At 32.0% G+C, this 72,089-nt stretch overlaps 3 protein-coding genes across 13 annotated transcripts; 1 reads left to right on the top strand and 2 right to left on the bottom strand.

Annotated features, from left to right (window-relative positions):
• Positions 1-20,305: 20,305 nt before the first annotated feature.
• Positions 20,306-23,922, bottom strand: LOC120088622 (cysteine-rich and transmembrane domain-containing protein WIH1-like). The gene is made up of 3 exons (XM_039046036.1): positions 23,635-23,922; positions 23,374-23,536; positions 20,306-20,558 (listed from the first exon to the last, which is right to left on the bottom strand). Exons 1-3 carry the CDS (start codon positions 23,684-23,686, stop codon positions 20,513-20,515), a joined length of 261 nt encoding a protein of 86 aa, XP_038901964.1. The 5' UTR covers positions 23,687-23,922; the 3' UTR covers positions 20,306-20,512.
• Positions 23,923-33,617: 9,695 nt separating this feature from the next.
• On the bottom strand, positions 33,618-37,475 carry LOC120089309 (peroxidase 51-like). The gene is made up of 4 exons (XM_039046744.1): positions 37,263-37,475; positions 36,381-36,581; positions 36,133-36,298; positions 33,618-34,027 (listed from the first exon to the last, which is right to left on the bottom strand). The coding sequence occupies exons 1-4, from the start codon at positions 37,473-37,475 to the stop codon at positions 33,618-33,620; spliced, it is 990 nt and encodes a 329-aa protein (XP_038902672.1).
• A 12,039-nt stretch (positions 37,476-49,514) lies between these two features.
• Positions 49,515-60,548, top strand: LOC120088404. 11 transcript variants are annotated; one of them, XM_039045678.1, is made up of 6 exons: positions 49,515-49,980; positions 50,080-50,171; positions 51,066-51,119; positions 52,815-52,943; positions 53,051-53,316; positions 60,092-60,533. In XM_039045678.1, the coding sequence occupies exons 3-6, from the start codon at positions 51,105-51,107 to the stop codon at positions 60,168-60,170; spliced, it is 489 nt and encodes a 162-aa protein (XP_038901606.1). In that variant the 5' UTR covers positions 49,515-49,980; positions 50,080-50,171; positions 51,066-51,104; the 3' UTR covers positions 60,171-60,533. The 11 variants fall into 11 exon arrangements, 9 of the variants coding, with proteins under 9 accessions (XP_038901606.1, XP_038901605.1, XP_038901600.1 ...); XM_039045677.1 differs by having other exon boundaries at positions 51,037-51,119; XM_039045672.1 differs by having other exon boundaries at positions 50,870-51,119.
• The last annotated feature ends 11,541 nt before the right edge of the window (positions 60,549-72,089 follow it).

The following is a 72,089-nucleotide window of genomic DNA, read 5'->3' as shown; positions in this document are numbered from 1 at the left end:
TAGATCTCACGATGTGAACTTTTAGGGAGAACATGGAAAGAAAATGACATATCATATATATCTTTTCCTCCCACTAAGTGTTTTAACAAAATTGAGGGTTCATTACTCAGGTATATTATGCTAAGAAATTTATCTAAGTCTTCTTAAATTTGCTCAATATAGCTCTTATATTGGATAGTTATATATGATTATCATTTATTAAACGCTTTAATAAATTCTAATAATCTATTGCATGCTTATAAAACATTTGACTAATTCACCTTCCAAGTCGGTTTTCAGGTAGGAGTGTTCTGTTTCTTTCAGCTTAAATACCCCATTCTTTAGACATAATGTTTCTAAATATAAATGTAATATTTTATTTTCTCATTTTAGTCCTATTAAAAGAAAAAAAATATTTTAAATATAATCGTATTAGAAATAAAATTTGAAGATCAATTAAAACAATTTTAAACCATTTAAAACAAATTAATTAACCTTATCCTAATTGCATTAAGCTAGCATGTAATCGAACAATATACATCTCACTGTATTATTAATTAAATATAACAACTATAAACTAATTAATAAAATCATATCTCATGCATATTACATTCATTAACATGCACGATATAACTCTTATATTGATGTTAATAAATTACTATATAGTTAACATTAATGCATCTTTTAAAGTCTATAACATGCATCTTTTTATTTTCATTAACTAACATAATACAACTATTATATAAGACTAATAAAAAATAAAACAATATAGTATGATTAAACTATGCAATATAAGAATTATATTATAACATGCATACTATTTAACATACATCGCATATATATATATATATATATATAATGCATGATCATGTCACTTCATCCAACAATTAACTCTTATATTATACCAATAAAATATTCAAACATGTTATCAATTATATAAAAATTATATACTAATATGATGCATGAACATGTTTAATCCTATGGTGGATTTTAAACTACATGACATACAATATGCAACATATAAATAATATAATAAAAAATTACATCTCATGCACATTGATAAACTATATTATCAAAGCAATAATAAACCGAGATTGATACTCTGAAAGAAAAAATTAAATTAATATAAGAAAATTATATTAATTTAATCATTTTTCAAAAAATAATAAATAAATAAATAAACTCCCACGAACATATGCATGAATACGCGCATGAACGAAAAAAATATTAAAGCGTTGCAACGCTGGTCTCCATCTGCCGTAGTGTAGCACTACACTTCACATAGCGTTGTAACGTTCTGGTTTAAGTGTCACAACGTTGTTGCTGAGCATTGCAATGTTGGGCCTTATGTGCCACAACATAAAGCAAGCATTGCAACGCTATGTCTTACGCTCTAGCACAAAGTGCAAGTTTCTGGTTCAACGTTATGCCTTACGTTATGCCTTACACCCTTTGTTAATTTTGTTCCAAATTCGATCTCTATCTTCAGCATCTCTTCCAAAATCATGACTCGGACTTACAGACTCGATTACAAAATATAAATGTCCAAAACACCGGACCGTACGCTACGTCGATCATAGCAATGAAATTATTTCTGAAACTAAGTGCTAATCTTACAAGCATCTATTATGCAAACCAATCTTGTACATCAAAATGCATAAAAAAAACCCACCATACCATTATGTAAAATACAAAACAACAAATTAAGGTAAAAATTGGGCTTTGATACAAATAGAAGGAATCAAATTCCTTGTGTGGAAGCGTGTGATCACTGTTTTGCTTTAATTATGTCGGGTGAATTTTAAACAGAATAATAAAATTGAAGAATTAAACAAGCTATTAAGAAATTTAAAGGCAAAAGATGTTATCTTTGAAGATTCGCTTTCAAAACTTTCGTCCTATAAGTGTTGGAATCTTACAGCATTGCACGAACTGATTCCATGAGGAGGACACTGCCAAGAGATCTTCTCTACTATCCTCTTTGGACAAGAAGGTTTGTAGGAACCATGTAGAGGAGAAGGAAAAGACAGAGAACTCCTTTCTCTAAGAGTATGTGAGATGGAGAGAATGTGAGATAATGAGTAAGAGTATAAAATTTCACGTGAATCTTATTCCAACAACCTTTTCAACTACAAATTTAACGACAGAGAGGGAGAAGGTTACTACCATTTCTCCACTATCCCACTCCCTGCAATGTAGGGAATTTAATTTAATTAAATAAAATTAATCGATTAATTTAAATATCCAATAGTTAATTTGATTAGTTTTAATCATATTCTAAATATGCAATTTTCACACAACTTATGGTTTTAATATGAATCTTATTCATATTAATTATAACCTATAGTTTCAATATAAATCCAATCTATATTAATTTAATATTTGAATCTTATTCAAATATTAATACTCTCATATTATATAGTTTAATTTTGAACCTAATTAAAAATTAACTTTATATTATAGTGTATATTAATTATATCACATGTAATTAACATTATATTATTTTTTTTGTATCATATACAATTAATTTCCTTTATAATAATTTGAACTCTTCAAATTCTTTCCACTTTAAAAACCTTATTTGTCTGTTTGTAGGCTAGCAGAGGGACCTAATGAACTTACAATTATAAGCTCCAACGATTCATGATTAATTAATTAAACTCTTTAATTAAGTTAATCATCATTCATTAACTATGGAGCACTCCACTAAAGACTCATAGTTGCACTCCTGTGAACTGCAATATATTTATGTATCCATTGAATTAATCATATTTTGTAAGTCAACCTTTCACAAATTGTTCGTAATTACAGCTGAGCCAATTACCGTTTTACTCCTATAGTTACCTTTTGTACCTTAAGTACCACTGATCCTCTAATGAACAATTTTGTTTATGGTTCAAATATAAACAAAGTCCCTCTTGGGCTAGTAAGAGGATGAAACCTCATTGTTCAAGTCCCAAAGTCAGCACTTAAGGGAACAATCTGTCTACTTGCCCTAAAGTCAAGAATGAGTGAATTTCATCTTGTGAAACTATGTTCCCAACTTCTCACACAGTATCATCCCCAAATGGTAGATATATTGAGTCTACAGCTAAGGTCACTCTCACTGATACAAATCAAAGAACGGTCCTTTTGAACAGGAGTTCATAACTCACTCAGGATTAAGATCGAGTTGCATAGTTATCGTTTAAAATATAAAACTTTTTGTTAATGGTGTTATAAGGAAAGATTATATTTCGTGGTCTAGTCTTACACAGACTCATTGCATAGCCTCCACTTGCATGTCATCGCAGGAGTTACATGGTTATCGTTTGAAATATAAAATTCTTTAATTAATGGTGTTATAAAGATAGATTAGATTTCGTGCTCCAGTCTTACACAGAGTCATTGTATAGGATACTTTCATTTGCATGTTATCGCAAGAACAATTTGGATCAAATAGTTTGTAACACATACAACTGTTGGAAAATTTACATAGTGAATCATATTCATAGCTTTACTAGGATTAGGCACCCAATCTTATCCATATACTACAGACCTTTCAGGTTATTTCTTGAATGTGATCTAGTTGTATGTCAACTACGTACTGTTCAAGCAACATTAAATAATCTCGGATCTTGGTTCATTGGATTTTGAATTATGCAAATGATGTAGAATATTTTATTTAACCGTCTCTTTATTTATTAATAATTTGTTTATAAAAACACAAACTACGAGATTTAGGACATAAAATCAAACACTATCATCGTCTGCTACTGTCCCATCGCCGACCAGTTGTAGGTATCTTTTCTTTTTAGTTGAAACTTATTTATTTGAGATTCATTTCTATATAAAACAATTGATATAATTTCTTTTTTGATTGTGGAATAATTTATTTAAGATCATAGTCAGATGTCTGAATCATATCTAACTAGATTGTTTAAGAATGTCACCATAACCAATAGCATATACATTTATTTCAACTATAAATGATCCATATGGATCGATAATGGATAAACATGGAAGACTTTTAAACCTTTGATGCCTTTTACGATAATGCATATATGCTCATGATTCCAAGGAGAATGAGAAAAAAAATAAGAACTTTAGGCCATGTTTACCCCAGTGAAAATGTAATAGATCAATAGTAATGTAAAAGGTGGACCCCATTTGATTACCTTTGGTCTTGTTTACTTGTGTTTTGTACTTGTACTAATATTCGAAACCCACTTTCAAATCTGTAATAAAAAAATGTAAACTAATTCAATCCAATTGCGACTAAAAATTATGTCATAACGTTATTGTTACGATCATCATTATTTTTGCTGTTCCAAAGAAAAAGTTATGAACTTTGACATCTTTACTATTGTTGTTACCATTACCATTACCATTTGACTGTTAGAGGTAAAGGTACCGGTACCGGTAATAGTAAATATGACAAAATTCAGTGATTAAAAACAATCCAATTACGTTTGTGATTTTAATCCATTATGATTGATCTATCAATAAAATTTCATTCAATTATACCAATTTTCATTACGAATTGATAAACATGATCTTTGTTGCATCCTAACTTGCACTTATATTTGCACATCCTATTTAATTAATCTTCTTTTTCTTATTATCTTTATTATTAAACTAAAAAGACAAAAAGAATATTAAAATACTACTTATTAGGCATATGCAAATCGCTTCCAAAATTAAACCTAAATTATTGATAGTAAATTACATATACGATCAAAACAACAGGACTAACGAGTCAATAAACCAGACCAATTTTAACTGAACACGTTTCAATAGATAAAAAAAGTAAGAAACAAAAACTTATGAATAAATTATGAAAGAAGAGAAATAAAATAAAATTCGAATAATTCAAATATATGCTAATATCTCTGAGCGAAGTTGGCCATGAGATAGTTACACATATGTTTAAAGAAAATTAACAATGCATGTTAAACTAAACTACCATTTGATTTGGTAAAGAAAAATACTTAATTAGTTACATCCTAAATTGTACTTATATTATATTTGCATATCCTATTTAATTAAGCTTCTTTTTCTTATTAAACTAAAAGGACAAAAAAGATTAAAAAATTACTAATTGGGCATATGGAAATAGCTTTCCAAATTAAACTTAAATTATTAATACTAATTTATTACATACAGGTCAAAACCACATGACCAACCCAACAAAACACTTATGAATAAATTATGAAAGAAGAGAAGTGAAATAAAGTTCCAATAATTCAAATATATGCTAATATCTCTCAGCGGACTGTCCCGAGTACCCATTGTAAGAAACAGAAGTCGGCGGCAGCGGCGGCGGATTGGAGAGATTGGGACGCGGAGGCGGCATGGCTTGAAGGCGGGGATCCTGAAACTCAGGAGCCGCAGTTAGCTTCTGAACAACATCCCGGAAACTGATCGGGTCCACCTTGTAAACCCGGGGCGGTGTCGGCCGGGGAGGCGCCACCGCCTTCTTGGGCACCTTGTGAGGCTGCTCCGGCTCGGAGTAGTGAAAAGAAAAGGAGTGAGGTTCCATGTGGATGAGAAGATCTAAGTTGTTTTTTCTTTACTTATGGGTTTAAATTTGAGAAGTGTGTATGTTTTGTATTTATATATATAGAGAGAGAGATTGAAGTAGAAGGTTCGTTTGGTGTTTTTTTTTTTTATGTTATAAAAATAGCCGTCGGCGGTGTGTTTGGATTTGTAGCACGAGTTTGACCAGCCATCTTTTATACTCCCAAAACAGAATTACACCATGCATCGCACGTGCTTATGTTGATGTTTGGTTTGACCGAAAGTCAAAACTCCAATTATAAATTGGTTCTCTATTTCTCTTCTCTTATCCATCCATCCATCCTCCATATGTGTGTGATTACGTATGCATGAGCACACCCAATTCCAATAATCCCACCAATCCCATTCACTTCCTACCAATCCTAACTTTCCACACTTCTTTCTTAGTGCTCCAATCAGGTCGTCATCTTTATGACGACTAGATTAATCTATAAAATATATTTTTCTTTTTGACTCTTTAGTTTTCTTTTACGATAATTAGGAGTAGGAGATTCGACGAGCTACAAAATTCGTCGTTTCTAATACACTCAAATGTCAATTAAACTATGCTTATTTTAGTTGTCTCTTTTGGTTGATAGTTTAAGATATATTAGGGACTTTACATAAAAGACTTTCATTATAGGCTCATATTACAACAATGTATTTTATTCTCTTTTTATTTTATAAATAGCCTGATGGGTTGATTATTTCCACAAATGTTAGGGTCCATCTACGATTATGGTCTCCTCCATATTTTTTTAAACAAAAAAGATAAAATAAGGAAAAAAATAGTTAATCTCCCACACACGTGCAAATAATTAGGGTTTTCATCCTTTCTCTTCAATTACTCCTCCATTTTCTTTTTCTCTTTCACTTTCCTAGACCTTCCGCCATATCCTTCAACCCCAAAGCCGCTCAAGGCAATTCTTGGAGGATTTCGTTTCTATGAGATTGGAAGAGATATAGATGATTAATGACACACCTAATAGATACGATTGTTGTTTAAAAATAGTTGAATATGTTTTTTATGATTATGTCAAATGTATATTTCAAATGTTCTCTAGTTATAATTCTATGATACTCGATTGTATATTTAAACAGTTTCGAGTACATAGTGCCTAATACATATATACCACTGTTTAAATATAGTTGAATATGCCCTAGTTGTGTTGATCCTATCAAATGTGTATATTCCAAATATTCTGAGGTACAATATTGATAAGTATAGTATCATGTATACATATTGAAATATTATTTCAAGTTATCTATTTTATTAGAAAGAAATATTTGATATACCCACGTTGATATTATATGTAACCGTGTTAAATGAATGACTGTTATCGGTTGGGTTATAAATATATACTCGTTAGTCTATGATATATCTGATTGTATATTCATACAATTTGGAGTCACAATGCTTAATACATATGTACTTAATACAATTTGGGTTATGTCGAATGTATATTTCAAATGATCTAAGGTATAATATAGAAAAGTGTTGTATCATGTATACATATTGTAATATCATTTAGAATTATCTATTTTATTAAAAAGAAATATTTGATATACTCACGTTGATGTTATATATAAACGTGTTAAATGATTGACTGTTATCAATTGGGTTCTGAATATATGTTAGTTAGTTTATGATATTTGTCTATATACTATATATTCATACAGTTTCCCTATAATATATATCAAGTATGCAATCGAATATTTATACATATATTCATACACTTTTCAGAGCACTAACTTAAAAATTTGAACTCTGAATTTGGTTTCTTTGTTTAAAAAATAATTTTTTTGATGTCATCAATTTTAGTTTATGGTCTAATTCGTAGCATATAATTTGGGATATATATTTTCCAAATAACTAAATATACATATGTATATATGATAAAATATTTGAAATATATAATTCAATAGAAACGAGACTAAAATTAAAATATGGAGTATATATTATATAACAACATTAAATCTCTATTATATATATTTGAAATAAGTCTGATTTGTAACCATGGTTCTACAATATTTTACAATAAATGGAGGCCAACCAATTTAATAAATGTCATAGTACGAATGAGATGAATCAAAAATAAATATTGTTATGGGTCTTCAGCCCACTTGTTGCACAAGAAATAATTTATTTTCGAAGAATTAGACTGTATGACAAATGTTAGAGTTTGGTTTTTGAAAAATGACAAAATCGGTAAATAAAAAGATTTATGACCACACATATGATATGCACATGGCCGCAAATTTTCAAATTCATGTTTTACCCTTATCTGGTTTGTAGCTTTTATTATTGATAAAACTACAAATACATGGCAAATGTAGAATTATAAACAATGATGGGTTCCGTATACAAGGTAATTGTTGACTCCTTAGTTCTCCACTATTCCTCTAATTGATTAAAAAAAATAAAAATAACTGCCTTCCCGAAAATAACCGCCCTTCTTGATTTTCCTCCGCTAGTTAACATTTCAATACAGATTTTATTATTAGTTTAGATTTTATTATTTAACCATACTTCGAATTAATCTCACTTGAATTAAATATCTAGATATTTCTAACAGATCTATATTTTAAATATCCATATATTATCAAATTTCATTTTATTAAATCATATTTTTTCAAACATTTGAATTGTTTTTCATTATTTTATATATATTCTTAATAAATTAATTGAATATTTTTCCATATTTTTTAAGGTTTAAATTGTCTTGTATATGTTATTAGATTCAACTTTACATATTTTATATTTAGTAACTATTTTTATCTCATTTTATAACATATTATATTATTATATTATCATTGTTTACGTTTTGAAATACATTTTTGGTTATTTTACATTTCATTATCTAAAAATCATGTATTTGTTATTGATGCATAAATAAGATTGAATTTACAATTTTTTTTTCATCTTAATTTCAATTCTTTTCATCTTCATCTTTTGATTTGACCAAATGTGATCCATCGATTTTTCAATTTTCCTCTTCATCTGTTCTTATAGGACGATTCAATATTTTTTTTTACATCATTATTATAATCAGTTTTCTTTGTTTTTCGGCAAAAGAAGATGAAATCTTATTCATCAGAGAGAATCAAAGTTAGACATTACAATAAATCGAAACTTTCGCAGCTGCATTGCATACTAGAAAATCAGAGTTATGATTTTTGTGTGGTGGTTGACTACTCTTTAATGTATCTATGAATCTTTCAAATATACTATATTTGGATATAATTCAGTAGAAACATATTCTTCTCTCCAACCTTGTGAGAAAGAACATTGTTATCATGTTTGGTTTATCTAACTCTTTTTAAATTGGCTTAACTTTTTATTACTAGATTTAGTTTATCTAAATCTTTTTTCATTTGTCTAAACATGTTATTACCAGACTCAAAATATAATATGAAGTTAAATGCATTTTGAAGGAACTCTTATCTAAAAGAACCCATGAGTGGAAACAAGATCTTTCCAAGCCCATTGTAAAAAAATTAAAGGCATTCACAGACATACAGAACAATTATGCATCTTAGAACAAATTACAACATGCTTTAGTAATAAAAAAACAAAAGGAACGAGAGACATACCTTTGAAGAACTCTTCTTCTGTGAATCTCTCGGTCTCGTGAAGAACTGAACGACAATCTCTCGTTCAGATCGCCCACCCAATCGTCTAATGATCACAGACAGTCTTCTCCTCGAACAAGTACCCTTTGACACCACCACTCAACAACCTTGGTATACTAGGAGTGAGAATCCAGGAGGTGTGGGCTCTGTTGTGAATTTGGTAGAGGGATGGAGGAAGGCAATGATCAAATATACAATCAAGTAAGTGGGAGAAGACACTGTCTATTGTATAGACTGTGATGCTTGATTGTTTAGTAAATCCCAGTTGGTACACAATCATTTATTAAAACACTCTTGATTGTTTACACAATTGTTTAGTAAATCTCGCTTAGCACACGATCGATTAGTAAATGACTTTACACGATCGTTTAGTAAAAGGCGGTTTACACGATCGTTTTTAGGCTCTCGCTTAGAAGACAATCATATAGTCTCTTGTCAGCTAAACGATTAGTAAAAAACTTAATGAAATGACCTCATTACAAAATGAAAACACTTTTCATTTTATCCTTCAGTTATTCAAAACTGAAAATAACCTCCCACTTTCACGGTTAATGGAGAAAACAACCAACCACAATGCAATCTGGCCACTCGCACCCATGCAAATCAAAGGATCACCCTCATAAGCAGGAATTCCCAACTCACTCAGGATTAAGGTCATGTTACTTATGGTCATCCTAGTGAAATGAAAGTCTTTGTCATAAACGACGTTATATAACGAGACTAAACACTTCGTGGTCTGGTCTTATACAAACTCCTTCATATAGGACACCTCCCCCTGTATATCTCCACATGAATGATTAAAATTAAACCATCTGTAGTACTTTAAAACACTTGTAACATCTACAAAGCGGACCGTATCCATGGTGTCACCAGGATAAGGTTTCCCTCATTTACTATATACTACAAATCATTTAGTTTATCACTTAAGGCATGATCCACTTATATGTCTCCATATACATGCTTAAGTCACAATGATAATCAGGGATCTTAGTTTATTGGTTTGTGGTAAATGCAACCAAAATATCTCATATTTTGTAGACAATAGTGAAGAAAATAGCGTTTGTTCATAGAGGTGTTTACAAACTATAGAACCCTATGTGATTTAGGGCATCAACCCCAACATATTCCTAATTTGTCTTCGATGGGCTCTTGTAATTAACTAATGTACATTTTCACATACATTATAATTGTAACATTAAGTTATGAGATTAACTAATCTACATCTACACATGCAGTATAATTGTAATATGAAGTTATGCGATTTTAATTATCATTTTTCGTGTTTCCTAATTTAATTTAGAGATTTTTCCTGATTTTTCTCCAACAATATCCATTTGAATCTATCTTTTGTTATCAGACTTTGTTTTATCTTATTCTTTTTTTATTTGTTTATACATTTTGTTAGCATATTCATTTTTTTGTTTATACTTTACTATTTATATAGTTTATACTTTTTAAAATATAATCTAGTGATATAACAATATATCATTGGTATATAAAACATATTTATATACCTATTTATTATTTTAATAAGATTTGTCTCCATTGTTTCATTAAAAAAAAAAAAAAAAAAACTTAACCCTCATTTCCAAGTTCCAATATATTTATACTTTTTTGTGGAAAATAAAAAAATCTAAGCACTCTCCTCTTTACATATTTTTAAAAAATACTAATTCTACTTTACCTCCCTCTCATCCCACCCTTTTCTTTCTCTCTTTCTTATTTCCCATTTTCAACAAGCCTATAGTGATAACATCTCCACAACATCTCTCTTAAAATTGATGCCAGTGTTGGATTTTATGTCCTAAAACTCGTAGTTTGTAAATTAATAAACATATTCTGTTTTGTTTTTTGATAAAGTTGTTATTGAAATTGTAATCTTGAATCCAATAAACTAAGGTCCTGAGGCTATTTAATGTAGCTTGAACTTTATGTAGTGACATAAATGTGGATCAAGTTCAAATATATAGCCAAAATGGTCTATAGTATATGAATAAGGTTGGGTGCCTTATTCTGGAGACACTATGGATGGGGCCCACTTTGTAGTTAGTACAAACGATGTGAACCTGAATCGTTCATATAGAAATATGTGAGTGGGGGCATCCTATGCAATAAGTTTGCATAAGACTGAACCATGACATAGTCACTTTTTACGTTCTAAATGCCGTTTTATGTATAAAACTGACTATTTCGTTAATTGATGACCTAGGTAACTTAATCTCAATCCTGAGCTAACTATGACTCCTATTCGCTCGGAATTATCCTTAGATCTGCATAGGTGAGGGCAACTCATTATCGCTGGCCCAATAAGCCTCCCATTTCAATGGTAAGGTCAGGTGGATAGCTGGGAACATAGGGCGCCAGACGGAATTCACACCTACCCATTATAGGGATAGTAGATAGGTCGTTCCCTTTAGTACTGAATCTAGTTCTTGAAAAAGGGGCCTCACCCTCTCTTTGACCCGAGAGGGGTTCGGTTTATAGGTTGGACCTTAAACCAATTGTTTCTTAGAGGATCAGTGGAACTTAAGGAACAAGATGTAGTCTTGGGAGTAAAACGATTTTTATGACCCAGCCGAGATTACAAACAACCTGTGAAGGATTAACTTACTGATTATGGTTATATCAGATGGACAGAAATATATCGACAGTGAGGGGAATGCAACTACGGGACTTTAGTGGAATGACCCGTTAGTTAACAAATGTTGATTAATTAAGTTAAAGAGTTTTACCGGTTAATCTCGAATTGTTGGAGCCCATGATCTGTAGGTCCATTAGGTTCCCCTACCATCTCATATGGAATAAACTTAGAACAGTATGATAGAATGATTCGAATTATTTGAATTAGGTGAAGAGAGAGAAATCGACAAGTATATGTGATATAATAGTCGGGTTTTTTAGTTTAGAGATACAGCTTTAATATTTAAATGTGATTTAAATATCAAGAATATGAATACGTTCGTATTCGGAAGCTTGAAAATAATAGAAATGGTCAAAGATGTAAAAAGTCAAAAAGTTGACTTTTGACTTTTGACTTTGAAAAGTCAAACTTTGACCGACCTTATATTCAAATTTGATTTGAATTTCGAGAAAATGAATGTGGATTCATGCTCGGGAGGTCAAAGTTAGTCAACACGAAAAAAAATCATAAAACGTCAAAATGTTGACTTTTTGGTCAAAGTTGGACTTTGACAAAATGACTATTTTGCCCTTTGACTAAAATTAGTGGGAAAATCCAAACTTTTGTTGGATAATTTCACTAACAAAATAGTGGGCTAGGTGTTGGCTTATAGTGGAGACATTAAGCCCACTTAGATAGTGGATTCTAGATATTGGGTTTTTATGGAGTTGTGCAATTTTGCATAGCCCTTTTCTATAAATTGGGCTTTCAATATGGATGAAAAGTTTTTGGCCATTTTTCCAAAATTGTTTTCAAAATTGGGCTGGAAAAATAAAAAAACCCAAACCTAAATTCATTCTTATTTTCCATCTCTTTCTCTCTCGGTTTTCTTCATCCATCGGGTTCCACAACCCGGTTCTGAGTCCAGAGAAAAGTAGGTCAACTCTAGTGGTGGTCCGGAAGAGTTCAGGTTGAGATGGGAGCTATAAATATTGTATTCCATCTATTTTATTTACTGTTTTTTCCTTCATTTTGCATGCTAATTTCCTTTTGATTAGAAGTAATTAGAGTGTAATTAGATCCTTATTCCACTGCATATGTCTCGTGTTCCATCATGTGGTATCAGAGTATGCTTTAATTACGCTCAATTGCTTTTGGTGGGTGTTTTTTTCCTTTCTATTCAAGTGTTGAATGAAATGTGGACTAAAGTGGATTTATTATGATTTTGGCATTGTTTTTTCTTTAAATTTCTTGTGGAAATTTGTAATCGCTCACATGTTTATGAGCATTAATGTGTGAAAAAGGGTCTGTAAATTTGTTAGAGTTATTAGAGTTGAAATTATGTTGTAATTTCTTGATTTCGGGAGAGAGGACAGTAGCAAAATTGAAGAAATTTTGATCACAGATCCGAATTTGGCCACCAGACACAAGACAAGCTCCCAGACCCGACCGCAGCCCGAGATCCGACCCGATTACAAATCTAGTATAAAAGTTATACTCGCATGAATCACCTAGACTTAGGATATGTTTAGTTAGCCAAAATGTATCGCTAAGTATTTTATACCCTAACCGTCTAGAACACTTTAGCTGGAGAGAAGTAATATACTTTTAGCTCCAGCCTCTCTAAGAGTTCACACCGTGAGATTCATGCTTGGCTTTGGGCCGCCCTGGGAGTGGACTCCATTCGGAGAGTGTTTGCAGGAGTCAATACCAAAGTGAATAGGGGAAGTTGTTTATAGTAAGTGGGAGAATAAAGTGTGTCAACACATCCTAAGGTCTCTTCCATTATGTCGCACCATGAGATTCCTATAATGCACCTACATGTCTGCCTTGAAACGACCTTACCAATCGGAGGGCTGTATTATAAGATTCGGAACTTCACGAACTCTTGAAATTGATAGGGTCTCTCAGGTCCATTTTCATTCTTGTCTTTCCAACTTCGAGAGCATAATGATTCCGATCTTTGAGGTCTGAAAATAGAAGGTCACACTTACGAGAATTACTAACTGTTAGTAAATTCTTGACCAAATTAGCGATAACTGAGTTACTATAGGAATAAGAGTTATTCTGGTGATAGTATCTAGTCAAGATAGTCTTGGTTCAACAGAGGAATACTCAATCACCCCTCGGTGAAAGTTATTTCTAAACCGTTGAAATATCGTTGCAAAATATAATACTGAAGGGTACATTATTAGTTTTTTTTTTTTGCTAAACTTGATTGGATTTAAAAGATAAATGTTTTTTTTACTAAAAAGATATGTTATTCTTTTCAGTATAACTAGCTCTTTAGATCAACTATTAGCTTCTGAAAAACTTAACGACAACAACTACTCAACATGGAAAACAAATCTGAATTCAACACTAGTAATAGATGACCTGAGATTTGTCTTAATTGAGGAATATCCTCAGGTCCCTGCCTTGAAAGAAGCACAAGGTAAATATGATTTACTAGGTTCTAAAATATGTTTAGTGGAGTATGATACCTCAACCTGGATATAGGATTCAAGAGCCACTAATCATATTTGTTTCTCTTTTCAGGAAACTAGTTCCTGAAAAAAGCTTGAAGAAGGTGAGATCACCCTTAAGGTTGGAACATAAAAGGTTGTCTCGACCGAAGGAGCGTGAGACTTGAAGTTGTTTTTCAACGATAGATATATCATACTTAAAGATGTTTTGTATGCTCCTAAAATGAGACGGAATTTTATATCTATCACATGTATATTAGAACAAATGTATAAAATATCTTTTGAACTTAATGAAGCGTTCATTTTCAGAAAAGGTATTCAAATTTGTTCTGCTATACTTGAAAACAACTTATATGAGTTAAGACCAACTAAAGCAAAATTTGACGTAAATACTGAGATGTTTAGAATAGCCGAAACTCAGAATAAAAGACAAAAAGTTTCTTCTAATGCCTATCAATGGCACTTAAGACTTGGCCACATAAATCTCAAAAGGATTGAGAGATTGGTTAAGAATGGACTCCTAAATGAGTTAGAAGACAATTCTTTACCTCCATGTGAGTCTCGTCTTAAGGGACAAATGACTAAGAGATCTTTTACTAGAATAGGTCTCAGAGCCACAATACCCTTAGAGCTCATACATTCGGACCTTTGTAGACCGATGAATGTCAAAGTTCGAGGTGGGTATGAATATTTCATCAATTTTATTAATGATTATTCAAGGTATGGTCATATTTACCTAATGCATCACAAGTCCGATTCTTTTGAAAAGTTCAAAGAATATAAGGCTGTAAAACATTATGACACTACGATCAGATCGAGGTGGGGAGTACATGGACTTAAGATTCTAGGACTATATGATAGAACACGGAATCAAGTCACAACTCTCTGCACCTAATATGCCTCAGCAGAACGGTGTATCTGAAATAAGAAACTGAACCTTGTTGGACATGGTTCGTTCAATAATGAGCTTTGCTAAGTTACCTGATTCCTTTTGGGGACATGCATTAGAGACTGCATTTTGAATAACGTTCCCGCTAAAAGTGTTTCAGAAATACCTTATGAGCTATGGAAAGGGCGTAAAGGTAATTTACATCACTTTAGGATTTGGGGATGTCTGGCACACGTGTTGGTGCAAAATTCTAAAAAATTGAAATGTCGTTCAAAACTATGCCTATTTGTAGGTTATCCAAAAGAAACAAAATGTGGTCTATTTTACGATCCTCAAGAGAATAAGGTATTTGTACGACAAATGCCACATTCTTAGAGGAATACCACATAAGAAGAAATCAAACTCGCAGTAGACTAGTATTGAATGAAATTTCCAAAGACGCTACAGATAAAACTAGTTTATATACTAAAGTAGTAGATAAAACTAGTATATCTGGTCAGTCACATCCTACTCAAGAGTTGAGAATGCCTCAACATAGTGGGGGGTTGTTTATCAACCTGGTCGTTACTTGGGTTTAACAGAAACACAAGTCGCCATACCTGATGACGACATAGAGGATCCATCGACCTATAAATAGGTGATAAAAGATGTGGACCGTGATCAGTGGGTCAATGCCATGGACCTCAAAATGGAGTCTATGTACTTTAATTCTGTCTGAGAACTTGTAGATCAACTAAATGATGTAAAACCAATTGGTTGTAAGTGGATCTACAAGAGAAAATGAGCCAAGTCGGTAAAGTACAGACTTTTAAGACTCGACTTGTGGCAAAGGGTTATACCTAGAGAGCGGGAGTGGACTATGAAGAAAATTTCTCTCTCGTTGCCATGCTTAAGTTGATTAGAATACTCTTATCCATTGCCATATTTTATGACTATGAAATTTGGCAGATGGATGTCAAGACAGCTTTTCTAAACGGTGATCTTGAGGAGAGTATCTATATGGCTTAACCAGAGAGGTTTATTGCATAGGGTCAAGAACAAAAAGTTTGTAAGCTTCAAAAATCAATTTATGGGTTAAAATAAGCTTCTAGATCTTGGAATATAAGATTTGATACTGCGATCAAATCTTATGGCTTTGTACAGAATGTTGACAAGCCTTGTGTTTACAAGAAGATCGTCAATTCTACTATAGCATTCTTAGTATTATATATTGACGATATTCTAATCATTGGGAATGAAGTAGATTACCTAACTAACATCAAGAAATGGCTAGCGACGCAGTTCCAAATGAAAGATTTGGGAAATGTGCATTATGTTCTCGGGAATCAGATTATTCGAAACCGCAAGAACAAAACACTAGCCATGTCTCAAGCAACTTATATAGACAAAATGTTGTCTAGGTATAAGATACAGAATTCCAAAAGATGTCTGTTACCTTACAGATATGGAATTCATTTGTCAAAGAATCAATGTCCTAAGACACCTTAAGAGGTTGAGGATATGAGACGCATTCCCTATGCTTCTGCAATAGGGAGCCTGATGTATGCAATGTTATGTACTAGACCTGAGATATACTACGCAGTAGGGATAGTTAGTAGGTATCAGTCTAATCCTGGATATGATCATTGGACTGCCGTTAAAAATATCTTCAAGTATCTTAGGAGAACGAGGAACTACATGCTCGTGTTTGGTACTAAGGATTTGATCCTTAATGGATACACTGACTCTGATTTTCAAACTGATAAAGATGCTAGAAAGTCTACATCTGGATCAGTGTTCACTCTTAATGAAGGAACAATAGTGTGGAGAAGCGTAAAACAAACCTGTATAGCTGACTCCACAATGGAAGTTGAATATGTAGCTGCTTGTGAAGAAGCAAAGGAAATAATATGGTTAAGGAAATTCTTGACAGATTTGGAAGTCGTTCCAAATATGCATCTGCCTGTCACCCTATATTGTGATAATAGTGGTGCAGTTGCAAATTCAAGAGAAACATGAAGCCACAAGCGCGGCAAGCATATTGAGCGCAAATACCATCTGATCCGGGAGATTATACATCGTAAAGACGTTGTAGTAACCCAGATATCTTCTGAGCAAAACATTGTTGATCATTTTACAAAGGCCCTCACAGCTAAAGTGTTTGAAGGTCACCTACAGAGTCTAGGTCTACGAAGTTTGTAAACTAGGACAAGTGGGAGAACTTTTGGGTATATGCCCTAGTTTATTCTATTCATATGTTTATTGTACTCATATGTTTCTCACTTAAATTCAACACTGTGATACTCCACTAGGAGTTTTAGTCCAAGTAGGAGTTTGTTGGATTTTATGTCCTAAAACTCGTAGTTTGAAATTAATAAACATATTCTGTTTTTTTTTTTTTTTTTTTTGATAAAGTTGTTATTGAAATTGTAATCTTGAATCCAATAAACTAACGTCCCGAGGGTATTTAATGTAGTTTGAACTTTTTATAGTGACATAAATGTGGATCAAGTTCAAATATATAGCCAAAATGGTTTATAATATATGAATAAGATTGGGCGCCTTATTCTGGAGACACTATGGATGCGGCCCACTTTGTAATTAGTACAAACGATGTGATCCTGAATCGTTCATATAGAGATATGTGAGTGAGGGCATCCTATGGAATGAGTTTGCATAAGACTGAACCATGAATAAGTCACTTTTTACGTTCTAAATGTCGTTTTATGTATAAAACTGACTATTTCGTTAATTGATGACCTAGGTAACTTAATCTTAATCCTGAGCTAACTATGAACTCCTGTTCACTCGGAATTATCCTTAGATCTGCATAGGTGAGGGTAGCTCATTATCACTGGCTCAATAGGCCTCCCATTTCAGGGGTAAGATCAGGTGGATAGCTGGGAACATAGGGCGCAAGACAGAATTCACTCCTACCCATTATAGGGATAGTAGATAGGTTGTTCCCTTTAGTATTGAATTCAGGTCTTGAACAAGGGGCCCTACCCTCTCCTTGGCCTGAGAGGGGTTTGGTTTCATGAGGTTGGACCTTAAACCAATTGTTCATTAGAGGATCAATGGAACTTAAGAACAAGATGTAGTTTGGGGGTAAAACGATTTTTATGACCCAACCAAGATTATGAACAACCTGTGAAGATTAACTTACTGATTATGGTTATATTAGATGAACAGAATATATCTACAATGAGGGGAGTGCAACTACGGGACTTTTTGTGGAATGACCCGTTAGTTAACAAATGTTGATTATTAGGTTAAAGAGTTTTTACCGGTTAATCTCGAATTGTTGAAGCCCATGATCTGTAGGTCCATTAGGTTCCCCTACTAGCTCATATGGAATGAACTTAGAACCGTATGATAGAATGATTCGAATTGTTCGAATTAGGTGAAGAAGAGAAACCGACAAGTATATGTGATATATGGTCGGATTTTTCAGTTTAGAGATACAGCTTTAATATTTAAATGTGATTTAAATATCAAGAATATGAATACGTTCATATTCGGAAGCTCGGAAATAATAGAAATGGTCAAATATGTAAAAAAAGTCAAGAGTTGACTTTTGACTTTGAAAAGTCAAACTTTGACCGACCTTATATTCAAATGTGATTTGAATTTCGAGAAAATGAATGTGGAATCATGCTCGGAGGTCAAAATTAGTCAACACGAAAAAATCATAAAAAGTCAAAACGTTGACTTTTTGGTCAAAGTTTTACTTTGACAAAATGACTAGTTTGCTCTTTGACTAAAGTTAGTGGGAAAATCCAAACTTTTGTTGGATAATTCCACTAACAAAATAGTGGGCTAGGTGTTGGCTTATAGTGGAGACATTAAGCCCACTTAGATAATGGATTCTAGGTATTGGGTTTTTATGGAGTTGTTTCATCAATTTTGCATGGCCCTTTTCTATAAATTGGGCTTTCAATTATGGATGAAAAACTTTTGGCTATTTTTCCACAATTGTTTTCAAAATTGGGCTGGAAAAATAAAAAAAGTCAAACCCAAATTCATTCTTATTTTCCATCTCTTTCTCTCTCTCGGTTTTCTTCATCCATCGGGTCTTATGACCCGGTTTTGAGTCCAGAGGATAGTAGGTTAACTCTAGTAGTGGTCCGGAAGAGTTCGGGTCGAGATTCAGCGAGGAAAAGGGTTTGTTGAGAGCTACAAAGTTTGTATTCCATCCCTTTTATTTACTGTTTTTTCCTTCATTTTGCATGCTAATTTCCTTTTGATTAGAAGCAATTAGAGTGATTAGATCATTATTCCATTACGTATGTCTTGTGTTCCATCAGCCAGCACACCCTCCTCACCACAGTCTCATCTTGGGTCTCTTCCTTTAGAATCTCCCATTCTTTTTTCTCTCACCATTACCATCTTTGCTACATTTCGGCTTGCATGATTGTCAAGTCTTCTTTTGCTCATCATCAACTGGTTCTCTATGCAGCCACATGCCACCACCTGTGACCATCGTACTACAAGCACACCATCATGGTCATCCATCGAAGAAGCAGCTGCCAATTGATTGTCGGTGAGGATCATATTAGCTGAATTTTTTGATTTTGGAACCCTTTCTAAGATTTTGACCATGTTATTTGTTTTTTAGTTAGCTTTTGTTTGAGATTGTAATTTTTTTTTCCTTATAGAATGTTTAGATATAGTGTATTTGTGGTTTAAGCATTCTCTAACTCATTTTGTTAGTCTTTGGGTAATTTGGTGCTTTACTAATTAGTATTTTCTATTATTTAAATTCATTTTGCTATTTTTACAATTTTAAAACTTTTTTACCCTTTTTCCAAATGAAACTTTAAAATTTGCTATTTCTCTTGTCAGTCCTTTATTTTCTTTAAAACTTGTGTTATGTGAGTTCAAAATGTTGGGTATATGTTTAGCCCAATTGGAGTTAATCTTTTGGGTTGACCCATCTTGATAACCCTAGGTTTTCTTTTATGTGATATGAATATGACCTAAGGAGGAGGAGTGTGAATTGACTAAATTGAGTAATCTCATAACGAAGAAAATTAGTTTTCTAACCAAACTGAAACATAGCTCAATTGTCATGAGTGACCAACAGGTTTTTAATTCAAATAACGACATGATGAGTGGTTAATTTCTTGTTGCTATCATGATGTGAGGAAGTTTCTTTGTGGCAAATTTTCATCTTAATAATACCAAGTTTTGCTTCGAGAGGAAAAAAAACATACAAATATATATTTTATGAAGTGATCATACATGATGATTGATTGCATATGTCAAAAACAAACCAGGGATTAATGAGCTAAACATTTAAATTGAATATTGTTTTATAACAGCATTTATTGCTGTAACAAGATTTGATGATGTCATACTACAGTGACATTGGAATAAGAAACACACTGATCATAGTTCAATCCCTTGTCAGAAGCAAGCATCCAACAGACAACAACAACAAAGTGCTGCTAAACTGCAAAACAATCATCAATACATTCATTTGTCAATCTATCTTCCTACCTAATAAATAGTTTTAGTCAAAAGATGAAAATATTCGTAGATATGTCAAGATATACGTCGATTTATTTATAAATCAAAAGATTCGATATCGATCGATAATAAATATCTATAGATATTTTTAACATTTTTTATAAATATCTGTAAAACATAAAAATTGTAATCTATTTAGTCAAATATGAATATACTACTAATAACAATATCCATAACTTAATTTTAGAGTAAAAACAACTTAATTATTAATTTCAATAAAATTTATAAATTTCGTGACTTGTAGAAATATTCGACGACGATATTTTATCGATATATCCATAAAGTTGAAATATCGATATCAATATTTTAATCCTTGGTTTTAGCTTAATTTCTGTTTGGATTCCTTTTTTAAAAATTAAGTTTAGATACATCGGTACTTTTCATCTATCAGTTTTTATGTATTGTTGTCTATATTTTAAAATTGTTTTCAAAATCAGAAGTAAAATCTTAAAACTATTTTGACAACCGTTTTGTCTTTTCGTTTTTAAAATTAAACTTTTAAACTCTATTCTCATCCTTAATTTTTTTTAATTATATGTTGTTTACTTTCTATCAATGTTTTTAAAAAATTAAGTCGGATTTTAAAAACTAAAAAAAAAAAATAGTTTTTGAAAACTTATTCTTGTTTTTAGATTTTGACTAAGAATTCAAATATATCTCTTCAACCTAGAGGAAATTAAACAAATATAAATTTCAAAAAGATTAAAATACTATTTTGGTTCCCGCATTTTGAAGTTTGTTCAATTTTAGTCCTTATACTTTCATTTGTCCAATTTTATTCTATATACTTCCAATAAATATTAAATTTAGTCTCTTAAATTTTTTACCAAAATAGATCAAATAATAATAATAATTTTCATGCAATAAAATCAAATATGTGAATATGTTTTTAAAATTTATAGTGAAAATGCTATAGATAAAAAATATATTTTTAAAAAATTAACAATAAACTAGCATTTATGACTAAATTTAAGATTTATTAAAAATATAAGAACTAAAATTTGACAATTGAAATTATAAGAATCACAATTGAATAAACTTCCAAGTATAGAGACCAAAATGGTATTTTAACCTTTTTTTAAAAAAAAATAAATGCTTAACAAATGAGGCCTAAAAAAATATTTTTTTAAAATTTGTTTTTGTTTTTGGAATAGGCTAAGAATCCAAATGTTTATATAGGAAATGTAAAAAAATTTCATAGAAAATTGTGATAAAACAAACACAATTGTAAAAAAACAAAAAACTAAAACTAAACCCTTAACCAACTATGAGGTACTTTGAGATTTGTTATAAACAACCTTGTGTGATTTGTTACACGTACACCTCTGGATTTTGTTTAATTTGTTACACGTACACCTCTAGATTTTGTTTAATTTGATTTATAAGTTTCAAGATTTATATTTTTAACTTTGATTTTTACTAAATAATCAATTTAATGTTCACGGTTAATATCTATTAATTAATTTCAACTTATTATAAAAGAGAAAAATTTAAAAGTATTTTTAATAATGATGAAAAAATTTCTGAAACTTAATTAGTTGCAATTCTTTTAAATTAATTAATAGACATTAACTCTAAAAATCAAAAGTAAGTAAAAATGTAAACCTTTAACTGAGGACTCAAGTTAAAACAAAAGTTAAATTTCAAAGATCAAAATATAATATTTTAAAACTTATATACTAAATAGAAATCAAATTGAAAATTTAAAAATTAAAAATCTAATATTTTTTAAACTTTAGATACTATAAGAAAACTAGACAAAAAAAAATCTAATAAAAAATATTTTTTTTCCTAGTTTTTACTTTTGTTAACTTTTTTTCGTGGTTTTAGCCTTGTGTTTCTTTTTCGCATTTTACCTTTTGTTGCAGATTTTTAAAAATAGAAGCAACGCAAAAAAAAAATAATAATATATATATATATCACGAAAATTTAGGATTTAAATTGATACAATTATTAATTTGAAAAAAGTTCGAAGTATAAAATGCTATTAATTTAGAGCTTAAACCGATATAATCCAAAGTAGAGGTATTCATGGATTGGATTGAAAGACATTTTAGACCCAACTCAATTGTTTGAGTTGTAAATTTCTTCAACCCAAACAACCCTTATTAAAAAATGAACTCAACCCAACCTAACTATGAAATATTTGGGTTGGGTTGGTTCGGGTTAATCGGACCATTTGTTTGAAAAAAAAATTTAAAAAGAAGTACAACGTAAATATGTAAAAATCTTATTTAATTATTTTCATATATTGAATTAAAATTAACAACTCAATTTCAATTTATATAGTGAAAATTTTCTTTCTAAAATGCAAAGAAACTACTTTTAAGAGTGGTTGAAGAATAAATTATTAAAAAATATTTGAATTAAATAAAATTAAAATCAATATATGTATAAATAATGTATCATATGTAATAAAAAAAATATATTTTAAAATTAATAATAAATTCGGGTTATATTATGTGAACCCATAAACTAACTCAACTTATAAAATTTTCATTTATTTGAACCCAACCCAACTCAAATGAGTTGATAATCTAATCCAAATCGCAGATTGGATTCGATTGATCCATTTTTTTGGATCATCGAATTTTTTGAACGCCCCTAATCCAAAGTTCACAATATAAATTGATATTTATCCGATTTTTGAAGTGTAAAAGAAATGAAAGATTGAATTAGGTGCAGCTAGGCTGAGCTTAATAATAAAGAGAGGGAAATTAAATAGGGAAGCGACTGACCATCCTTCGAGGCAACCAGTAGTTTCATTCTTGGGAGGAGGCTGAGCGTACTGCGGGGCATATCCTGGCGGCGGCGGCGGCGGCGGTTGGGGGTAGCCTTGAGCTGCAGGGTAGCCCTGAACAGGGTACCCTGGCGGAGGGTAAGCGTCCTTGGAAGGGAACCCTACAAATATTAACCAATAAAATTAATTAAAACGGGTGTCTTAAACAGGCCGGAACCAACCAAAGAAATGAAAACAGAGGAGAGCTCCTGCGGCTGACCTTGGGGCGGCGGAGCCCCAACAGGCGGCTGTTGGTGGTCGTAGTAACTCATGATGGGAATATGATGTTTCAATTTGAAAAGAAGAAGAAGAAGAAGAAGAGGGGTTGATTTGTGAAGAAGAAAGATTTTAAACGAACTGTGTATTTGAGAAAAAAGAGTGGGAATAGAATAAACAGAATGATTAAAGAGTAATTATGCTTCATATTAAAATCCCAATAATGGAATTGGAATTTGGCTTTTTGGTTTTCTTGGAATGAGGGAAAAAAATTGTATTCTTTTTCCAGCAATTCAAGAACCCATTCACCCATCAAATTCGATTCCATTCCAATGCTATATTGCTTCGCACGCGCTTTCTTGCCCTTTTTTTTCCCACTAGTTTCCTCACTCCCCAATCAACTCACAACAACTAGAGATGTTCACGGGATGTGATAGAATCGAAGATGACTTTCTCGTCTCTATTTTCAATCTTCATTTCATTTATCATTCCAACGAAATTTTACATTTAATTTTGCAGGAATCGGAATAAATATGTGAAATTAACCAGATGGGGATAGAAATGATTTTCCCTAAATGTTCAACTCAAATATATCTATTATCTTAATTATTAAAAATAAAATTTAAAATTTCAATATAATATTTATGTAATAATAATATCATAACATCACAACAATTATTATAATAAATTAAAAAATTGTTAGATGGGAAGGAACTAGAGGCCAAAGAGAGTAATACATTTTCATCCTCATTTAGCTTTTAAGAAAATTTTCCCTCTACTTACACTTTCACTCCGATTCCTCATTCTACATTTGGAGCAGATCCCACGAGAGAAATGAATATCTCTACTTATGTTAAGTCAACATTTATAATTAGAATGAGACTCATGTTAGGATTGTTGAGATAAAACTCCATAGAAGAATCCATGATGAAATATATATATATTGACAAAAGTCAAAATATAAAGTAAATGATTTTTTACTAAAGTCAAAATTGGAGTGTTTTTTTCTTGAGACTTTTACATAAAATATCATCTTTAGGCTATATATTTAAAAAATAAAAATGTCTTTAAATTTGAATTTTTTTCAAGAAAGGCTTTATTATTATTTTTGGACAAATTTACCCTTTTATAATTCTTTTTATTTTCAATTTTTCTATGTATTTCTCTATTTTCGAAACCTTCTTAATGATAAAGAGATAAATTGCATTTATTATGAAGAGAATATGTATTTAATATGATCGTTTCATATTTTTCAAATGAATAAAGAAAATTTATTTATTTGTCGAGATTTTTTCATTTATTTAATTTTTGGAGAGAGAAAATACATTTAACAAAATTTTATTTTCTATTTTCGTTGGTTTCACTTTTTTTTTTTTTTTTTTTATGTGTGGATTCATGACTATTTAAAATATACCTTAGAACGTTTTGTTAAGTATTTGAAAATATTCTAACCAATATATGAAATATACCACAGTATATAATGCTTGATATAAATCACCACATAATCTAATATATGAAATATACCACGATATATAAATAATATTGGCTTAATGTGCGACATAAATCGCAATATATATCATAAATTTTATTTACAGTATATATATCTATTTAAGTAATCAAAAATCCCAACACATCAAAACTTATATATATCAAAATAAAAAAACTCTCAATTAATTAGTATATCCTAACAAATACTTTGAAACATTATCAATATACCTTGGAACATATACAAAATTAAGATCAATAGATATTACAATATACAAAATTAAGAGTATATATTATTATATTGTTTAATCGAATTTCTTTATCATTTATTGCACAGTATATAAATCACATATCGACTTAATATTCAACATAAATCACAGTATATATCAAATAAACAACGGTATATACAACAGTATATAATTCACATATATCAATTAAAGAAATGCATATTCCCTTAGGGGTTTATAACATATATATTTAGAGTCTAGAAAAAAAAAAGTTCTTCTCGATCTTGGTGCAACAAATCTATATAGGCGGCACGAACAAAGTCCATCTTCATCTCTCCATCTTCATATGGGGGTTTATAGCACATAACCCTCCATCTTCATCTCTTATTCTTCTTTATCCATGACCACCACGGATCTGTATAGGCAGTTGGATCTTGGTGTGCAGCACAAATGAAGGGAACAAACTGCGAATAGGAGAGAGAATCAACGAGAAGACGACGGCTTACCTCGATAACCTGCGATCGACGACCAAAAGTCGATGATGATGAAAAAAGATTGATGAATGAGGACGAACGACCGATTTCGACAGGCGAATGATTGATGAACGAGGATAAATGACACACGACAGATTGACGAGTGGTGGTCGAATCTGACGAGAGAATGGCGAACTAGTGAATGGCGATGGCATCGGTTGACAGAATCCGACGAGCGAATGATGACAGTGAAGGGGTGTGAAATCGCCCGAAGGAGAAAAGAGAGGGAGGAGAAAGAAAGGGGAAGTTGAGGAGTTGATTTTTCTTTTTCAAAAAAGAAACATTAATGGGCATGAAACCTTAAGCATGTGCATGGAAGAGAGAGAATCACAATTATATATATATTTGTGTGTGGGACCGAGGATTAAAATTGTAAATAGCCACTAACATTAATGGAAAACAAAATCCAATAGGCATTCTTTTGTAAAAAAATGAAATGTTCAAGACATTAATGTAATATAGGCTCTATCTTAAGACCTTTTATGCCGAAACCCTATTTTCTTCCCAAATAATTTTTAACATGCACAGAGAGAAGAAAAGTGAAAATAAATTGGGCTTTGGCCTATTTCTGAACTATTAAGTTTTAATAAACACATATTTATACGTGTTTTAACCGGAGAAGTGGCGGCTACAAACTAAAAAATTAATAATAAAAAAAAAGGCAGAAGGCAAATCGAAATGAGAAACTTCTCTATGCGGCAATGAGCGTAATTAGAAAATATAGTGTGTATTTTACTTAGTTTCGAGTGTTTTCTTTTTTAGTATTTATTTCAAGTAATCGAGTTGTGGTACAAGATTCAAATAATACGTGTTGGGCTATTTAGGGAGAGATTTGTAATGCGAGTTTTGGAACTTTGCAATCTTCATTATAGTAAAACCTATAGTTGTAAAAGACTAGACGTAGTCCCAAGCTTGGAGTGAACCAATATATTTTCGGTATCGATTCTTTTTTCCTTTCTCTTGATTATTTTGATAATTTTATGATTGTTAATCTTTTTTTACTTTAACCTTTGAAGTGAGAATTTTAGATATAATTTAGTTTTCACATTTTATTTATGTCTTAATATAAATTCCCATAAAGTGGTATCAGAGCTTTTTGGTTTAGGAGTCATAGGATTATCAGAGCCAAGAGGTTTTGAAGAATTCAAAAAAATTGATGGAAAAATTTTGGGTATTGAAAAATGTAGGTTAAGAATTTCTTAACTTACAAGAAATTGCATAAAGCATTAAAGGAGAGTCCGAAAGGGATTTCGAATGAAGATTGGAAGAACTTGAATGAAGAAGCAATCGTAATCATCAAGATGTGTTTGTCAATGAATATTGCTAGTCTTAAAGCTGATAAGATTAATTCACTATGGAAGTGCTTACAAACAGGTATGAGAAACCATCTGCTAATAGTAAGTCTTATCTTCTTAAGAAATATTTCAACATGCAAATGGTTGAGGATGCTTATGTTAATCTTATATTAATGAGGTCACCACTTTAATTAGTCAATTAAAATATGTTAACATAGAATTTACTGATGAGTTGTATGCTATTCAGGTATTGATGTATTTAACCGATAGTTGGAAAACCATGAAAACTACAGTGTCTAATTCAATAGGGGATAACATAAAAAGTTTTTGGGGACTTTTATTTAGTTATATCTGGAGAAATTTTTAGGAAAGATAGTAGTAAAGAATCTACTATAGGTTTAGCTTTAGTGGTGATTAAAGGTAAAGGAAAGATGGACTTTGAAAACGATAGGTTAAGCAACAATAATAAAAAGTGGAAGAATAGGAATAAGGAGAAGATGGAGTGGTTTTAGTGTCACAAGAAAGGTTACTTCAAAAATCAATGTAGGAAATTAGAATAGGATCAGAAAAGAAAACAAAAGGTAAATTAGGTTGAAATTAAAGAAGTAACAATAAATCTGGTTGAAACTGATGAAGAATTAATTAGTGATATCTATGCCTGTGTTGAGAGTAACACAAAAAGTAGTAGCCACTCATTTGAATGGACAATTGATAATGCAACTTCAATACACATAGCTTTGGTCTAGTGAAAATGAGGCATGAAAGGGTTTTCAAGATTTGCAGGATCGGGAACATTAATCTGACAATAGAGTTTAGTGAAAAGTTAGTATTACAAGATATCAAGTTTGTATCTAGGATGAAAATAAATGTCATTTTTATTGGTAAATTAGATGATAAGGGTTACAGGTGTGAGTTTGGCAGTCGACAGTGTAAACTCATATTGGGATACCAGGTAATAGTAGTTTGTACAGATATTCTACACTATACAAATGTCAGTTTAGTGCTGTCAAAGGATCATAGATGGTAGGTGTAGAGGTATAGTTGAGCCAGCAACAATGATAGCCAGTGTTGATCATTTAAATCAAGGTTCATCATTTCAGAAGCAATTGGGAAGTCTGAGAGAAGAAGTTAATGTCTATCATGAACCCCCAATTGTCTCACAATCGAATAAATTGATGAAGCCGCAGAAGCGAATAAGGGCATCAAAGTGGAAGACCAGAGCAGTTGCTAAGGTCAGGGATAAAATCTCTAGCTTGATAGCAGGTTTGAAGGAAGGAGTCAAACCATTTGCGGAGTGTATCTTCTAAAAGAAAAGATGTTCAGGATTGAAGAAGATGTCCATTTGTACCACTTAGCTGAAGTAGGAGTACGTGACTATCTTTTATGTCTGGGGGACAATTCCACGTAGCTTGCTCATATCTCGGGCAAGAACAGATGAGCTGCAATTATTTTTCTGATAGTTTCCTATTTTGTTACTTTGTTGATTTTACAGGTATTATGTTGAACCTTGGAGTTTGCTAAGGAGATTAGAGATAACAGTTGTATTGAGAGCTTAGTCTTGGAGTTTTCCAAGATAATGAATTTTGTTGCAGTGGGAGACAAGATCGTCGTTTTATCTCCAAGTGGAAGAATGTTAGGATGTAGACAAAACTCCATGGAAGAACCCATGATGAAAAAAATATATAGGTAACATGACCTTAATTCTGAGTGAGTTGTGAACTCATGCCTATGAGAGCGGTCCTTTGAATTGTATGGGTGAAAGTGGTCAGATCGCCGACTCAACAAGCCTACCACTTTGGAGATTCATATTATTAGAGAGCTGGAAACTCAACTACACAAGATGAAGTTCAACCATTCCCCGAAGTAGGGGTAAGTAGATAAATTGCTCCCTTAAGTGCTGATTTCGAGTCTTTAACAATGTGGCGCCACACCCTCTCTTGGCCTGAGAAGGTTTAGTCTTAGTGGGATTACGATCTATCGTTCATTAGAGGAATCAATGGTACTTAAGGAGTGAGATGTAACTATAAGAGCAAAACGGTAATTTGGCCAAACTATACTTACGAGCAATTTGTGAAGGATCATCATAATGTTGATTAGTTATATCCAATGGACACAGAAATATATCTGTAGTGCGAAGAGTGCAGCTGTCGGTCTTTAGTGGAGTGCCCGACAGTTAAGGGATAGTGGATAATGTAATTAAAGAGTTTAATTATTTATTCACATACCGTTGGAGCTTCAAGCTCCAGGTCCATAAGGGCCCCTTGGTAGCTCAAAAGGATTTAATTGATGATCAATTTTTGGGTTAATTTAAAATGTTCAAATTAAATTGATTCAATTATATCATTTGATTCATTATTGTTTAATTGGAGGAATAAATATTTATTTGAATGAGGTTCAAATATTTGTTAACTTTAATATAAATCATGTGTGTTATCATATTAAAACTATAGGTTATCTTGTATATGATGCAATATTAAAACTATAGGTTATAAATATAATATGATAAGATGGTTATCATATTTATTTATATTATTTATTATATTTGATAATTAATCCCTTTTTCTCTCTAACCACCTTAATGGGAGGTTAAGCAATTTTGTGACAAATAGGGATAAATAAAATATGATTTTATTTTTCCATAATGTGTGTTACACGATTAGTTTAGTCTTTTACACAAAATTAAGAGCCAATACGATAGTCTCCAGACTTTACACGATTGAGACAAACTCTATGCGATAGTGTGTTTCTTCTTCAATCGTCTTCCTCCTCCAAACTCACAAACACCCTCCTAACCAAAATAGCCAAAGCCCACACTCCTGGGTTCTCACCCTGAGAATACTAAGGAAACCAAGTGGTTGTGTCTTCCTCTTTTGGTTCGAGATTTCTTGCTGTTTGGAGAGTTTGTTGTTGTTCGAAGAGTTCGAGTTAGTTCGAGGGATTTATGTGAAGAAGAGTTCTTCAAAGGTATAATCATTTGAACTTCTTTTCTAGTTTCAATGGCATGCTGTAATTTTAGTTAAAGTTCATAATCTGTATGTTTTAATGTAAATGTTTGTTTTCAATCGAAATGGGATTTGCACGATCCGCTTCTGCTCATAAGTTCTCAATAAAATGAGATCGTTGAGTAACTTCATCATTCTTCTTTTATATGTAGATGATATGTTGATAGTTGGATAAGATGTTGATACGATTTAAAATTTAAAGAAATATTTGTCCAAGTTTTTTGACATGAAAGATTTAGGTCCTACAAAGCAAATCTTAGATATGTAGATTGCTTGTGACAAAAAGGTTGGAAAATTGTGGCTATCCCAAGATAAGTATATTGAACGGACGTTGTTCAATATGAAGCATGCAAAGCCTGTTAGTACACCACTAGCAACTCACTTCAAGCTCAGTAAGAGAGTTTGTCCTACAACACAGAAAAAGAAAGAAGTTATATCATCCATTCCTTACTCTTCTGTTGTTAGTTCTTTGATGTATGCTATGGTGTGTATTAGACCTGATATTACATATACAGCCAGTGTAGTGAGTCGTTTTCTATCCAATCCAGGTAAAACTCACTAGGAAGTAGTGAAGTTGATCTTCAGATACTTGCGGGACACCTCCAAACTGAGTTTGTGTTGTATAGGTGGCAAACCTATACTTGAGGCTATACTGATGCAGATATGGCAGATGATCTTGATAACAGTAAGTCTACCTCAGGTTATATGTTTACATTTTTAGGGAAAATCATCTCATGGAAATCTAAGCTACAAAAATGGGTAACATTGTCCATAACTGAGGCAGAGTATATTGCAATAGTGGAAGTAAGCAAGGAGATGTTATGGCTTAAAAGGTTCTTTCAAGAGTTGAGTTTGAAGCAAGGTGAGTATGTAATACTCTGTGGTAGCCAAGATGTGAGCAAGAATTCAATGTATCACGTTCGACACATTGATATTAGATATCATTGGCTAAGAGATGTAATTGAAAAGGAGAGATTGAATCTGAAGAAAGTCCATACTGACAAGAATAGTGTAGATATGTTGACTAAGGTAGTACCGAGAAGCAAGATTGAGCTTTGTAGTAAGCTTATTGAGCTGAGGTCCAAATGATCATGGATGTGATTGTATCTTCCTTGTGTCGGGCTAGAGGGAGAGATTGTTGTGGGTGTCCAGCTCACTTATTTGGCCCAATTGGTTAGGGTTGGTTCATCTTGAAAGAAGGGTTTCTTCTTCTTCTTCTTCTTCTTCTTCTTCTTCTACTACTACTACTACTACTACTACTACTACTACTACTACTACTACTACTACTACTACTACTAATGTGATATGGGTATGACCTAATGGGAAAGAGAATGAAAAAGAAGCAGAAAATTGATGAGAAGGACATCAATTCGATTTTTTAGCGACTGCTTCCACAAAGTTGTCGATTGCTAAAGTTTGAACCGTTGGATCCTATTGAAATTTGGACAGTCTGTTCAGGACACATAGGGTCTCAGTTTGAATGGTTGGATCCTTGTTTAAAGCTCTGGTTTATCCATAATCATTACTGAATAAAATCTATAAAACTGGATGATTTTCCTTTTTTTTATCTCTTAAGTGTTGATCTTTTATGTATGAAAGTGTTGTGGTTAGTGAATCTTAGTATGATTTATTTGGGTCTTTTTCCCTCAATTTTAAGGTAATAAGATAAGTTGAGAAGGGTAGACTCCTCATAAGTCCCGTAATTTTTACTCTTCACATCGAAGGGGTTTTCCACGTATAATTTGTGTGTGCTCTTTGTTTTTAGTCTTCCAAAATCTTATAGTTTATTGTTGTCCATTATTGGTTTATTGTTTGGTGATTAATTTGTGGTGTTTTGGTGTACAATTGTTTGTTTGAATGTCTTTGGAGAAGATCCTAGTAGGTTGTTAATATATTGTTTGGGTCCTATCACTCATGCCTAATGTTGAAGGATAAAAAAAAAGTAGTTAAATTTTGTTTTTATTTTTTAAATTGTGTTATGAGTTCAAATGTTTCTTTAAGAAGATGATGGTCATAATAAAAAAAAAAGTTGTGAGCAGACAAGCATAATTTTTTAAAACTAAAAATTAAAATCCAATGGAGCATGAAATGGTAAAACTCCCTAATCCTTGGGATTGGACAACAACTTACTTTTGAACAGGGTATTTCACTCATAGGTTAATGTTATTATCTCAAATTCTCCAAACCTCTCTTTCTTGGTTAAAATACCCTAAAAAAGTTTTACATAACTTAAAATCTATTCTAACGCTTTCTATAAGAGTAATGTTGATATCAAGTTGTTTAACACATCTAAAAATCTTTTGAATTAAGCGTTGATGTTGATGGACGACCAAGCAATGATGAACAATCCTAAGTGAACTGCATATTGTCAGATGAAGTAATAAAGTGGAGAATACTCCAAGTATTCCCTCCAAGGTTACAACAAATATTCTTTGGCCTATCCTCTCAGGTCGCAACGATCCAACTAAAATGTTAGGCAACTCAAACCATTATGCACTAAAAGTTTGAGATCAAATATCAACATCAAAGAACATCTTTTTTTGACCAATTTTTCTTTAAATGAGCAAATGAAACAAATATGATAAAGTAGAGGGATTAGAATATTGAAATATTGTGTGTTCAAAAGTATTTGTGAGAGAGATATTTAACGGAGAGTTTTAGATCAAGAAATTGGATCTCAAACTTTTAACCTCTCATACAAAAATGTTTGCTTTTTTTTTTATTTTAAAAAAACTCAAGTTCCAATGAAAATTCAATTTAAAAACTTATTAGATATTAAAATGTTACAACATTAAGAGTTAAAATACTAAAAAAAACTATATATATATGTGTGTGTGTGTGTGTGTGTGACGCTATAAAAGTAAAAAATAATAATAAACTTTAGACTACAATAAGATTATCTAGAGTTGTCCTAAATTTTTTCTCACCCATATGTTCGGCATTGTAACTTACAATAAACCCAAATCCTAATCCAATACATATACCTAATCTTTAATATGAAAAAATTTAAACTTTGTGAAAAGGAATAAATATCAATTAATGTTAGACTATGAGTCTATAATCATATTGACATATAATTAATTTAGAGTTGTAATCATAGAATTCAAAATATTTTCAAAATGACACCTTCAAAGCCATTACATTTTTACAAGAGTACATCAATCCAAACACACGACACCGTGTGGTTGAGCAAAGAATGAAAATCAAATCAAATTAGAATGAAGAAGACAATTTCTTAAGCATTTGTACAAATAACCATCTCTCTCTTAACTCCCCTTTGTTCCAATCAATCTTAATAACAATAATAATAACAACAAACAACCTCAAAACTCAAAAGTGTGTTCGACTATTTGGTCCAAAAAGTTGGAAAGAGTTATGGACTCTACTCCTTGTCGACCTAAGGATTTTATAACTCCACTTTTTGCCCCAAATGTCTCCGTGATATTCAAGAGTTAAAAACGCCACAGTCGGTGCGAATGTTGCCATCGGATCCGGTCTTGACTCCGACCCGACCCAACTTGGTCATGGCATCAATGAAGGCCTTGTAGAAGGTTTGTCCACTATGGGCCCAAATCTTGACAGTGGACTTGGACCTTGGGTCAGTGAAGAGGATTTGGTCAGAAGTGAAAAGGCCCATTCCTTGCTGGAGATTCTTGAAATACATATTGTCAAACCTTCTAGGAGTGTTTGGATCCATATCTATGGCTATCCTTGGATCCACGTCTTTGGGACACATGGCTTGGAGCTTGGCTGCGTATGTCGGGTTCAGTGTTGGATCAACTGGATTTGTACGGCTGAAATTGTATATTCTGTTTGCAAATTTGCTGCAGTGGGAGAATCCTACGGTGTGCGCAGCTGCAACATAATTTTCATGTCAATCAAATTTCTTTAATCTCCTTCAACACTCAAATGAATCAATATTAAAAGTACTCGACTAAAATGAACGTATTTAAAAATATATACATAAAAATTTATCAACGTTAAAAATATAGGGACCAAAATGATTAATTAAGTTTTTACTTTCTGTCAAAAATACCCTTTAATTTTTACAAGGTTAAATGATTTCTTCTATACTTCAAAAAAAAAACGCACTTTTAGTTTTGGACAAAAACGTTGGTACTTTGTTTCCAAAATACTCTAAACTTTCAATAATATCCCTAAACCTTAAGAAAGTTTGAAAACATCCTTATTATAAGTATATGGATGGAAATTGTGTTAATACATCATTTCAAAAGTTGCATTAGTACCCTCGACTTTTCAAAATTATATATATATACTTCTACCTTTAGTATGACAAATAGGCTAGTCAATTTTTTTAAATTTATTTCGAGTTAAAAGAGAACCAATTTTAGAATAACTTATATAGACACCGTCATTTTTTTTATTTCGAGTTAAAAGAGAACCAAAATTATATATATATACTTCTACCTTTACGTGTTTGATTCCTACACTAATTTTTCCAGCAACCGAACATAACATACATAAGAAATTCAAGTTAAAACACAAAATCTCAAAATCAAAATCTCCATTTAAAATGCAATAAAACAATGAATAGTCAAATATAGAAAGAAGCAACAAAGGAATATCATCTTCAATTATTTTGAATCTTCTCCATGAATCATAATAAATAACAATTTCAATCGCAAAAGAGATCAACAAAATCTTTATCGCTATAAAATTGGTAATGCACATGTTTTCTTTCTTTTTCCTCTCATTAGTTGTCCTCAAAGTTATGATCTAAATCTGAATGTATTGAACACACATTCAACTACTAAAGGTTGAGAATGGAGAAATGAAGTATATAAAAAAAATCATTTATCTTAAAAAAAAAAAACAATGTTTATATATTAAAAATCATTTATCTTAAAAAAAAATCATTTTATCTTAAAAAAAAAAAAAGGAAAAATCAAAGAATGAAGAAATGAAGTATATAAAAAAATCATTTTTAAAAAAACAAAAATCGCTCTTAATTAGTTAATGAAGAAAATGACTTGAGAAGGAAAAAAAAAATACGCAAAGAAACAAAACATAAATCATAAAGAAAATGGAAGTCAATATTCAACATTATTTAGGCTACTAATTATACATCGAACCATGGAAAATGGGGGTTACATCACTATGCCAGCAGAATATTTTGAAAAATCTAGCAATTTTTAATGCTAATTATAAGTTTATAACACATCTCAAATTTCAGGAAGGAGCTCGGTCACCTAGACCTAGCTTACCTCTTATTTGTAGCAACTCTCAAGATAGATACTTCATCTTCCAAATGACTTTACTAAAATATATATACAAAAATATTTAGATGCATCTCGGGAATATCTATCTTTGTACATCCCATCTAATTGTCCTATCATAATGTAATATGTGGCAAACTATTATTATTTATTTTTAAAAATATTTTAATTACTTTTATGGTGTGAATGATGGGAGGAGAAGCATAAAGATGTGTACATCCTAAATTATCCATATATATCTATATACGTTATACTTTTAACCATTAATATCCTCGCAAGAGGTCACCTTTTTAGGTATATATTTAATGGCACTAACCAAAAGAGTCATCAAAATGATTAAAGAAAAATTATGCAAAAATCACACTTGACATATGGTGACAGTTGCAATTACACTTTCAAACTTTCAATTGGAAAAATTGAGTTTTCAAACTTCTACCACTGTTAAAATTGTACGCTCGAAATTATAATAGTTGAAGAAATTGGACCTTTCAAATGATAAAAATCGAAAGCTCAAACTTATACAATTTTTACTATTATGTAAGTTCAATGTCCAATTTTAATATTTGTATAAGTTTGGAAGCTCAATTTTTATAATAAAAAATCTGAGAGTATAATGGTAACTAACACCATACTTTAATGGTGGTTTTTGTTTCTAAAATATTTGGAAAATATGAAAAGATTGAGAAGAGAGTTGAAATTGTGAGGGAAAATGAAATTAAATACCAGAGAGAGCAATCATGTCAGTTTGAGAAAGACCATTGGCAGCAAACATGGCATTAAGTTGATTGAGATTAAAGGTTGGTTGTGGCAATTTTCCTTCCACATCTGAAGCCCTTGAAACAAGCCCATCCTTTCTTCCTAGCTCCACTGCATAGGAAGGTCCTCTGGCCTGTATTCCAATCTTAGTTTAATTTTTTTTAAACAAAATCATTATCAAATGAGATAGAATATAATCAATGGAGAGTATAAACCAGTGAAATGACGTCTCGAGTAGCCATCACGAGAATATCAGCACATGAGACTTTATTTTTACATCCCGGCACAGCGTCGATTGCCGCTTTGGCTTTGATGACGGTATCAAATCCATCGCCAGCTAATGAAAGATTATCAGGGTGATCCTTCTCCGCCGTGTTACTTCCATCTGAAGCAATCATCACTGATGCATCACATCCCTATATTTTAACCAAATAAAACAAAATCCCTCCATCATTAAATCCAAACTCACAAAAAGCATCAAACTCCATTCTCATGCAATCATTTAAATCATTTTGTGTCATCAAAGTCCATTCGTCGTTTATTGCTGTTTCGAACGATCAAGTACAACCTATTCAGAATTCGTATTTAATATATTTATTTATTTGTAGTTATTTACGATTATGACTCTAGAGTTTAGAGTAGTGCATTATATAAACTGTTTAACCTTTGAGATGCCGTTTATGTATTCATAAAACATTTTCTCTAATAATATTGTTCTTCCTCTATCTTATGGACGTAGCCAACACACTGTTAGTGAACCACGTATATCTGTTTGTTGATTCTTTTATGTTGTTTTATATTCTTTAATTGATGTTTTCGTAACATGTTTCATGACTTAATTATAGTCAGTGAGTGATAATAATATATGGATTATAATAGTAGATGTAGATTATTTTAGCCTATGTTATAATAGTTTGTTTTTTAGATGTAAACTATTCTAATTTAAGTTACAAATGATAAAAAAAGATAATTATATAAGAATAAATACTCGAAACAATTAGAATTTTTAAATAATTTTAGTGTAACTAAATATGAATTATAATAATTGAAAGCTTCAACTATAGGTCCAAACATTGAGTAGGAATCAAATAAATTACCTGAACAAAGCAATCGTGGAAGAAGAGGCGAAGGGTGGCAGGAACAGTGACAAATGTTTGTTTGAACTTCTTAGTTACAGCTTTTCGAACTATGCTTTCGACGTTAGGGCAGACATCGGCATAGAAATCTCGTCGGAGCTGTGCCTCCGACACTGGAACAACCGCCAACAACGATGTCAAAACGATTACCAAAACCACAACGAAGCTTACCATTTTACTTTCTTCCATTTTCTTTTTCTTTCGAAAATGGCAACCTCTGTCTCTCTTTTTTGTTTATTCCAACTACAAAGGTTGAGAGAGTTGAAGAATAATGTGCATATATATATATATACACACACACAAGACTAGTCTCAACATTTTATTGTTTTTTTTTAAATAAAATATTTCTAAGAAAATGTTTTTTATGATTGTGTTGATCAGATGGGTTTTAGATTCCAATATTCCATATTTTTAATTCTCTAATTTAATATTCACTTACTCATAAAAATAAAAAATAAAAATAAAAATAAAAAATCCATGTTGTGTAAATATTTCATTTATTTTTAATTGTTAGTTTGTTAAGACAACTTAAAACATTAAAACAGCAAGAATCTTTTGTCCATTATCATAGAATTAAATTCACATTCATTTTAAGCCTAATTTAATAGATAAGACATCAATTCTCATAAAAATTGATTATTTGATTTTCTTAAAAAAACCATACTTAAAATTTGAATTGAAATAGAACGAGTTTATTGGTGTCTTTTTTTTCCTAAGCAAAACAACCCGTCATAAACTACAAAAATATCTTTCAACACAAATAAAATAAACCACAAAGGAGGAAGTAAACATGTTGAATCGTGCTCAATTTATAATATCATACTCGCTAGTGAATGCGTAAAAAAATTGTGACTCTACCTCACATATGAGTTTATTCATCTTTTTAGGTCTTACGTAAACCAAATTATTAATGTTTAGGCCAATTAGATTATGTTGAATAATGGGGATAAAAATATAATTATTTTATCACTTTTATTAGTATCATGTAAATTCCGAATAAGGAAGGTAAATAATTTAGACTAAAAATTAAATAGTTTAGACTGAAAACTAAGCTTTACAAAAATAAGAATTAAGGAAAGAAAGGAAGAAATTATACTAAAGAAAGAAAAAATATTACAATTATGATAAGACAACATACAATGACTTAACACGTATTGATTGTGTTTTAGAAGAAAAAGGAAAAAAAAGATATCTCACAATTTTTTTTTACAATATTGGTGAAGAATCGAATTTCTAACTTCGAAATTAATAGATACAACACACATTGATTAACAATGACTATAGATATATCTTAATTGATATTTAGAACAATTCAGAGATGGAGATCAAACATTCCATCTCTAAGAAAGGTCATATCAATTACTATTGAACTAAACTCATTTTGGACGTGGTTAAATAGGTTAATACAATAATTATTGTAAAATAAATAAATAATAACTCTTTAAGTCAATTAGTGAAAAATAACATATTTTTAATTTCTAAAAATATTATATCTATGTTTTTTTTTCTCTCTCTTTTCAAAATCTCATGTTTGTAATTATTTTAAGAAAAATGGCATCCATGTTTTTTTTTTTCAAGAAAAGGTATAGACTACTTGACAAAATTTTATTTAAAAATACAAGTAAAATGAATTATATGAAATTAAATAAGATATTCATTTGTATTTGAATTGGCTCAAAAAAAAAAAAAAAAGTTATATGAAGATTACCTTAGCAAAGGTGCTGATGGATTCATCATTTTGACAACTAATTTTACGCGTTGTCTAAAATTAGATCTAAACAAAAATAGTATACCTCTATTTTCATATACATATATATATCAAAATCTCATATGAATATTTTGACTCTTATGGTTCATTTTTTATTTTTTGTTTTTAAAAATTAAGTCCATTTTTTTCCATTTTTTTCGATGATTTACATTTTTTTTTAATATAATGATCGAACATGTATTGTGAAACAAGTCTTTTATTGAAATAAAAAACAAACACTCATTTAATGATCAAACAATTTATAAAAGAATAAGAGGCTTGTTGAATTAAAAAGAATAATATAAAAGCATTGAGACATTATAACTTAGAACAATTTATTATTCATCTCTCATTTAATTTCAATGGCTACATTCTCCCTTTTTTTTATATATATAATACATGGAATAGGAGATCAAACCTGATAACTTCAAAAATAACAAGATATATTTCACGACCGTTTTTTCTTTTTTTCTTTTTTTTTTTTAAATTCAATATTTAATGACCGTTGAGTTATACTCCTTTTTAACAAAATTGCAAGAATTATAGGCATTATTGTTCAAATTAAAAGAGCAAACCAAAATTACCGTTCATATATTAAATGATTCTAAAGGATTATTTGACTTTGAATTGGGCAACGTCGACCAGTGGCTATGATATATCGTGCAAAATTAATGCAACTTAAAATTTGAAAATTTAATCCCTTTAATTGGCAACTAGTCATATTTTAATACAATTAAATTAATTTAGATTTTCCACTCATGTTTCTCTCTCTAAATTTATATTTTTTTAGAAAAATGTCACTCTTTCTCAAAGATTATTTTAATATTAGTGATTGATGAATAATTAACTTAATTGGAATAATTGTTTGCATTAATGATTTTTTTTAGTACAATCATTTTTTAATTATTTCACTCTACAAGACTTTGTTTTTTCCTATTTTTTTTTTTATCCAACATGGCTACCAATTAAACATGATAATCCACTCATAATTTAGATGGTTTTGACATAATCGTCTTTGACTTTTTAATCTTTTGTTCATTTTATTTTCTTAATGTCATTTCCTCTCTTAATTTTCGTTATATTATTATTTATAATCTTTGGAAATCAATTTTAAGAAGCTAGAGTACTTTTTAAAGATTAGTAGATTGATTATGGCTTAGAATTGTAAAATCATTTTGACATAATCACCTTGACTTTGCTAATTTTTTAGTTAACAATTGTGAGGTTGATCAAATCATACACCTTTAAGATTTTGGAATTTGAAATGATAATAAGTGTTTTATTTCTTAAACTATATTGCCTTTTTAAATGTGTTTTAGTTTTGAAAAAAAAAAAGTCATTCAATTTTCATAAAGTTTGTAGTGTTTGGACAACCACTAAAGATGATTATTAAAATTAAGTTTTAGAATTAGGTTATTTTAAGTGAAACACTTGAACCAAATTTTAAGAAAAATGTTTTAAATGAGTGTTTAATTGAGAATTCCTCCCATTTTTCATGATGTACAAAATTAACTAAAATATCGTCACACAACATTCACTTTAACATGTTTGCTACCACCTACTATTTGCAACCATTTGTAATCACTAATGTTCGTCACTAGAGACCACTACATTTGGACATTCTATCTAACAACTATTGCCACCACATCCACCGTTGGCGACCATTAGCTACCACAACCATCAACGTCGGTGATAATATTTTAAATATTACTAAATTTTGGTAGTTCAAAACACTAGGAAAAAGAAAACAAATTTTATATATATTTATATATATATATATATATATATATCTTGGTTTCACCAAATGGTATCATCCCAATGGAGATAGTTGTTCTCACTTATATGTTCATGATCCTCCCATTATCTAACCAATGTGGGACAATCATCCATCCGTCTAACTCTTATCTAAGCTAACTCTTCTTTCATTCGAGCATACTGCCTATCCAATAGATTTCAACGACGGAATACACCATGATTACTTCTAAGGCTCCACTATACCTCTTTGTTCAACATTTGAGGATATATTCTACCGACATGGTTAAGTTAGTAGCATGACTCTGATATTAACAACCCTCCAACTATCTCCACAATGGTATGATATTGTCTATTTTGGACATAACCCTCATGGTTTTGCTTTTGGTTTTACCCAAAAGGCATCTTCTCATTTGAGATAGTTGTCTTCATTTATATACTTATGATCCCACCGTCTATTTAATTAATGTGGAACTTTTATCGCATTTCCAATCATATTATTAACGGGTGAATTGAGGATACATAATTTTATTTTATGTTTAGAAGATTAAGTTATTTAATGGAAATTTCTTTTAATAATTTGATATTTAGAGAATTATTTTTTCCACTTCTGGTTATTTTTTATTTTTATTAAAATAAACTTGTTTTACTCACCCAATCCCTAGGTTAGTTTCACTCCGCTAATTAAATAATATGAAATTTTAATCAAATTTCAAAATCAGTGTTTTTTTTAAACTACTTTTTGTTTTAATATTTTCTATGAATTTAAGATTAACATTTAAGAATTATATATATAAAATTTAGAAACAAAAGCATGATTGACATGGGAATCGAGCATAAGAACTAAAATTCCATGTTCATTGATATGATGTTTACTTGAAAGCATACATTAAATCAATTGGTGGACTTATTACCATCGTCGGTTTTTTGTTTTTTTTTTTTAAATAACTTAATTACCCACAAACTAACCATCAACAAGGTCCTTATTAAGAATGAAGAACGTCCATTCGAAGTAAATAGAGTTTCAATAGTACCCTCTCAAAGGTATGAGCCCTTAAAACCAAAACAAATATGCATCCCATGTCAAAGAGTGGGCAAAAATTACACATATGCTTACAATGAACAAAATTAACGACATGCAAAATATGAGCAAGTACCAAAGAAATTTCAACTCACATTCTTAGTCTCAGACAGGTCAATGAGCGACTTGTTGAGAGCACAAATGATATCTACTAAGTCTGACTCCACCGGTAAAGAGTGACATAGCGTCCCTCGCATTTGGAGCACGAACAATTGTCCAATCCAGATTGTTCTATTACCTTCTCATTTTTTAGTAGAACAAAATAGAGATATCAGACACTAGAAGTTAGAGACGTTAGTTCATCGTGCATTACATGTGCTCGAAATTAATTTCTTTTGTTTCAATTTTCGGAAGTCTCCAAAGGGACAACTCAAAATTAATTACTTTAGATCTTTATCATGTTCCTTTCATCTATAAATGAGACCTACAACAATTTTATTAATTATTTTACAACTTTTCTTCTCTTATTTACATTACTTTTTTCTTCTCACATTTTTTTTTGTTAATTTACATGCTTTTATTACTTGTAATTTTTTTGTTGATAAAACTTAAAATTTTTACTTAATTTTAGTTAGTAAATATTTATTATTTAATTTGTTAAAATTTAAAAAAAAAAAAAACAAAACAAAATTAGATGGTGCATACAAATAAAATGGATTCATATCTTTTAATACAAATTTATTTTAATATTTTATAAGTTTTATTTTTATTTTAGTTTGTATTATTATTCATATGAAATCTTATAATAATAATAATAATAAAAAGGTAATCAAATAGAATTCATCATCATTAAATACCACTATATTAGTCGGTGAACTTTTATTTTCAATTAGATATTGTTTCTAATATTGTTAAGTTAAAAATATGATAGAGATATTCTGGTAAGAGTCTTATATCTCGCTGGTATGAATTTCTTTTTTTTTTCCAATACAATAATTATGGGGAGGAGAATTAAACATCCGAACCTCTTAGGATGGAGGTCATCCTGTACTATCGAGCCAAACTCACCTTGGTTGGCTCCTTTATGAATTTGATATAAACAATATTAATATTATGAATTATTAATCCATTAATTTCTACAAATTTAATACATAACTATTTTCTTCCCCTAAAAAAAGAATTTTTTATTAATACATTACCTGTGGAAAAAAATAATAAAAAAAAAACCTTCTTCGAATATGTGAGTAACATTTTGATTTCAATTGAGGTTTATTTTGATAGAATTTTTTTTCCAATTCTAACTCATTAGAATATATGTTTATTACAAAGTGATATTTGGGTGTAGTTCAGGTACACTCATTTTCATGGATTCTATGAAAAAAAAAAAATTCTAGTATTAGTGTAGTATTAAAAAAAGTTATATTACCTTCATTCATTAATTGCCACAAAAGTAAAATTTAAAATTTGTATGGGATCTACAAAATAAATGGATATATTAATTGATGATGTGTCAAATTACGATGGTAAGTAGTAAGTCCTAACATACTACTAGAAATTATCCTCATTCCCTTCAATCACCAAGGGAAAGAAAACTAAAAATATCTTTTTGAAAAAGAAATTTGTCTCGTGAAAATTTGTGATTAGACATGGGAAAAACTGCACAAAGATAATTTGGGATGTACACACGTATTTTTTCTTATTATTTTAATGTTTCTTATAACTTTGGTCAGTATTTTATAAATCCTAGAATATATTTTAAATATTAAACAGTTCTGTTTCAAAATTTTTCCTAAAAATTATTATTATATGTCAAAGCGAGCATATCTTAACTGATATACGAATGTGTTAACGATAAAGAAACATGTGGTTCGAATCTCTCTTACCCTATTATACTTTAAAAAAAAAGAATTTTTGTTATAATACTGGAAAAAATAAAACTAAATAAAAACTATATATATATATATATATATATATATATATATATATATATATATATATATATTTCCTAGCTAGCTTGAACTTACTAATATTATTTATTTTATTTTTGAAAATAATAATTTGGTTGAACATGCATACAGCTTGATGTGTCTCTATCTATAGCTGTTGCTTCACATTCTCTATCGCTGATTGCGGTTTGTGAACTCAGTCTCACAATAAGTCTTTTAATTTTCTCACTATATTAATTAATCATAATATTCGGTTCCACAATTAGGAGTGCATATTTTATTTGACTTATGAGTTTTGGGTTTATCAAATTTGGACTTGAGAATTCTCTTCCTATCGTTTGGATAAAAGGATAAGTTATCCAAATATGGATTTGTGCTGAGTGTTGATATAATATTAAGTTTGCTGAAAGTCGTACGTATGGTTTTTAGGAGAGATCTTTTAAACATTTTGATTCAATCCATTCATGGAGTCAAATAATGTTGTCGGGTTTAGCGTGTGAATGGTGTTGAAAAAAAAAAACCCTTCACTACTATCACGAGAATAAATAAGAAAAATAATAGAAAAATTAAAAAAATAGACGTAAAAACACAATAATTAACGTGGAAAACTCCAAACCTAAGAAAAAAAATATGAAAGAATCAAATTTCTTGCGGAAGCATGTAAACGTCGTGCAATTGAATTTCAATTTTGAAGAATCCAAAATACATAGAAGAAAACATGAAAATTACAGGATAAACAATTAAATTCTAAGCATGCTTCTACAAAGGGAAATAGGAAAGAAGAAATACTAATCCTTGATAGTCACTTCTCCTTGAATTTCCACTCGGATGGTCATGATCAGCAACTTCACTATAAGAACAAGAAAGTCTTCCCTTGAACCGATAAGATCACAATCACAGCAAAAACTTCTGGACATCACCACGCGATCAACTTGCTATTTTCAAGAACAAGTAATGAGGATGAGTGGGCTCCTTATTGGATTTTTGGGGAAGGGAATTAGAATACAGAAAAGATGAGAAAATTTTTTTTGCTTGAGAGAGTTTTCTCTATCTACGTGTTTCTGGTGTATATCCACACTACTGTGTTTTCACAAAACACATATTACTTAGAGGTGGGAGAGGGCGTTACAATAACTCCCTCACATCTACATCAAATAACTCCCCTATAATGGGGAATTAAGAAATTATTTAATAATATTAATATATAATCTTTGTAATATGGTTAACTAATTAATTAAAAAACCATATATTATGCATCTTAATCACATTAAATTGCAACTCTCTCTTATAATCTATAGTATGTATGTGAATCCTATCCTTCTAAATAATATAAATAATATTTAAATTTTATTCAAAATTTTATCTCTCATATATTATATAATTTTAAATATAAATCATATCTATAACTAACTATATACTACAATGTATCAATATACATTATATTTTATATTAATCACATTAGTATAATTAATGTCTTTAATTCCCTTAAATAATTTGAACAATTCAAACTATTTCAAAAACAATTATTACTTGTTTTAACCTTAATGAGCTAGCAAGGAGATCTTATGGACCTACAAATCAGAAGCTTCAATGATACGAGATTAATTAATTAAGCTCTCTAAATAAATTAATCAATATTCATTAACTATCGGCCACTCTACTGAAGATAAGCAACTGCACTCTTCACCCTGTAGATATATTTATGTGTCTAGGGATATAACCAATCAATAGTAAGTCAACCCTTCACAAATTTCTCATAACTACAGTTGGATCAAATTACCGTTTTACCCCTGTAGTTACATCTAACTCCTTAACTGCTACTGATCCCTCTAATGAAAGAACAGTTTATAATCCAACTATAAACTAACCCTTCTCGGGCCAATAAGAGAGTGAGGTCGCATTGTTCAAGACCTAGAACCAACTATTAACGGAGCAATTCATCTAGTTTCCCTAGAGAACCCATGAGGAGCCTAAAATGAGCATATGAGTCAAATGAGGGAACTTAGAGAACTCATGAAAAGACCTCTGTCGAACCTTAGAATGGTAGAGTTTAAACCGTCTAAATTCTAAACAGACGAGCCATAAAGGAAATGTTGAGAAATTGAGTGGGTGGTGCACTTAAGCATTAGTTACAATGATGGTGTAACCATCCAATGATCGAGTATTAACTCAACACTTTCAAAGATTTAAGATGGGGATTATGGGCTTGAGCACTAGTTACGCTTTACTATTCTATATAAACGGACAAAGTTATTGGTCAAAGGTATGCCTAAAATATCCCATCATTTTCTACTGTCAAGTCACTCAAAAACTCGATATTGACTTGAGCAACGAACTATGTGTGGCTTGACACTACACTGGTGCTCAATTTCTTTTGTCTTGTAGGCACTTGGACTATTATTCTCCGTAATACAAATTTATGGTTGATCCATTTTTTGGTATCAACGAAAATGACTTAGCTCAATTGAATAGTTTTAAAGTATTTAACATTATGTTATTTAGTTTAGGTTTACTTCATTTGCAAAAGTCCATTGGGCCTGTTAGAGATTTTGTAGTATTTTAGTATGCATTCATTCTCATTGTAGGCTAGTTGGAAACCCTAATATGAAAATCTCCATAATCTATCTCTCTCTATTTCTCCCTATATCTCTCTATCGTCCCTTGAAATGGCACTAATCAAATTCCAATGTCTATGCTACTATTATTAGATATTTATGAATATTCTTTAAATAAAAAAAATGAAAACATGTCTGTTTTGTTTGGTTTTAAAAGTGAAAGAAGCCAATTTTTTAAATAATGTTATTTTAATAATTATTAATAAAAATAGGGTTGGGTTGAAACTATTGTCAAAAATAGATTTTTAAATCGTGTACTAGGTACACAATTGCGCCCCTAAATCGTGTACCCGATACACGACTTCCTTCAAAGCACATGAAGTGGCAGTGACCTAGCACACGTAAACTGCTACATGGACAGTCTATTGGGTTGTATGTCCTTAAACTCATAGTTTGTAATGTTAAACATATTCTATTATCAATAAAGATGTTATTGACGTTTATTAAACAAAACTGCTATTGAATATGTGAATTGCACTTATAAAGACTAAATCCAATAAACTAAAGATCCATGACTATTGAATGAATACATGAACTTTATATGGAGATATAAGAGTAGATCAAGTTCAGTAAATAGCCAAAATGGTCTATAGTTGTGACATTCCAAATTAATTTGTCACTTAAACTCAATATTTTGTGGTAATTGCGAATATTTTTATTTCGGTGGATAAATCGAATTGTTGTAAAGGATGACACAATCTAATTGATTTGTTCAGAGAGGAATTTTGGATTTGATTGAAGGAAATTTTGGGATTTATGTCGAACTTGTTGAGGTTAATGCCCTAAACTCTTGTTGGGTTCTATAGTTTGTAAACACCTGTATTGAACAAACGCTTGTAATGTAATAATATGAGATATTTTCTTCACTGTTGTCTATGAAACATGAGATGTTTTGTTTTACCACAAACCAATAAACTAAGATCTCTGGTTGTCGTTATAACTTAAGCATGTATGTGGAGACATACAAATGGATCATGTCTTAAGTGATGACCAAAATGGTCTGTAGTATATGGATATAGGAGGGAAACCTTATCCTGGTGACACTATGGATGCAGCCCGCTTTATAGATAGTTACAAGTGCTAAGACGTGCTACAGATGGTCTGATCCTGATCATTCATGTAGAAACATGCGAGCAGGGGTGTCCTATACAAAGGTTTTTGTATAAGACTGGACCACGAAATGTATAGTCTCGTTATATAATGCTTTTCAGACAGAGACTTCACTTCACTAGGATGACCATAGGTAACATGACCTTAATCCTGAGTGAGTTAGGAACTTCTGCCTTTGAGGGCGGTCCTTTGATTTGCATGGGCGCGAGTGGCCAGATCGTCGACTCAAACATACCACTTTGGGGATTCGTCTGATTGGGGAGTAGGAATCTCAACTACACAAGATGGAATTCGCTTATTCCCCAAAGTAGGGGTAAGTAGATAGATTGGTCCCTTAAAGGATGATTCCATGGCTTGAACGATGTGGCGCTATACACCTTTTCATGGCCTGAGAGGTGTCCACTCATAGTAGGAATATGATATATTGTTCATTAGAGGGATTAGTGGTACTTAAGGAGTTAGATGTAATTACATGGACAAAATGATAAATTGGCCCAGCTGTACTTACGAGTATCTATGAAGGGTTATCATATTGTTGACTGGTTATATACGATGGACATAAAAATATATCTGTGGTGAGAAGAATGCAGTTGTTAGTCTTTAGTAAAGTGTCCGACAGTTAACGGATAGTAAATCTCATGGCTAAATAGTTTAGTCAACTATTCACGTATCGTTGGAGCTTCAAGTTACAAGTCCATAAGGTCCCCTTGGTAGCTAAATAGATTCAAGTTGAGAATCAGTTTTTGGGTCAGTTTGAAGTGTTCAAATTGACAAGGGGGAGTTTGATTATATATGATATGATAAAACTGGTTCTGATATAATTGACATGATATATGAGATACATTAATTGGAGGAAAATTATATAAATATGATTTATATCAAGTAAAGGAGAAAATGATTATGGTTTCAAATTATGGGTTATAAATATAATATGATAAGTTAATTATTATATTTATTTATGATTAAAACAATTATGAGATCATTGTTGGTGGTTTCTCCTTAATTGTGCATGATAGTGGGAGGTTGTATTTAGTTTTCATAATTGAAGGATAAAATGAAAATTGTTTCATTTTGGAAAAGAATCATTGCATCGCTTTATTTGAGTACACAGCCTATCGTTTAGCTCACGAGAGACTACACGACAACTTCAAGTGTTTGTCTAAATGATCGTGTACATGCACTGTTAACTAAACGATCGTGTAAGGTTTTACTAAACGGTCGCGCGCCTAAGTGAGCTTCACTAAACGATCTCACCTAACTTCCTAAACGATCGTGTACCTTTACTAAACTCAAGCATAAGTCTATACAATAGATACTTTCCTTCTCCCACTTGCTTGGTCGTTGAATACGATTGGTTTTTCCTCTTTTTCTCTATCAAATCCAACAGAGCCCACACCTCCTGGATTCTCACTCCGAGAATACCAAGGTCACTAAGTGGTGGTGTCCGAGAGGCTGCTTATTTGTGGAGAAGACTGTCCGTGTGCTAAGCGATAACGAGAGAATTGGGTAGACAATTGCAGCAATAGCGAGAGGTGCTAGTTCCAGTAATTCATGAGAGCGAGAGAAAAACAGAAGAAGAGTTCTTCAAAGGTAAGTTTCTCGTTCCTTTGTATTTAATTTATGAACGCATGTTGTAATTTATTCTGAAATGCATAACTTGTTTCTATGTTTGTGAATGCTTCTAAGTCTGTCATAATGAATTTGGAATGATCTTGCTTCCGCTCATGGGTTCTCTTTTTGTAGAGTTCCTTCAAAACTGTTTCGATTTTTAATTTAATTTGGAAAATTTAATTAAATTTGGACATTCGAGTTCTTTTGTATTTTTTGGAGAAGATAATTAAATTGAATTGATTAATTGTGATAATTGGTTTAAAGCAGTTTTCCCGGGGAAAAAAAAGGATTTGAGATTCTAAATCCGAAAGGGATTTGGATATCTTTTTTTTTTTTTTTTTTAGGAAAAGGGTAAGGTGTAAGTAGCTTTAAATAGGTTAAGTTTCATCATGGGTTTAAAGAAAGAAAAAGGAAAAAAGGGGAAAGTTTTTTTCTTTTATTTTCCTTTTTTCCTCTCTCTCTCCACGCGTTAGCTCTCTACCCCCTTCCCCCCTTGTTTTCATTTTCTACAAGCACCAAAGCCCTAGCCGCCCAGACCTCCATTCATCGTCATCGAACTCAGCGCGCCTAGACCTCCATCTGTCGCTCGTCGAACTAAGCACCACCCAGACTTCCGTCCTCCGTTCGGTCTTTGAGGCTTAGTGCCACTTCGGCTGGTCGTCTTCTACATGCGCGAGCTCCAAGCTACGATTAGAGGTCACCGTTCATGGTCTGAAGCCGTTCGCGGACCTGAAGCTGGTGTGGATTTTCTTGTCACCAGCCTCGTCGTTCGCTATCGCAGGGACCACCGGCCTTGCCAGTTGTCGTCACTCGCGATTTCTGCTAGTCTTGCTGTCAAGTTCTCCAATCGTGACTTTGTCATAATCTTGAGCTTTTGGTAAAGATATTTGGGTTTTGTTGTTTTTCTTGAATAGATGTTGAATACCCATTAAGTTCGTGTTGAAGCTGGTTTTATTTACATTATTTTGATTTTTAGATGCAAGTTTTGAGAGGAGTTGGGGTGTTGTCGTTTTGAGAGGAGTTGAGGTGTTGTCCACTTGATCTGAGACCGCTTTCAACAAGATTTAGGTAGGTTTTGAGTTTTTCTATGGATAATTTTTAGTTACCCACTAAGTATCGGCTTAATTATTAATATAGAATGTGCATCGAGGTTATGGTTTATTGATTGTTTTCAAATTCAATCTTTGAGGTTAGATTCGAGGTTTGGAGATCAGTGGCGTGCTTTCTAGCAGGATTAAAGATTATTCGATCCTTTCATTGGTTTTAGTTCAAGTAAATTGTTGGAGTTGGTTATCGAGATAACTTTCTTTGACTTAATTTGAGCTAAGTGAATCTGTTACCAATGCTTCCGTGTCAAGCACCCTAATTTAGATTTATCAAGTTACTAATTGGAATCTAGAAGTTAAGTCTTGGAATTTGTGATACGTTCTTGTTGCATGAATGTTTCTTTATTTGAGGAGTTTGAGCATGTCTAAGCTTGTATGCTATGTTATGTTATGAGCTATGGGACTACTCATGAAATTTATTTATATGTTGTATGATTAGACTAGTAGGGGTGATATGTCGTCTCATCTCGATGCATGTTTATTTATAGGGGACCAATGGGTCCAATTTCATGTTTGACGGTGTGCCTTCGGGCCACTAGACATACGTGAATAAACGGGTTCACGTTTATGTTACTTTTTCATGTTTGACGGTGAGCCTTTAGGCCCTAGACATTCGTGAACTGACAGGCTCACGATATGTTTCTTTTCCATGATTAACAGTGTGTCCCAGGCCACTAGAAATGCGAGTTGATGCGAGTAAGGTTATCCCTTTAGTTAGCCATGCAGGAACAGTTTCATCATGCATGTTCCACTAACCTCAGACATTCATTGCATGTGAATGCACTGCCTATTCTCGATAATGGAATCACTTACTGAGTATTTTATAGTTATCCTTTATGTCTACATGTTTTTCAAGTAAGGGCAAGGACACCCGGGCGACTGACAAGAGGAATCCATGACAGGGCCAACGGTAGGAAACGCTTCCGTATTTGATTTAATATTTCTCCTCATGCTTTACAGTTTCTTTTCATGAGTTTTTTTTTTTTTTTTTTTTATCTTGACTGAGTCTAGGTGCTGGATATTTTCTTTTTAGTTAATATTTTTTTTATTTCCTAAAATTTATGCTTTAAGGGATACCCCGTTTCAAATGAATTGGAATATTGAGTAGGAATAAATTCAACATTTTCACTTTTTTTTATAAGGCAGTCCAAATTTTCTTGTTTTCAACGTAAACATTTATGCATGCATGTAGTAACGACTCTACTAGTTGTCTTAAAAAGTTGGGTTGTTACAATAGTATACGAATAAGGCTGGGTACCTTATTTTGGTAACATTATCGGATGCGGCCCACTCTGTACTTGTTACAAATTGTTGTAAATGCTACAAACGAAGTGATCAGGATTCGTTTATGTATTGATATGAGGAGCGGGGGCGTCCTATGCAATGAGTTTGTATATGATCAAACCAAGAATTAAGTCACTTTTACTTTATAATGTTGTTTACTTTTTAAGACTGGGTATTTCGAAGTGATGACATAGGTAACTTGACCTTAATCTTGAGCTAACTATGAACTCTTGTTTATTCAGGATTACCTTTAGATTTTCATAGGTGAGGGTTGGTTCAACAACGCCGACTCAATAAGCCTCCCATTTCAAGGGTAAGACTGGACAAATAGCTGAGGACATGGGATGCAAAACGAAATTCATTTCTACCCGCTTTTAGGGATAGAGAAAGGTTGTTCCCTTAAATGCTAACTCCAGGTCTTGAACAAGGGGCCCCACCCTCTCATTGGCTCGAGGGGGACTCAGTTTAGTGATTGGATCACAAACCAATTGTTCATTAGAGGATCAGTGGGACTTAAGGAGTAAGATGTAATCTTGGGGGTAAAACAGCTTTCGACTGAGCTGTTATTACGAATAACTTATGAAAGATTGACTTACTTATCATGGTTATATCAAATGGACACATAATATATCTACAGTGAGGGGAGTGCAACTACAGGTTATAGTGGACAGTCTTATTAGTTAACAAATATTGATTAACTAGGTCAAAGAGTTTGACCGGTTAGTCTCGGATTGTTGGAGCCCATGATCTGTAGGTCCATCGGCTCTTCTAACAAGCTCACTACGAACAAAATCGAAAAACTAGGTGAAGTAAGAATTTGAAATGTTCAAATTTGGGCATTGAGGAAAATTATATTTTATATAAGTTATAATTTACAATTAAATAATTAATTTATTAATTATTTTTTAGAGTATTCTTGAACATTAGCATGAAACTATTTTTTAAACTTGATTAATATGATTAATCAAAGTTAGGTGTCAAAAATAATTTAATATGTGATATTAAATTTATTTTTAAATATTCTCTAAATTATGAAACTGTTTTTCATAAAAGTTTGTTTTATTTATATTAAAATTAGTTAGTAGAAAAACCCAATTATTGAATTTTCCCACTAACTAAGTGGACTTTGAAGTGGCACTTCTAAAGCTTGACATCTAATGATTACATGCTAGTGGATTTTGAGGTAGAAGACGTGTAAAATAGGATTGTGCATGTAATTTGTCTTTAAATAGTTTGTTTTTTGAAATGTGAAAAAACTAATGCATCTTTGACTCTTCACTTGACTCTTCCAATAAAATCTCTTCACTCTCCACTTTTCTAGAGTGAAATTCCCTTGTCTTCACTAACAAAACGGTCCCACCACCGTGTTCTTCAACCGAAAAATAGTGAGATTTACCGTTGGTGGTGTCAATCGAGCACGGAGAGGAAGATTGCGGTGGATTCTACAAAGGTTGTATTTTTCAACCCTTTATGCATGCTTATTCTTAGTTTTATGTAATAAGATTGTTATCGATCCTTGCTTCTGTTGTGCATGTTGTTCTTTATGTTCCATTGCAGTCATGCAACATTGACCAGGTAATCGTGGACGAGGTCCACGATTATCCTAAGTCGAGTACACGACTTAGTGGTCCCATAAACCCAACGACCCTTTCCCTTTCCTCCCATCCGAAGCTTTTGAACCTTCTTCCTCTCTCACAGTCACCGGTCGCCTACTCTGTCGCCGTCCAATCAATTGTCGCCGTCTTCGATCTTTTTGCTGCTGCCACCATGAGCCGATCTACCACCTGCCATCCTTCTTCTCGTCGATCTACCATCCGCCTTAGGTAAAGTTTTTCTTATTTATTTTTTTCCAATATATGATTTTGTTCATAAAATATAGAGATTTCTTCCATACATGTACCACTTTGTTTTTGTTTGGGCTCATTTAAGTGTATGGTTCATATATCTATTATTTTGTTTTTATTTGGGCTATTTTAAATGTATACTCCATAGATCTCAGATTTGAGCTGATTACTTTTTTTGTAGTTGAATATCAAAACTTGGACTGCCGATTTTTTTAGATTTTTTGGGCTAATTTTTTTTTTTTTTTTTTTTTTTGCTATTTTTTGGATTGATTTCTGTAGTTTAATATCTACTATTTTCTATTTTTTGTTGTATCATAACTTGGATTTTTCATTTGAATTTAGGCTGATTTAAGAAAATATTTGGAATGTTTGGACTGGTAATCGTGTACCCGGTATATGATTTAGAAACCCATTTTTTACAATAGTTTCAACCTAACTCTATTTTTGTTAATAATTATTAAAATAACATTATTTTAATAAATTTTAAAAAATATTTGTATTTTTTAACAAGAAGAAACAAACTTTTTTTTTTGTATTACATATTTTTTGTCAACTATAATAGTTCTAAAAATTTAGTCATTCTTGAACCTGGAAATGACGAAGACATTGATATAGATGTTGAACTTGATGAATTATTTGGAAACGTTAGAAGTGAGGAACCTGATCTTGAGTTGGTACCGTCAGATATGTTCACACAAATAAATTGTGAAATTATTAATTCAAAATTTGAACAAGGGTCAACATTGGAGGAAAAGATTAGATGTGTAGATAATTCTAGTTTAATACAAAAAGGAATGTTATTTGATACTAAAAATGATATACGACTTGCTATAAAAAAATATTGCGCGACAGAATACTACGAGATTATAGTAGTAGAATCAAATCAAGATATTTGGTATGTGGGATGCAAAAAGGGGAAGGATGGTTGTGATTGAAGGTTGTGGGCATGTCGGCATAGGATGGTTGTGATTGAAGGTTATGGGCATGTCGGCATAAAATCATGGGATGTTTGAAATCACCAGACTTGAAGAAGAGCAATCATATTTGTATTTAGAATTAACACAAAATCATTCACAGCTTGATTCAAAAACTTTTAGTATCGAAATCCAAAATATGGTTAGAGCTGATCTTGCGGTACCTGTGGCCCTGCTTCAAGAAGCAATTAAAAAATAATATGGGTATAATGTTAATTATAGACGGGTGTGGTAATTTAAGATAAAAGCATTGATTGTTGTGTTTGGTGATCGGGAGAAATCATATTCAGAGCTTCCATATTGGTTGAGTGTTGTTGTTCATTACAATCCAGGAACACAATCAGATTCCTATTTCCTTCCGTCTGATGTGTCAGGTACAACTATTTTTATCAAGTTTTCTGGTCCTTCGGTCCTGCAAGAGAAGGGTTCAAATATTGTAAACTATTAATCCAGATTGATAGAACTTATCTCTACGGAAAGTATAGGGAAAAATTATTGACCATCGTATATATTGATGCAAACGGGCATATATTTCCCCTTGCTTTTACTATTGTTGAAGGTGAAAATTCGTCCAGTTGGTCATGGTTTTGTGGGCATTGCGTGAATATGTTATTCAATGAGATGGTATTTGCTTGATTTCTGATACATATATGGCCATTTTTGCTGCAATTAAAATTGAGAAAATTGGTTGGAGTGAACCTAGTGCATACCATCGATATTGTCTTCGTCATGTTAATAGTAATTTCAACACGATAAATCGAGGCAACTGAAATATTTGGTGTCTAAGGCATGAAATCAACACCAAAGACGCAAATTCATTTCGTGCATGAAAGAGTTGAAATAATTGAACCTTAAATGCCTTGAATACTTTTCTGATATTGACTTGAAAAAATGGACCCAATCACATGATGATGGGTACCATTATGGGTGGATGACAAGCAATGCAGCTGAATGTATGAATGGTATTTTCAAAGGTGCTAGAATTTTACCCATTACTTCTTTGGTTAGGCTAACATTCTAGAAGAAAAGAGATAAGCGAAGCACTCGATCGTGGGGACATGTATACAGAATATACCATAAGAAAGCTTAAGAAGTAGGGGAAAATGAGCATCTATGCACGCAGTGACATCTATTGATAGAGAAACTCAAATTTTTGAAGTACAAACTGGCATAAGTATGATTTCTCCTATAAAAACCAACGCATACAAGTTGTGAGCTTCAAAGAAGGAACTTGTTCTTGTAATAAGTGGTAGTCATTCAAGATTCCATGTCCTCATCTAATTGCAGTTTGTAATTATATGTGTTTGACATACATACCTCTTATTGATGAACGTAACAAATTGTCCCATTTCAAGCGATGTTATGAAGGTCGCTTCCATCCAATACAACACCCAGATTATTGGCCAAAATTATCATTTACAGAAGTTCGTCTAAATGTAGACTTACTAAGCGAACAGAGTCACCCAAAAAGTATGCGTATTCATAATGAAATGGATTGGAGAGAGGCTAACCAAAAAGTTCGATGTACAATTTGCAAGGGAGAAGAACATAACAAGCTTGGAAATTCCAAAAAACTTTCTAACCCAATATCCTATTTTGTGACTAAATCATTAAAAGAATATTCAAAATGAGACATTTCAAATGTTGGGGTTGGTGCCCTAAATCTTGTTGTTCTCGTAGTTTGTAAATTTTATATGTGAATTATTTATTTAATAAAATAAGGTGTTATTTTATTCGACATTTAGATTTCATTAACTTAATCCAATGAATTAAGATCAAAGGTTATTATTATTTTTTTTTAACTTAAACATGTATATGGTTAACATACAAGTGGATCATATTTAAGTAATAACCTAAATGGTCTGTAGTATACGGATAAGGTTGGATGTCTTATCTTAATGACACTACAGATACGACTCACTTTATAATTGTTACAAGAGTTGTAAAGTGTTACAAACGATCTGATCATAATCGTACATGTGGAGACATCCGAGTAAGGGTATCTTATATAAAGAGTTTGTATAAGAACGAACTGTGAAATGATTAATCTCTCTTTATAATGTTGTTAATTGAAGAGATTAATATTTCATAGAATGATCATAGGTGACTCAACCTTTATCCTGAATGAGTTATGAACTTCTATTTATGAGAGCGATCCTTTGATCTGTATGGTGGAGAGTGGCCAGGTTCGTCGACTCAATAATCCTACCATTTTGGGGATTTTTTCGAATAGGAAGCTGGGAATATAGCTACACAAAATGGAATTCACTACTTCCCGTCTTTAGAATAAGTAAATGAATTATTCACTTAAAAGCTAACTTCGGGTCTTGAACATTGAGGCCTCATCCTCTCATTGGTCCGAGAGGGATTAATTTATAGTTGGACTATAAATTGTTTGTTCATTGAGGGTTTAGTGGTATTTAAGAAGTTAGATGTAACTATAGAGGTAAAACGATAGTTTAACCCAGTTGTAGTTACGAGCGATTCTTGAAGGGTTTACTTACTATTGATTGGTTATATCCATAGACACATAAATATATCTATAATACGAATAGTGTAGTCGTGGGTCTTTAGTGGAGTAATGAAAGTCTACGCGATAGTGTAGTAAACATCCATATGCGTCGAGTATCAAATATTGCAAGATCATGTAGCTAATGACTATGCGATTAGCATGATAGTCTGCACGATTGTTTAGCAGGAAAGGATTCATCGAGTATCATATACCGCGCGATCTCCACCAAGTGAGCGTCTATGCGATCATACAGCCAATGCAACATGATCATGTAGCAAACTCTACATGATCACGTAGTATTAGCTATGTGATCGTTTAGCAAATGTTACATGATCGTGTAGCAAACTCTATACGATCACATAACAAAATCTATATGATCGTTTGAGTTAGTGGATTTTTTAGTGTCAAATTTTCATAATGTAACGACCCGACCCCCTAAGACTTAGGTAAGGCCGTTACTAAAATAAATGCATGCACAGAATTTAAAACGACGTTCAGTTATTTAAAATAAATGCTAATTAAACAAGAGAAGTTCAAAAGATATTTATTAAATGCAATTGTTAAAACAAATTATAGGGTACCCAAAATTCTTAAAGACTAACAAAAGTATATAAAAGAAATAATCCTTAGTAATAAATTTTAAACAGTAAAACTAAATATTAAGAGGAAAGTAAGGACTCAAATTTCAAGGTGCGGAAGCGAAAAAAATCTAGTCCCAATGACATGATCACGAATTCCACTGCGCCATCGCCGGTGCATCTTTACCTTTTTCTAAAACATCAACATAAGAAAGGATGAATATGAAATACTCAATAAGTAACCCCACCACTGGGATCAGGCTAGGCATCTATGTCCTCTAGATACCCACCTATGGCACATAAACACATGAAACAGACAAGAGACTGAGTCCTATTTTATTGTAGTTAAGTATGCCCACAAAACTGGTAAATCCCGAAGGAAAGACAAGAGACTGAATCCCGAAGGAAACACGAAACTGGTGAATCTCGAAGGAAACACAAAACTGGTGAATCCCGAAGGAAACACAAAATTGGTGAATCCCGAAGGAAACACAAACTGGTGAATCCTGAAGGAAACACAAAACTGGTGAGCATCTAACTAATCAATAAGGATATTCACACAGTCTCAACGTTCAAAGAATCAACACCGTACCATTCTAAAACATACATGAAATCCTTGGTATTATGGCTCCATCACATACACATAATCCTTAACAACATATTATACAACATTCATGTAAACCTTACATCATAATTCTACAAGTATGCCTCAACACCAGCAGATCAGACGTCGACATATGAAAACACATACCATCATATATTATCGATCAAATGCTTAGGTGTGTATTTAAACAATTCAGAACTCGTGTCAGAACATACTTTGATTCAGGTCATACTATCAATCAACATGCTAATAATTTACCATAATATACACTCACCATGCTGCATACAACTAAATCCTGGCCCGTGGGCAGTTCCAGTGGTAAGATTACTTACCTCAAAGTCAAAATTATGTCTAAGCGACAAGCAAATTAATCTTCCTCCTAGCTTAGATGGATCTTGAATTAGGCCTAAGCATAATCCAAATTGCAATTAATAAAAGAGCTTAGTTCCAATAATAAAATTAACCAAATAATTCCTAATAATCTTACCCCAAAAGCTTGTCGAAACCACAACCAAATCCTCTTGACAGCACACTTTTAACTTCAAAGCTTCTCCAAAACTTGATTTTTAAAACCCAAACAAATATGTGTCAATAGATTGAAGTAGAATACCATTGGCCAATAAATCCAATTAAAAAAAAAATGGCACAATCTTACCCCAAATCCACAAGTTCCGACAACACTTACTGTTGGCAGCACAAACGACGAGAAACGACGAATTCGAAGCACCCTTGCGTGACTGACGGCGAGCGACCTGGGCGTCGGGTTATGAATCTTCAGATTTAGGCGCGAGTGACTGTGGAATCTCGAGACTCTAGGCGACGACCTACAATCCACGGAGACCAGGTTGGCAAGCGATACCGTCAGGGTTCGACAATCATAGACGCGGCTAATCTCGTGAATCGAGTGGCAGCGACTGCTTCGTGGCCCAGATGACTGAAGAAAGTTGAGTCGACTTAGGAGGCACGCCGTTGAACAGATGCTCGCGGTCGGAAGAGATCTAATTCTTAGGAAATAAATTTTGTTATGTAATGTAATTTAAACTTCTTAGGTAATGGATCCCGGTCTTTCTAATCTTGTGCAACTATCAACAAAATACCCATCGTTCTCAATCGATATAGGATAGTTCTTGAATCGTAGTTTTGGGTTGACGGAGAAGGGAGGCATCTACACAACATACTATCCCATTTGATCCACGTATTACTCCTTACATTGAACAGGCTGCTTTTCTTGGGGTTGTACAGTTCGGATTTATCCAACTTGATTAGCACCTCATTACTGGTTTAGTAGAATGTTGAAGACCAAAAACCCCACATTTCACCTACCTTGTGGGGAATCTACAATTACGTTGCAGGATGTTGCTATTCAATTTGGGTTATGAGTGGACGGAGAACCATTAACATGTTCATTATAATATGATTGGAAAACTGTTTGTGACGAGCTCTTGGGCATTCTACTAAATGATCTGAAAGGCTCAAGATTGAGTATCCCATGGTTAGTATCCCAATTTCTAGAATTTCCTCTCAATGCCAACGACATCAGCGTACATAAATATGCACGAGCATACATTATGCAGCTTATTGGAGGATTTTTGTTTGCTGGCAAGTCGAACACTCTGTTACATCTTATGTTTCTCCTTCTACTGTCTAATTTTGAGCATGTTGGTACGTACTCGTGGGGTGGTGCCTGTCTTACATGGCTTTATAGAAAACTTTGTCAGGCTACTACTGCACAAGCGTTGGAAATAGTGGGACCACTGATACTACTATAGGTATGGGCTTATGTTAGATTTAAAATTATAGCACCACAAGTCCAGTTACATGCCCCATGTTATTTTCCACTCAGTTCTAGGTATTATTTCATTTAAATATTTATTCCTTATCATTTTATGTAAAAATATAAATTAATTGTATTTTTTTATAATTTTAGATGGAGTGGTGTATTAGCTGCCTCTTAATAGTTGGCAAATATGTTCCTAGTATACCGACAAATATTTGATAGACTTATGCATAATTAGGTAACAAATGTATATATAAATGAATATTTAAAATTTTTTGGATGTATAATTTATCTTCTTTTTTTTATCAGATTAATTAGACACCATACACACAAGATATTTGGTCATCACTACCTGATTACTATCGTGATGGTCAAGACATCTGGTTGATCGTTAGCCCTCTTTATGCTTCCATATAGTAGAGTGACATCATCCAAATCGTGTATTGAGACAGTTTGGTTGCAACAAATGGTACCTTCGTTCTGCTATACACTCCCAACACTACACCATATTGATTTGAGACGTAAGCACAACCAGGACTGGTGTTGAATTCATATAGAATATATATCCTACTGGCGTGCACATCATGATCTTTGTGCACAGGGAGAAATAACAAATGGACCAATTGTATCAAATGATTATTTTTCTTGGTACGATTCAATCACGAGGTGATTTATCACACCTGATGACGCTTACTAGTACTACGTTGTAAGAGATGTATAATCTTACATTTCCCAAATATATGATATGAATATTATTTAATATTAATTTTTTCATCGTGCAGAATAATTTTATCGAAGATGTACAACAATATTCAGTATAGCACAACTTACCAGAGTTGAGTTCAATGTGTGACCAAACATTGGTTAACGTAGAAAATATTGTTCAACAAACAAGATGACTCAATATTGCTGACACTAATTGAAAACGTATTCATCGTAGACAACAACGGAAACAAGGCGAAGCTAATTTAGAGGCACGCGAAAATAAACTTCTATTTTAAAATTAAAGAACTAATTTCTCTTTTTATAAATAAGACTCTACCATATATATGAGATCTATTTTTTTTATTTATAGAGAGATGTATTATCTAGTTAAGTCAAAATTTTATTTTTAATATGGGTGCGGACTAATTAAGCTTTCATTGCAGATTAAATATATAATTAAGTTTGGTAATAAAGAAATTTGATAGTTAAATTTTTTTTAAAAAATAGTCAAAATCGAAAAAAAACAAAAAACAAAAAATAAAGGCAAATCATGGATCCGGTCCTCTAGTATGCCTTTAACCAGTCCACCAGCACTAATATGGTGCTGACTGGATTAAAATCTAATCATGTACCAGGTACACGATTATCCTTCCCCCTAAAAACTACCATATTTTAGTCAATACTTTTCATTCCAACCTATTTTTGAAAAAAAAAATTCCATCTACCCCATTTTTATCATTAGTTTGAAAAACCAGTATATTCTTGAACTTTATACGAAGAAGCCTTAATAATTAATAAATTTAAAAGAAAAAAGAAAAAAAAAGTTAATTTTTTTTTCAATTCACTTCAAAATAAATTCTTTAAAATGTTAGGTCCACCTGATGATGTATGTTATTACATTGAATCTCTCTCTCAATTAAATTCAATTGAAATATCTAATGAAACAATTTGCTTTCTCATGCCATCTACAACTAAGGCAACAATTACAGGTCATTGAGAGAGAGAATGAATGAAATTTTATTGTAAGCATCAATGTTGTGAAAATTCAAAATCAAGTCACGAAAGGAGTTAGGGCTGAGATGAAAACTCATCAATCAGTTAATAATAATATCTAGAGTTGTGCCTAGAGGAATATTAAAAATAAAAAAAATATAACATTGATATTAGAGATGTAAAAAGGAACATCCAAAGATTAATTTTGTACATAGAACTATAGGTAATTTAACACAAGCATAACTTATAAAATTGTTTCACATAATAATAGGCTCCAAATGTCAAACATTGTGGTGTCGTGGAAGAACCACTGCCTTGAAAGCATAATTTGGTGTGATCAGGTGTTAAATCGTGAAAGTCGGTTGCTCATCAAGTTAACACAACTTCCCAACGCAAGTGTGCACTTGTCAGAGAAAGGAATGTGATCGTCGAAAACTATGCTCAGAAACGTGTAGAAAAGAAAACATAGGAAAAAAAATCCATTAGGAAAAAAAAATGTCTATTTTCTGTAAAAGCGCACTGTATATGAGGTATATGAGGAAGAAGAAGGAGGAGCTACGGCTGGGGCAACAGGCAAAAAGTTAATTAGATTCAATAAATATGGATCTGAGTTTAATATAAAATTTTAATAGAAACGGTAAAATTTTAAATGGAAATGTAGTAAAAATTAGATCTTTTTCAAGCGAGCTCAATTATCTGAACCCAACCGAATGACGACGACAACGCGCACATGTAGGTAAAGTCTCTATTTCCACCACATCCACAAGTCAAAAGCCCCTTAGCATGCCTTTATATTTATACCTTTTTGACATTACTAAAACTTCCAACGTGAGATAACTCCTCTCCCACTTCCTTTTCTTTTTTTTTTTTTTTTTGCTTTAGGCCTTGGCCCAAAGCCATTCCCAACACCTTTCAATCACCACTACAAGAAAAATTGGCTAGCTTGACACTTACTTTGTCAACATTAAAAAAAATTACATATATCGGTTAAGTTGACCGTGTTTGATCGTTGGCCTATCTAGATTATTGACACACCATATCGATGTCGGTGTAGGACTAATATGATGATGCTAAATTTATAGCCTCGGCATAGGTTTAAGGTGACCAAATTTGGCTTTCGCAAAAGTACTTTATTCCGACGCTGAGTCATTTCACATCGACAGTTTGTTTATTGATGGATGTATGCTGACAGGCTTTTTGTACGCATATGCTCTTCCAACGCTTTCTTTAATATACGCGGATGCTTTTTTACATCAATAAAAGGTTGAATTCTTAAGTCTTAAATTGATCCTTCTTCTTAATCTTATCCTCATTCCTTTGAAGGGTGAACTCTTCTATTTGTAAAGTTTTAATGGACATTGTGGGTTTAAACTTAATTGACTTTGGTCCCAATCATTGAGTTTGAGTTTAACTAAAATTATTTCAATAGTTTGGACTGCTTGCATTTGATCTCATCTCGTAAACTTGCTTTGAGCCATATCGTCATGAGACATAATCCAATTAATTAAACATAATTTAAGATGTCATGTGAATAAACAAAATATTTTATAGAGTCAATAGTGATTCATAAGAGAGATAGAGCCATGTTACTATATATTGTATCAACTAAAAATTAAAAAGAAAAAAGAAAAGAACTCTAGTTAGGTGTAGTTAGTTATGTGGTAATAGTTTTCTATTTTTTCTAAATAGGTGTAGTGATAGTTTGGTGTCGAGTGAAATGTCGAGAGCATTCAATGATAGTTTGGCTCCCTATAAAACTAATTTTGGGTAGGGATGTAAGAAGCTGAATTAGAGATATAAGAAGCTGAATCAAACCAATGAACCGAATCGAACTAGCTCGGACTGATCGATTCGGTTTCTAACTAAACATTGGATCAAACCAAACCAAACCTCGATTCACAAATCTGTCCAACCCGCTTAAGTAGGGTTGCTTCTTTCGATCTTCATCCTCATTTTTATTCATTTTGTGGCTCGCGCTCTCCGTCCACCACTTTCTCTCTGTTCGTCGATGTCGCCTCTCTCTTTGTCTATGGCTCTCCTCTCTCTCCATCGATCGCTATCATCGACTTATTCACCACCGTGGCCATCATCCCTATTCCGATGGAAGAACCCAACATTCCTCCCCTCATCTCAACCCCACCAACCCCATATCCATCTCTATTAATAATTCTTCTCTCATCAATCACCTTCTTTTTTCTGTGGGTTTTGGAGATTTTGATTGTTATCTGCTACTTTTGTTATGCTTTTCTTTATAATAACGTTACTTGAAGAGACTTACATTTCACTAAGATGACCATAGGTGACTTAACCTTAATCCTAGTGAGTTGTGAACTCCTGTTTATGAGACCAATTCTTTAATCTATATGGGTAAGAGTGGCCATGTTAATCAACTCAACAAGCCTACTATTTTAGAGATTTGTCCAATTAGAGAGCTCGAAAAATACCTACACAAGAAGAAATTCACTCATTTTCGATCATAGGGAAAGTAGATAAATTGCTCTCTTAACAGCTGATTCTGAGTCTTAAATAATGAGATCTCAACCTCTCACTAGCTCGAGACGTGTTAGTTTATAGTTGGACTATAAATTGTTTGTTCATTAGACGAATCAATGGTACTTAAGGAGTTAGATGTAACCATAGGGGTAAAATGGTGTTTCAATCTAGCTGTAGTTATGAACAATTTGTGAAATGTCGACTCACTGTTAATTAGTTATATCCATGGACATAGAAATACATCTATGGTGCGAATAATGCAACTATCGGCCATTAGTGAAGTGACCGGTAGTTAATGAATATTGATTAGTTTTATTAAAGAGTTTAATTAAATAATCTTATATCATTCGAGCTTCTAATTTGTAGGTCTATAAGGTCCCCTCGTTAGCTCGCTAAGGATAGTAATAAGGAATGATTTGAATTGTTCAAATTACTTATAGGAATTTTATATTAATATAATTAATATATAGTGTATTCTGCTATATTATAGAATATGGTTAATTATAAATATGATTTATAATCCATACTATGTAAGAGAGATATATTTGAATGGGATTTGAGTATTAAATTTATATAAATTGGACTTATATAGAATTATATTATAAGAGATATGTATCCATATAAATATGTGATATTTATATGTTAATTATTTAACTCTATATTAAATATGATTTATTATATAATTATTTAATTTATATGTTAATTTATTAATTAAAAATTAATTAATCAAGTAACAAATGATTGAGAGCTGAAAACTTGGAGAGAGGGTTACCTACTCCCTATAAATACCATTATAACTTATTTAGGGTAAAGGTTTTATTTTGTGAAATTTAACGTAGCCTCCATTCTTATATTCTCTCTACTCTTTGTATTCTACTCTCTCAAGAACATTCCCTCAACGTTCATTCCCTCTTCCAATGTGTTAGAGCCCACACATATAGCTCCTTGGAATCCTAGAGCATAATGGGGAAACTCTTGCGGTGGTGTTCATATGCATTGAGAGGTTCAAGTTTCTTCGTGATCAAAAGGAGGGCAAAACGTGAATAAGGAGAATCTTCAAGGGTAAGTTCTCTTCTTCTTTTTCTTCCTCATTAGAAGCATTGTTAGGTTTATTTAATGTTTGTTTTATGTTTGTGTTATTTAGTTCACTGAATTTATGTTTTATAAAATCGATTTTCAAATTGCACGGCGATCACACGCTTCTGCAAGAATCTGATTCCCTTCAATTGGTATCAGAGCTCAATTCTTGCAACTTTGATTTTTGGTTTTTAGAAACAAAAATTAGAGAAAATGGTGGGTGGATTTCTATATTGTTTTCATGAGATGATTATTGTAAATTTCATTTGGGTGTTTTTTCCTTAATAGATGTTTTCAGTATTTGGCATATAGACTCGTTTTACTTGATTTGGTCATGTAAGGGCCCATTGTTTTTGGGCATTTAATTCAATATCGAGTCTGTAAGTCCGCGTCACAAGTTTTACAAGTGTTATTAATGATCGAGATGAAAAACGAAGTATTGATAATCTACATGTCTTAGCCAAAAGAATTCATTGAACAAGGTCAAGAGCAAAGGTTTGCAAGCTAAATCGGTCCATTTATGGATTGCAAGCATCATGATCTTAGAATATAAGGTTTGACGTTGCGGTCAAATTTCATGGTTTTGATCAAAATGTTGATAAATCTTGTGTTTATAAGAAGATCACCAATAGTTCAGTAGCTTTTCTATTCTTGTATATGGATATCCTACTCATTAGGAATGATGTAGGTTTTCTGACTAAAATTAAGATATGGCTAGCTGCTCAGTTCCAAATGAAATATTCGTGAAGACAGATCGTTCTAGGGATCCAAATTATTAGGGAATTTAAGAACAAAGCATTAGCCTTGTCTCAAGCATCGTATATTGACAAAATGCTTGTCATATATTCGATTCAGAATTCCAAGAAAGGTTTATTACCTTTTAGAGATGGAATTATTTTGTCTAAGAAACAATGTCCTAAGATGTCTCAAGAAGTTAAGGAAATGAGGCAAATTCCCTATGCATCTACAGTAGGTAGCCTTATGTATGTCATTTTGCATACTAGGTCCGACATCTGCCATGCAGTAGGAGTGGCCAACATATATCAATCCAATTCAAGATTTGTCACTTTACAATGGTTAAAACTATTCTCAAGTATTTTAGGAGAACGAGATACTATATGCTTGTGTATGGCGCTAAGGATTTGATTCTTAAAGGAAGTGATTCGGCAGATATGGATTCCTATATATCCACTCTCTTTACTCAAGTTCTCAATTAAGACCAAACAACATTTCATTAATTCTTTTGCTTTTTTATTTCAATTTTCTGAGTTCTTTATTATTATTATTGATTTGAAATATATATATATATATATATATATAAAACAATTAAAGATTTGGTGAGATTATCAAATTTTTAACATCTGACTTTTAAACTGATAAAGATTCTAGGAAATCCACATCAGGATCAGTGTTCACTCTGAATGGAGGGGCTATAGTATGGCATAGCATTAAGCAAGGATGTATTACGGAGTCCACTATGGAGGCAGAATATGTAGCTGCTTGTGAAGCTGATAAGGAAGTTGTCTAGCTAAGAAAATTCCTGACGGATTTGGAAGTCATTCCAAACATGACCTTTCCCATCACCCTTTATTGTGATGATAGTGGTGTTGTAGCAAATTCCAAGGAGTCTCGAATTCACAGACGAGGAAAATATATTGAGCACAAATATCATCTCATTAGGGAGATTATGCAACAAGGAGATGAGATCGTTACAAAGATCGCTTGGAGCACAATGTTGTTGATCCATTTATAAAGGCTCTCATGGCTAAAGTTTTTTAGGATCACTTGGAAAGTTTGGATCTACAGATATGAGTCATCTAATCTCAAGCAAGTGGGAGATTTTATTAGGTATATTGTATGTCATAGTTTACTGTATTGTATTTGATACCATACACTGTGGATACGGTCCACTTTGTAATTGTTACATGAATTGTAAATGTTATAGACAGTATGAACCATATTGTTCATATGAAGACATGTGAGTGGGTTTATCCTGTATAAAGAGTTTATACAAGACCGGACAGTGAAATGATTGGTTTCTCTTTATAACACTGTTACTTGAAGAAACCAATATTTCACTAAGATGACCATAGGTGACTTGACCTTAATCTTGAGTGAGTTGTGAACTTCAATTATGAGGGAAATCCTTTGATCTATATGGGTGAGAGTTGCCATGTTAGCCAACTCAACAAGCCTACTATTTTGGGGGTTTATCCGAGTAGGAAGCTGGGAACACACGTACACACAAAGGAATTCACTCATTCGCGATCATAGGGAAAGTAGATAAATTGCTCTCTTAACAACTGATTTCAAGTCTTGAACAATGAAGCTTCAACCTCTCACTGGCCTAAGAGGTGTTAGTTTATAGTTGGACAATAAACTTTTTGCTCATTAGATGAATTAGTGTTACTTAATGAGTTAGATATAACTATAGGGGTAAAATAGTATTTTGATCCAGCTATAATTATGAGCAATTTCTAAATGGTCGACTCACTGTTGATTGGTTATATCCATGGACACAGAAATACGTCTATAGCACTAAAAGTGCAGCTACGGTCTTTAATGGAGTAACTGGTAGTTATGAATATTGATTAATTTTATTAAAGAGTTTAACTAATTAATCTCATATCATTGGAGCTTCTAATTCATAAGTTTATAAGGTCCCCTCGTTAGCTAGCTAAGAATAGTAGTGAGGAATGATTTGAATTGTTTAAATTACTTAAAGGAATTTCATATTAATATGATTAATATATAGTGTATTCTGATATATTATAGAATATGGTTAATTATAGATATGATCTATAATCCAAACTGTATAATAGAGATATATTTGAATGAGATTCGAAAATCCAAATAAATTGAATTTATATAGAATTATAGTATAAGAGAGAGGAAAAATTAAAAGAATATTGTCCTTTTAGAAACTATTTAGGAAAATATTGTTGTTTTCAAACTATTTGTAAAAATATTGTTGTTTTTTTCTTTTTAATAAGTCGAGGGTTGAAAATTCGACCTAGATGGGTCAAATTTTGAACCCTCGACCTTCTCCTTTCCCTTTATATTTGCACGTCGAAATTCGAACCCTCGACCTTGCCCTAACATTATTATTGAGTCTGTTTAATTATCATTCTGGAGACCTTCCTCATAATTATTTGATGTGGAGAGAACGAAAAACCTTCCTCATAACACTCATAATTATTTGATGTGTTAAAAATAATTTTGTGTTGGGAGAGAACGAAAGAGGGAAGAGTAAGAGAAAGACCTAGATTTTGAGAGCCCGAGAGTTTGAGAGAGCGAGATCGAGATTTTGAGCGAGAGCGAGATATCCGTACAAATTTCTCGTTTTTTTCTTTTTTTAATTATTACACATTCCACCTTCTTTCTTTCTTCTTTTCTTTTTTCTCTTTTCTTTTTTTTTTTTTAATTTTCCATTTTATAAAAGCAATTTCTAAAAATATTTTTTTATTATTTATAATTTAAAAAAAAAAAAGAAAAAAAACTCCATCAAAAATCTTGGTATCAATGTACAAAAGAATCCAAGATCATTATTGTAAATTTTTAAAACTATTGACCTCACTACTGTGATTAAATTTATATTCTTTATATCAATAATACAATCTATTTTATAGACTTGCATGTGAAGGTTTTTGAGTGTTGGTTTGATTTATTATGTCCCCAATTATTATCTAAAATATGTAAATTTGAATATTGAAGTTTTTTTTACCTAACTTTTAGATTTAGACTAATCTGATGTTATTATTTATGTAAGTGACATTTAAAAGCTTCTATATCAAAATAATTACTATTCATAATATATAAAAAGAATAAATTAAAAAAATAATATCTTCATAAAATTAAAAAAATGTAAATTAAATATTCTCATTTAATATAAAATAATTACAAAAAACCAATGTGTCCATAAGGCGGACGTCGTCGATTTCGAGCTGGTTTTCGTCGTCGACTTCGAACTTTGAGGTTGCTCGGTGGTTCTTTCTTGATGTTGCTCTGTTACCTCTGCATGCGCTTCATAATATAAATATTCATTATGCTCTCCACGACCCCGACCATGTCATGCACGTATGAAGACGAAGGACCAGCCTCTGAGTCATAATGTCTGAACAAATGTTGGCATCATCATCATCAGATTAATCAGTTTGACTCTACGTTTGCATTATAGGGGCAACTCTTCACAATTATGTGCAACTCATCAAACTCATCTCTTCCCGAACAGGTTCTCTACGTCTAGGAGCTGATGGAGGAACAATAGGTATATCATACGTATAATGAATTTCCTCTTATAGTTTGGTTATCACTACATATAGCAAGAACCTGGTTCGAATCATTCGCAACCTCAGGAGTCCTACGGTTGTTCAATCTCTGTGAATTGTAAAACAATTAGACAATATTTAAAATAAATTTAAATTAAAATAATTAGATAATATTCATTTACGAGATGACCCACAGCTGCTCCGGACGAGTGACATAGCGCCTTGTGATATTATTATACCATGAATATATTCTGGAGTGGACATTTGTGTCAAACTGTTCAAGAGAAACCCCTACTGCAATAAACCTTGTACGATAGTGCTATCGCACTACCAATGTGCAACTTTTTCGGACCAATCTCCATTTCTTAGATCAATATCATGCAGTACGGGTTCCGTATTACAAGGCGATGGACATTCTGCTGAAAACCGAATTGTCTCATCACCTGTTCAGGAAGATGCCACTCTCCATGTGAAACATATGAGAGGACTCATCGTCTGCCATATGTTTTGACATTCGTACAAAAATTAGGCAAAGTATGCATAATATTTTGTGCGGCTCCAAATAACCTGAAACATAAAATATTATATTAAAGAATATTAAAGACAAATACAAATAAATGTGTATAAAATAATCAATTAGGTTTAGTGTAATGTACCTATTCAGGTTGAAGCAGATCAAACATCTATCTGGTTGACTACATGTGTGGCTATCCTAGTCACACAAAATTTGTCTCTCCACCTAAATTTTTAAATTGATAATTATAATTTAAATTAACTAGATCAGTTATATAAAATTAAATTGAATTAAAACAACATACCGAGAATTGTAGGCTCGTCAACCAACTGAGCGTCATTAACATGTTTGTAGCTGTGGACCCATTGTTGGAAATCGCTCCAAGCCCATAGTTGCAAAGTATGAGAGGCCCAGCTATCTCTCGAACCTCAGTCTTGTTGGTTTGCATAGTTTTCTCTACAACCATGCCAAGCATACTCCACCCCACGAATATCGCCTCGCATCATGAGGTTAGCTAATAGTGGCAGGAACATCAAGTGAACAAATGACTTGATTTATCTGAAAACAGACTTCCACCATCTGTGAGCTTCACGAAATTGTGTTCCTAAACTATATTAAACTTAACCTCGATCCTTTAATCTTGTCGGCGGGTGGGGTCACGCGAGCTACAGTTGACAAACTTCTAACCAGTCAATCGTACATCACTTCGGTGACCGGCTCATCGTTAACAGGTAACCCCAACACACTTTTATGTCTTGTAGAGTGATTGTGCACTCTCCAACACGACCTATGGAATGTATGCATCTCGGGCCTCCATCTCTCGACCAAGGCTGTGATCAGATGCCAGTCCAACTGAAATAAATCCTAATATGGCAACCCCATAGAATCTAGATGTACGCAGTAGCAGTAGTATTCGTGGGTGGAGCGGGATAGTGACTGGAGAACTGCCTCTCGATGCTTGCAAATATTTCTCCAGTAGTACGATCTTGCCATAATAATAGATGATCGATGAATGGACTGGTCGTAACAAAAACATCGGGATCAACACGTCCTGGGTTTAAAAGCCATGATCTGAAAAAAAAAACATATTTATTTCTTAATTAAAAAAATATTTGTTTCTCAATTAAGAAATAATGTAACACTTAATTAGAAGAATAATGTAACAACTTAATTTGAAGAATTATGTACAACTTATTTAAAAGAATAATTGTACAAGTTAATTAGCAAGAATAATGTACAACTTAATTAAAAGAATAATGTACAACTTTATAATAAAAAAAATTGAATATACAAATAAATATATTTACTTTCCATAGATATATATATATATATACCTGACCAATGAAAAAAAAGCTAGTAATCATTAATGAAAAAAATAACAACAATGACAGAATTTTAAATTGTAAGAGAAAGCGAGATTGTAAAAGAGAGCGAGATTGAGAGCGAGATTGAGATAGCGAGATTGAAGAGCGAGGTTGTAAGAGAGAGCAAGATTGTGAGAGAAAACGAGACGCATACATTCTAGACGTTGGAGATTGTACCATCCTAAATCTCAGCTCTCTCCTACAATCTCGCTTGCAATCTCGCTCTCTCTTACAATCTCGCTTTCAATCTCACAATCTCGCTCTCTCTTACAATCTGCTTCACCCACTTATCTTCCTTGTCAAGGGTTGAAGTTTCGACTTATGTAAACTAGCGAGATTTCCTTTTCCTTGTCCAGGGTTGAAGTTTTTTGACTTCAACTGTATGTCGAAACTTCAACCCTCGACAACCATTGTTTCCAAGTTTTTCTTTGTTTTTCGAGTTCTCGACGTTCGACCTCTACATTAGTTGAATCCTCAACACTCGACTTCTAGCCTCGAACTCCCAAAACAACAATATTTCTCTAATAAGTTTCAAAACAAAAATATTTCTCTAATAAGTTTTGAAAACAACAATATTAATATTAAAGGTCCTAAGATAGATGTATGCATATAAATATGTGATATTTATATGTTAATTAATTAACTTTATATTATATATGATTTATTATATAGTTATTTAACTTATATATTAATTGATTAATTAATAGTTAATTAATCAATTAACAAATGATGGAGAGCAAAAAGCTTAGAGAAAGGGTTACCCACTCCCTATAAATATACCATTATAACTCATTTAGGGTAAGGGTTTTATTTTGTGAAATTTAACCTAACATCCACTCTCATATTCTCTCTCTCTATATATATTCTACTCTCTCAAGAACAGTCCCTCAACT

This window comes from Benincasa hispida, chromosome 10 (genome assembly GCF_009727055.1).
Source record: "Benincasa hispida cultivar B227 chromosome 10, ASM972705v1, whole genome shotgun sequence".
NCBI lineage: Eukaryota > Viridiplantae > Streptophyta > Magnoliopsida > Cucurbitales > Cucurbitaceae > Benincasa > Benincasa hispida.
Note: the sequence above shows the minus strand (reverse complement) of the source record. Positions and strands in the feature narration are given on the sequence as shown.

Excerpts from the sequence above, each read along its gene's own strand:
- LOC120088622 (XM_039046036.1), bottom strand. The coding sequence starts at position 23,686 with ATGAGTTACTACGACCACCAACAGCCGCCTGTTGGGGCTCCGCCGCCC. Across the intron at positions 23,537-23,634 it reads TGGGGCTCCGCCGCCCCAAG|GGTTCCCTTCCAAGGACGCT; the intron begins GTCAGCCGCAGG and ends TAATATTTGTAG. Across the intron at positions 20,559-23,373 it reads ACTGGTTGCCTCGAAGGATG|TTTAGCAGCACTTTGTTGTT; the intron begins GTCAGTCGCTTC and ends ATTGTTTTGCAG.
- LOC120089309 (XM_039046744.1), bottom strand. The coding sequence starts at position 37,475 with ATGGTAAGCTTCGTTGTGGTTTTGGTAATCGTTTTGACATCGTTGTTG. Across the intron at positions 36,582-37,262 it reads TCCACGATTGCTTTGTTCAG|GGATGTGATGCATCAGTGAT; the intron begins GTAATTTATTTG and ends GTTAAAATATAG. Across the intron at positions 36,299-36,380 it reads CTCGAGACGTCATTTCACTG|GCCAGAGGACCTTCCTATGC; the intron begins GTTTATACTCTC and ends ATTGGAATACAG.
- LOC120088404 (XM_039045679.1), top strand. Across the intron at positions 52,944-53,050 it reads TTGCGGTGGATTCTACAAAG|TCATGCAACATTGACCAGGT; the intron begins GTTGTATTTTTC and ends GTTCCATTGCAG. Across the intron at positions 53,317-60,091 it reads CGATCTACCATCCGCCTTAG|ATTAATTAGACACCATACAC; the intron begins GTAAAGTTTTTC and ends TTTTTTTATCAG.